We start from the raw sequence: 72089 nt of genomic DNA on the forward strand, positions 1-72089 counted from the left end.
AGCTGAGAAATAAGAAGGGTGCAGTTATATTGGTGGGGCTGTATTACAGGGCTAGAGGCAACAGGGTGGTTGTGATGGGAGATTTTAATTTTTCCAATACTTACTAGGATACACTTAGCATCAACGTTCTGGATGGGCCATAATTTGTAAGAAGCGTCCAGGAAAGTTTTCTAGAGCAGCACGTCAATAGTCCGACGATGGAAAGAGCTATTTTGGACCTGATGTTTGGGAACCAGCTAGGCCAGGTGGTAGTAGTAGCAGTGGGGGATTTATTTGGGAACAGTGACCACAATTCTGTAAGTCTTAGAATAATTGTAGACAAAGGTGAGAGTGGTCCTAAGGGAACATTACTAACCTGGGTCAAGGCCAATTACATCAAAATTAGGCAGGAGTGGGGAAATATGGATTGTACACAGCTATTTGAAGGGAAGTCCGCATTTGATGTATGGGAGGTTTTCAACGAAAGGCAAAAATATCGTGGAGGATAGGCATATCACGTTGAAAGCAAAGGATAGGAAATGCAAGATTCGTGACCCGTGGATGACGAGCCAACAGCACGTTAGCCAAGCCAAGAGGCAAGGGAAGCTTACATAATGCCCACGCAGTTAAGAATAGAACGGGCTCTGGAGGAGTATCGGGAGAGTTGGATCAGTTTTAAAAATAGGAATCAAGCGTGCAAAAAGGGTTCATGAAATAGCTTTAGAGAGCAGAATTAAGACGAATCCCAAAACATTTTATTCTTATATAAGAAGCAAGTGGGTAACTCGTAAAATGATTGATCCACTAAAGAATAAGGGAAGAAGGCTATGTGTCGAACCTGAGAAAATGGGTGGTATTCTGAACGATTACTTTTCATTAGTTTTCACTGAGGAGAGGTACATGATGAATGTTGAGATTAGAGATAGAATTTTGATTACTCTGGATCTTGATGACATAAGTAGGGAAGAGTCTAGATTAGAATAGTGCTGGAAAAGCACAGCAGGTCAGGCAGCATCCAAGGAGCAGAAAAATCTATATTTCGGGCAAAGGCCCTTCATCAGCATGATTTTCCTGTTCCTCGAATGCTGTCTGACCTTTTGTGTTTTTCTAGCACTATTCTAATCTAGACTCTGATCTCCAGCTTGTGCAGTTCTCACTTTTGCTTATAAATAGGGAAAATGTACTGCGTTGCCTGGAGGTTATTAAGGTAGACAAATCCCCTGGACCGGATGGGATCTATCCCAGGTTGCTAAGCGAAGTGAGGGAGGGAATAGATGGGACACTGATGGATATCTTTGTAGCATCCTTAAACACAGGTGAGGTCCATCGGACTGCAGGGTTGCTCATGTTGTCCACCTGTACAAGAAGGATAGTAGGGATATTCTGGGTAACTACAGACCAGTGAGCCTGATATCAGTGGTAGGAAAGTTGCTGGAGAAGGTGCTGAGGGATAAAATCTATTTATATTTGTAAATGAATGGGCTTATCAGTGACAGGCAATATGGTTTTGTGCAGGGGAGATAGTGCCTTACCAGCTTAATAGAGTTCTTTGAGGAAGTGACCAAGTTGATAGATGAAGGAAGGGCTGTAGATATCATATAGATGGACTTTCGTAAGATGATTGATAAGGTACTCCATGCTAATGGAGGAAGTGAAGACACATGATGTGCAGGGTGTTCAAGAGAGGTGGATAAAGAACTGGTTGAGCAATCTGAGACAGACAGTAACAATTGGAGGGAATGCATTCAAATGGAGAAGGATGACTAGTAGTGTTTCATAGGGATCAGTGCTGGAGCCACTGTTGATTGTGATATACATAATTGATCTGGAAGAGTCCACTGTTTGTATGACCAGCAAGTTTGCAGATGACACAAAGATTGGTGGAGTAGCAGAAAACATACTGGACTGTCAAACATTATAAGGGAATATTGACCGACTGGATATTTCGGCAGGAAAAGGGCAAATGGAGTTCAATCCAGGCAAATGTGAGGTAATGCATTTTAGGAAATCTAATTATAGAGCGAAGCATAAAGTGAACAGAAAAGCCTTTGGAAACATTGATAAGCAGAGAGATCTGGGACGTCAGATCCATTGTACCCTGAAGGTTTCTGCACGTGTGGATATTGTGGTCAGGAAAGCACAGAGTATCTTTGCATTCATCAGACGGGGAATTGAGTATAAGAGCTGGCAGGTCATGTTAAAATTGTTCAAGACATTGGTTTGGTCGCATTTAGAATACTGTGTACAGTTCTGGTCGGCGGAATACCAAAAGGATGTGGACGCTTTAGAAAGAGTGAAAATAACATTTTTGAGGATGTTGCTTTATCGGGAAGGTGCTAGCTATGAACAGAGGTTGAGTATGTTAGGATTGCTTTCATTAGAAAAAGGATTTCTGGGGGAGCCTGACTGAGGTCTACAGAATCACGAATCGTATAGACTGGGTAGATAGAGATAAGCTTTTTACCCAGTGTGAGGAAGTCAATAACGAGAGGCAACGCGTTCAAGGTGAGAGGATAAACGTTTAAGGGGGATACGTGCAGCAAGAACTGTAACGTGTTGTCAGCAGATGTAGTAGAGGCAGGCACGGTAGATTCATTTAAGATGCATCTGGACAGATGAATGAATAAGTGGGAACAGAGAGAGACAGATGCTTCGGAAATGGGTGACAGGTTTGGACAGTGAATTTGGATCGGCTCAGGCTTGAAGGGTTGAAGGGCCTGTTCCTGGGCTGTATATTTCCGTTGTTCTTTGCTCTTCTTAGAGAAGGCACATGGCTGATGCACCGATTATAACAGCTGGGAGGTCCTGTTGGAGCTGTACCATTAGAATACTGTATGTGGTTTGGTCACTGTACCGTAGGGAGGATGAGATTACGTTGCAGGGAGTGCACAGGAGATTCAATAGAACGTTGTTTTGGATGCAGCAGTTTAGCTGCAAAGAGGGAGGATGGATAAGCGAGGGTTGCATTGTTTAGACCAGCAATTTGCGTATATAAGACGATGAGGGGCGTGGACAGCGTGAACAGAAAACAATTGTTTTATCTTAGTCAAGGGGCCAATAGAAGGGTGGCATGATTTTGAGCTGAAAAGGCAGTAAGTTTGGGGGGACATGAGGATAAATCTTCTCACCTAGACGATATCAGGGACCTGCAATGCACTGACCAGGAGGGTAGGTCAGATGAGAAGCCTCACAATCCTTTAAAAGAACTTGCATAAGTACTTGAAATGTCATAACATTGATGACTACGGGCCCAGTGCTGGGAAGAGGGATTGATGTAGATTTAGTGTAGTTTTAGCATTATGGGCCAAGGGGCCTCTTCTGTACTATGGGATTCTATCATTCTGCAAATCTGAAAAAAAAAACATTCTGAATCACTTCCCCGTTTGTTCCATTTTGTTTTGAGGAAATATTTCCCAGTGTAAGTTCCAACTGTTGTTGTGGTCAGCATTAGCTTCATGTGCTCTATTGGAATGCTCATTCACAGGTAGAATTTTCCAAAAGCACTGGGATAACAGTGTGCAGGAGAACAGCTCTCAAGGAAGTCTACAATATGAGAGATTGATGGAATAATCTCCACAATATGAAGGTCATTAACTAAAGGTATATCAAAAGATATTTGGTGACTGATGGGAATGGTTGTGTGTGAAATAATATTTCAAGTATTTCTGTTTGAAGACAAGTTGCAAGTAACATTTGACACCGAACAGTATTAGCTGAGTACAGTCTATGGAGGATTCATAAGCATACTTAAATCTCAATGATATCATGCCATTAAAATAAACCTATTATCGAAATCTGTTTGTTCAAAACTATTTTTTAAAAAAACTAAAGATGTAATCACAGATTCCCAGTGGAGATACTACACAACATAAAATAAATTCTCTGGAACTGTGTCAGCTCCAACTCCGACAAAATTCTCCAATTCCAACAGATTGCCAACAGCAGGAACGGAGAGTTTGATTCACAAACAACAAAATGCTTCTGACAAGAGAAATAGTCGCTAAAATATATTGCACCATCCTTGCTATTGTTGGTGTTCCTGCTAAGTCATGTTACAATTTAGCTTGTATAATTCTCTGCACTACACCACGTTCATTTCCGCTTTATGACTGATCTTACTGCGATTTAGTAAGCCAAATCCCCATGCCAGATAATAGTGTTCTCACTGAGATTAAAGCAAATAGTTTTTCAATTATACTGCACTTCAGCAATGTACAGCATTGTCTGTTTCTCTGTACTGTGCAGAATGGGTTTGCCGTGAGGCCACATTGATGAAGTTTGGCTGAGCACCCGCCCTGGCTGGTCTAGAAGATGTTTACCGAAACCACACTCTCTCTGTGGGAGGTCAAAGCCTGCCATTGTCCAGATGGGTTTTGTACCAACCCACTTCTTGTTGATACCTGGTGTTTCCCATTCCTTGATATGAAGGGTTTTTTTGTGGGTCTTGGTCAGGCAGCTCACTCCAAATGGGAGCCAAGATATGACAGGTGGGTAATGGGTGGGTTGAGCAGATCATTGTGGAGTGATAAGTGAAGGAGAGATTACCTTGATGAACTTGTGTGGTTTCCTTAGTCAGTGGATGAGTTGGGGGAATGATATTTGTGAGGGCAGATAATCAGGTTGATATGAGTTCCAAATGTGTGATAGAAATGCATGTAGTTAACGTTTCCAAATTAACCCTGTGTGTAATGCTTCAATTGAGAAAATAAAATCACTATCTACAGTTCATACACACTCTATATTATCGACTGATGGATTAGAATGTCGTGCACTGTTTAACCAGATCTCCAGGAATCACTCTGAATGAAGGTATTCTGATCATGGACTTGTACCGAATGGGGAAAACATCTTATTCCTGTTTCCTGATGGTGCTGGTAGAAAGTGTCACTATAGAATTGTACTGGGTGTGGATAACTGTTCAGTTATGAACTTACGTCTGACGCAGTGTTGTTGCTTTTCTCAGGTATCTGCAAATTCTGCGTTGCTGTAAGTGTGTAGCACTAATGGGGGGGGGGGTTATGAATGACCTCAATTGCAAATATTATTGAGATTATCTTTCACTAGAGAGCTGTACTGAATGTGAGACAATAACCTGAATGCAACATACGATTCCCGTAGCAATGTGATGCAGTGAGCAGCTTTCTGTAAAAATCTAACTGTGCCTGGGTCCTTAGCTAAATGAGAATAACGAGCCAGTGTCCACGTGTTACGGGGGAGCATCTGTCAAAATACAATTACACTGAATCAGAGTTACCAACAAGAGGGAAACAACTCACCCCAGTGGTCTTGCACAAGTAGAAGTATCTCTGTGGATAGAATTCAACTCGTAGGGAACTGAATTAAAGGGAAGATTTGAGTATAGTTGTAACCAGGACCATAGTTTGACTGAAACCATGCGATGCTTTATCATACATTTCTCAGTTCTGATCTGTTCACTGATTGAGGTGTCAATGTAGTTTGGAATTACGATGGTTTCCATGTGGGACAATCTTTGGTTGAATATATGTGGTACTAAGTTTCCAAAGTGAGATGTTCTATTGGGGATAGACAGATGTGACGTCTTTGCAAAAAGAAATGAAAATAACAGAACAACAGTATTAATTTAAACAATTGTCCCATAGACGTATCATGTTTCCTTAAATAATATTTTTGGGAATTATTAATCTTTCAGCAATGTTAGGACAAACTGTAGAACGTGACTACTCTCATTCATTACCTTGATGTTAATAAGGGTGAATATCGAACTAGATTGGTTGCCACTATTTGACCTCTGAATTTGATTAGATCAATAATTTTTGAATCTATGATCTATCAACTATCCACAGTTACTTTTAGAATGATCGCTGCTTTATGATACATGTTTTCCTGGTGATGGAGAAGTTTTGAGGAGGGCTGTGGTACAATCAGTTTTAAGGCAATATAGATAAATAAACGAAATATATATTAATACATTGTTTCATCAAATAACTGACAGTAGTACCTACAATATTATAACTATGGTTAATAACTGTGTTGGAGAGTATTACAGAGAATTAACAGTACAGAATACAGAATGTGGTATATTAAATACAGAAAGAGTGAATGAGATATTGACCTAATTCAGTTTCACCCGTTATCTGTACACATTATGTCACTAACAGAGCTCACAAAATCATTTCCAGAACTGTGACCTCTTCTGTTCTTTTTGTGTGGTAAATGACAAACAGTCTGACTCTGCCAGGTGTCCAATCTCAATCACACATTGCACAGTTTTGCTCCATCGTCTCTGACATTGCAACACAACCACATAGTTACTCGAAAGTGTGACAAACTCAGGATTGTCTTGCGTTTGCACAAACATTGATTCCCTGTTCCTTGATTATATTTGTTTATTTTTATCGTTAAATTTTAATCACTGAAAAGAAAATTCAGTTCTTAAGCATATAAATTATGAACACATATCCACAATTGCGAGCCCTCAAAGAATTGAACTCAATGAGATTGAAGCTTATTTTGGTACCAATTCTGAATGCAGGACAGGATGGTTATAACTCATGGAAGTCAATAACCTGAACCATAACACATCTCCGCAGGAATTTTTCAGGATTCTGTCCTAGACCCCAGAATAAAAAATGCCTCATCTCTGGCTTTCCTTCCATCAACATTTCTGAAGGAAAGAGGTTTTTGCATGGTCATAAATTATTCAGCACCATTTACAATTCCTCAGATGATGAAAAAAATCTGTGCCCATAAACAGTGAGATAACATCAAATTTGGGCTGACAATTGGAAAGTAACATTCACTTCCCACTAGCAGGAGGTAATGACCATTTCGAAAAGTGAGAATCTACCAATCTCCCATTGGCTTATTATGACGTTAACATCACAGACTACTTGATCTGGGCCAACCATTGGCAACAGAATGAACTGATCTGGCCATAAAAGGTCTGATTGTCAGACACCCTGATAGCAATACACATCCTGCCTCCATCTTCAATCAATGTCCTCTATCCAGAAAGCCCAGCTCAGGGATGAGATGGAATATTCTCGATGGATCAGGCTGAGTGACATATTCACGGAGCTCCTCATTGGTTGTTTGGAATGCACAATCACCACGTTCAGTCCTCACACTCTTCACCAATGCATGATCCAAAACGGGTACCACGTACAAGATACAAACTAGGAACAACCTAACTCTCTTTCAAGAGCACCTCACAACACATAACCCAAAACCAAGGGCCGCAGGTGAACAGAAACACTGTCACATGCAAGTTCCTTCACAAAACCAAATTCGTTCTGACTTGGAAGTATACAGTTGCTTCGTCGTTGTTGGAGGGTAACATTTCTGCAACTCCCCTCCGAAAACACTTTGCAATTTCCTGCAGCCCAGGCAATAAAACTATTCGAAAAGGCAGATCTCCAACAGCATCAAAATGGCGATTACAGCTGGGCAATCAACACTGGCTTGGCTAAAGCTTATATTCCATGAGCAAATTTGTGGGCGGCACGGTGGCACAGTGGTTAGCACTGCTGTCTCACAGCGCCTGAGACCCGGGTTCAATTCCCGACTCAGGTGACTGACTGTGTGGAGTTTGCACGTTCTCCCCGTGTCTGCGTGGGTTTCCTTCGGGTGCTCCGGTTTCCTCCCACAGTCCAAAGATGTGCGGGTCAGGTGAATTGGCCATGCTAAATTGCCCGTAGTGTTAGGTAATGGGGTAAATGTAGGGGTATGGGTGGGTTTCGCTTCGGCGGGTCGGTGTGGACTTGTTGGGCCGAAGGGCCTGTTTCCACACTGTAAGTAATCTAATCTAATCAAATTTAAAAATGATTGCGATTACCATCTTTGAACCCAAAGGATATTCGTGTCCGCTGGAATTTCCTGGACAGCACAGAACAGGAGAAACGTTCAAAGTGAAAGATTGAATGCTTTGGGCTGATGTCTTGCTGAATTCAGGGCATCCGTTATCCTAGATGACAGTTCATGTTATATCTTATTTCGCTGATTCCAATGAATTTCTGAAATCTCGTGAGTATCAAAGCCAAGAGACAGACACTTTTGCCTCAGTTGTCTTTGCTGGGACCTGGCCGATGTGTTCGTGTTTCCCACTGTGGAAAACTGTGATGAATCAAGTGAAGGATCTCTTATCTTCAAAAGTTGATCAGTTTTTGGAGTTGCATATTTGTGACACTCAACTTCGAGTTAGAATATTCATTTCAATGGGATGCTATAAATATATGTCTCTACTGGGGAGTGAGGTTTGTGGGGATCGCTCCATTTCCTATTATTCATTCAATGGATGTGGGCATGACTGCCTCATCCAGTAAATACCACCCAACCTTAATTTCCCAGAGAGCACCTAAGAGTCACCAGGTTGTCATGCGTTTAGAGTCGCATGTAGGTCAGGCCATGTGAGAATGAAATATTATCTTCTCTAAGGGACATATGTAAAGGAGTTTTCTTTTCATGACAATTGACAACAGTTTAATGGTAACCATTAGAGTATTAAGTCCAGATTTTGATTGAACTCAAATTACATTAGCTGCCATAGCAGATATTGAGTTGAGAGTGTGGTGCTGGAAAGGCACAGCAGGTCGGGCAGCATCTGAGGAGCAGGAGAATAGACGTGTCGGACATAAGCCTTTCATCAGGAATGCTGTATTTGTTTACCACCACACTCTCGACTCTGATCTCCTGCATTTGCAGTCTTTACTTTCTCCCATCATCTTCACTAATGCTAGGCAGTGGACTGAATCCACAAAAGTCGTCTCTGATATCAAACAATGGTACAATATATGAGTCTCCCAGAACGAGCTGGAGTACAATTCTGATAAACTGCATGAAGAGTACTGTTTACACAATGGGGATTCCTAGCCCCAGATTCTGCGCCCAATCTGGGAGGAGGATATCTGTTCACAAGGTGAACTACAGGAGCCTGGACAGCAGGCAGGAATGTTTACTTCATCTTATGATTTCTAAACCGGGAATTTGCAATGAACAAAGAGGTATCAATTCTAAGTTTACTTCAGTGAGACTGTGGTGTACAACCTTTAACATTGTGGGGGAAGTTCATACCAAATATTAACATTATTCTGATTGCAGTGGGTATCCAATTTCGAACATGGTGTTACGATCCCTGTTGGAAACTTTCATGTTTCAGATTGTCGTTATGTTTAATCCTGTACAAGTGGGGGTGTGGAATTGGCTGGAGCTAGGAGGGGTGGCGGTTCAATGTCCGATCATTTCTTCATTCACGTTGTAAATGTTGGACATCCAAATCTTGGACACTGGAAGGATTCATTGCACTTTACCCTAGTTATTTAGTGTGGATGTGCAATTCGGAAGTCAATCTGAGCTGTGGAGATCACATAACCGAGTGCAGGAAGTTTGCAATCAATGTACGCGTTTAGTGTCTCCCATTCTTCATTGATCCCAGGTGGCTTTGTGTGGATGTTGTGGTCTTATCTGCAACTCCAGCCAGGCAGAGTAACCTGCAAAGCCAAATAAATTAATTGCTGACTACTCCAAAAATATCGAGTACATAACCATGTTTCTGCGAGTCATTTGATCCTCAAATGATTCCTTACATTCTTTAAAGTGAAAATAATTCATTTTACAGTGATAACTGTCATGGTTCAGGCAATATGACATACGAACAGCTTTGTGCTAAAAAAAACATCAGGCACAGAGAATACTTGATCAGTAACTTCAAGTCTTTTTCTTTCTCTTACAGTTAGTCTAGCGGCAATTGTATTCTTATGTGGGGACAAGTGTGGCCTTTCACCATGCACCACTCGCTATCTGATCGCAATGGCTGTATCTGATCTTCTGTTCATTATTCATGACGTTATACTTATTCAGTTTAAATACTATTATTATCCACGGTGTTTCCTGGACATCACTCCTGTTTGTAGTGTAATCTGGGCTATGACTGACTTTGCAATTGATTGCTCTGTCTGGTTCACTGTCGCTTTGACTTTTGACCGATTTGTTGCCATTTGTTTTCATCAGATGAAATCTCAGTATTGCACAGAGAAAACTGCGAACAGAGTTCTGGCAACAATCTGCATTTTCTTTTCTGTAAAGAACATTCCCAACTATTTTCGATTTGAACCCGGAAGGATCATCAACAATGTTCCATGGTACTGTTACACCAGTTACAGTTACTTTAATGAAACTTTGTGGGTGAGTTTTAAATATATTGAATCATTCATAACACCACTTCTTCCATTCATTTTGATTCTTCTTCTCAACGTTCTGACTGTCAGGCACATCTTTGAGGCCAATAAGGTGCGGAAGGGACTGAGGGGTCAGAAAAAAACAGAGAATGATCCAGAGACAGAGAGCAGAAACAATTCTGTGACTTTACTGTTTGCTATATCTGCCAACTTCATACTACTCTGGCTGGTGTATATTATATGTTTATATGGGGCTGGTAATGACGTGTATAATTTTGATCTCTTTGAACAAGTTGCACATATGCTGCGGAACTTAAGTTGCTGCACCAATGCAGCTATTTATGTGGTGACACAGAAAAGTTTCAGAGAATATTTAAAGTACGCCGTGAATTATCAAGTTATAAAAGTAATTCAGTTAATGAATAAATTCAAGTAACTGAGAGCCAAATTATCTGGAGCAGATAATGGAACGAAGAGTCCAAATGACGATTGGACGAAAATGAGAAGGAGGAGCAGCAACACGATAACACTCCTTTTCTCATGGCTCAATCTGAAGACCAACATGAAAGAGACTTCAGGTATAAAGCGAGTGCAGAGTGCTGTTAGCAAGGAGCAACAGATAAGCTGAACAAATACAGCATAACCGGAAGAGGAATTCGGCGTGCTCAAAAAAGAAATTCATCCCTCGCAATCAATTCACAGCAAGTAACCCGGATAGAATAAATATACCTGGAGGAAAGGATCATTGTTCACTGCAGAGTGAACAGCAATGTCAGGCTCCTGTCCAGATTTCCTCATGGAATTTTCTAAACCACACAACTGGAAAAAAGATAAAAAAGAGAAGTTTCAGCTCCATCTTGTGATTACAAATGTATTTTTAGCAAAACTTTGTCTAGCTCTCTTCAGCTCCTCCAGCCTGATGCTGATATCCCACCCTTTTTTGTTCGTTTTTTCCCACTTATCAGTTGCTATGTTGATGGAGAATCCAAGGCCCAATCAGATGGCTCGACATTAGTTCAGACCTAAAGCTCGGGAATGGGGTCAGATGTGGGAGATAAGCTGACATCCTGAAGGCTTCGATGAAAACGTTTTGTGGCTCTCACTGACTCCACCGAGCTCGGCTGGGAGCTGATTCTGGATGAAGCCTTATCTCCCACATCTGACACCATTCCCGATCTTCAGATCTGAACTAAGCCGAGACATCTGATTGGGCCTTGGACCAGTTCAATCCACATCATCACCAAGATGATTCTTCCATCAGTATAACATCTCCTAAACCCATCCCCCTGCCTCACAGTTCATCGTTGATGAAACAGTCATTCACTCCACTGTGTCCATCTGAAAAACAGCTCCTCAACTCATTCACCTGCCTCACAATTCGCTATCGGGAAAACAGCTATTAATTCCATTGTTTCCATTTGCAAACCAGCTTCTAACACCATCCCCCTGCCTCACAACTCATAATCGAGGAAACAGTCATTCATTCCATTGTTACCTCTGTCCATTGTATTCCAGCGCCATATCAGTGTTTGCTAGATTGTAAACTTCATACATTTACTTTGTCCAAACTCCTGGTTGGCTTTTTCAAGAAATTCTACTGACTGATCATCCACTGACCAACGTGACCCACACAGGCATGTTGTCCTCCAAATTGTAAGTGTTACATTCCCACTCATAGAATATAGAATTGTACAGCACAGAACAGGCCCTTCAGCCCACGATATTGTGCCGACCATTGATCCTTATATAAGGTAACCCTAATGAACGAATTCTCAAATTTCTGTGACCATATGTACGTCCAGCAGTCTCTTAAATATCCCCAATGACCTCGCTTCCACAACTGCTGCAGGCAACGCATTCCATGATCTCACAGCTCTCTGCGGAAAGAACCCACCTCTGACATCCCCTCTATACTTTCCTCCAGACAGCCTAAAACTATGACCCCTCGTGTTAACAATTTCTACCCTCGGAAAAAGTCTCTGGCTATCAACTCTTTCTATGCCTCTCATTATCTTGTATACCTAAATTAGGTCCCCTCTCTTCCTTCTTTATTCCAATGAAAAAAGTTCGAGTTCAGTCAATCTCTCTTCGTAACCTTCAACATATTGTCTATCTACCACCATTGCTAATAGCTAACCCAAGAATGCAACTTAAAAAAAAATTTTGTGATTTACACACGAAAGAAGTGAAACTATTACTTTATTCTAACAGATGAAAGGCTGAACAATCAATTTTTCAAAGTATAATCAGTTACATCACACTGTAAATATGTGAGAAACATTCTGTGTTAAGATTGAGCCCTCCACTTTCACCTGAAGAAGGAGCATCGCTCCGAAAGCTAGTTTACTTCCAATTAAACCTGCTGGACTATGACCTGTGTGGATCAGAAAATTCCCTGAGGAAGTCTGGACAGGAGCGAACCCATTCTTCCATACAGTGCCTGAGCTTCCAGATTGTTTGCACATTCTCCCTCTGTCTGTGTGGGTTTCCTCTAGATGCTCTGGTTTTCTTCCACAGTCCAAAGATGCGCAAGTTGGAATGGTTGGCCATTGCACTATCGTACCTAGCGATGTGCAGATTATGTGTGCTGACCAAAGGAAATATAGGAGAGGGGCATTGGTCCAGGTGGGATCCTCTTCCAAGGTTGGTGTGGACTTGTTGGGCTGAAAGATCTGCACTGTAGGGATTCTATGAGGTTCAAGTTTTGCTCCTTCTCTAGCTGGAACATGAATGTATTGATTGAGAAATTTTTTCTTGAACACATTTATAAATTCTTCATGATCCAAAACTTTAACATTGTGGCAGTCTCATTCAGTGTTTGGAAAATTAAAACCCCTATTTTGACAACCTTTTTATTTTCACATAATAATGAGAGCTCAAAATATTTTCTTTTGCATTTCCTTCTTACTGTTGGTAAGCCTATTGTCCAATCTCATGAACGTGAACATCCCTTTCTTATTTCTAGTTTGAAATCATACATTTTCACGATGTGGTCCCTCAGTAATAGCTACATTAAGTACAATAAAAATGATTTTCTGAATTAAAAATACCACTCCCCCATCTTGTCTTGCCTCTCTTACCATCCTTCCTGTAAGATCTAAAACCCAGAATTTTCAGCAGCTGATCTTGTCCTGCCCTCAGGCTGCTTTCTATAATAACTGCAACAGCCCATTCCCATGTTCCCATACATGCCCTGAATTCAGCAGTCAGAAATGTCAGACCTCTTGCATTGAAATAAACTCAGTTTAAATTCTTAGAATTATTTGATTCACTGACTTGGTCCAGTCTCTTTCTTTCTATTTAACTTGCTCTTTTCTGATTCAGAACCGCCCTCACATTTCTTTTTCTTCTCTGTGTTATTTAGGAAGCCCCACTCCCATCTCTAAAAGTTTTCAGGCTCTTGAACGTAAACTATTAGATCTCCCTACCAGGATACAGGTCCCTTTCCAGTTCAAGTGAACCCACCTATTTTGAACAGGTCTTTTCTGTCCCGGACGATATCCCAATTATCCCGGAAATGGAATAATTCACATTGCACAAGCTCTTTAGGCATTACTTATCTGCCCTCGCCTTTTATTCCTTTTTTAAATGAAAGTGGCATTGCAAGGAAATCAGAGATTATGACTTGTGATGTTCTGTATTGTAACATTCTAACTAACCTCTTAGACTTACTCTGTAAAGCTTTAACCCGTTCCACTGAATATGCCATTCCTCCCAATGTGTGTAATAACTTTCAGCATTTCACTCTCCCTTTTGACAATATGCTTCACACGTTTTGAGAATTCCTTTACCTCGGCACCAGAAAAGGAACATACTCTCCTGGATTCACACTCACTACTGCAAAATCACCTGTCTGTGCCCCCGACAGCAGAGTCCACGATAACAATTATTCATTCAATCTTGACAAACCCATTGAACATAAGATCAATTCTTAGTGTCCAGGATCTGGCTACTATTTCTATTTACCTCTGTGGGACTAACTCTTTCAACATCACCTCAAACAGAACAGAGAGAGGAATAACCGCAGGAGACGTATGAACTATCCTCTTCCCTTTCTAGACAGTCAATCATCTGTTTGACTGATCGCGCTGTGTTATCACTTCTCAAAATCAACTGGTCGTCGCACTTCGGGTCTCCTGCCTGTCTTCAATGAAATGAAGTCGAAAATGAAGAAGTACTGAATAGCACCAAGTATCTAAAAATAAACTGCCTTTCCTAAACCACAGATTTAATATGGAGCATGCAAAACATAGTAAAGACAAGTATATTAATATTAAGAATATCAAATAATTAAATGTGCAAATGTAAAAAAAAAACACGAATCCTCAAATAATCCAGCATTTAGCTTTTGGTGTCTGGATTTCAAGAAATCTCTCCACAGCTCTTCCTGTGTAGCCTCTCCACAAGCTCTGTATATAAACAATATCTCCAGAGCCGTCCATGTGTAGGTCTCTCCACAAGCTCCGTATATAAACAATCTCTGAAAGGCAAGTCCCTGGGGCTGACTGTGCAGTTCTTCAGGGCTTCCTGGGACGTCCTGGGGAGCGATTATGCACAGTTCCTGAGGGAGTGTTTAACTGCCAGAGAGCTGCCACTTTCTTGGTGCAGGGCGGTCCTGGTCCTGCTGCTGAAGAAGAGGTCCTTCTTTCAGTGAAGTACTGTTTTCCAGTCTACCTCATCGTCACGGACTACAAAATCTTCGCCAGGGTGTTGTCTTCCGGCTTGGCTTCCTAGCTGGCCCATATGATTCACCCGAACATTTCCTACACAGTCCCCAGCTGAAGGATCCACATCAAAGTCCGCCTGGTCCGGGACCCGATCCATTTCTGTCGACGAGCTTGTCTGTTGAGACCCTTCCAGGCTCTCCACCGGGTGAAGGGGTTCGACAGGGTCAATCACGCGTATCTGCTCGGGACTCTGTGGGCATTCCGGTTCCGGATGCAGTTCCGAACTTTTCGACACCGCTGCAGATGTCTGGTTAAAGTCAACGGATCCCTGACGTGCCCCTTTGCTTTGGGAGAGGAGTACGTTAAGGCTGCCCCCAGTCCTGCCAGCTGTATTCCCTGTGTGTAGAGCCTTTCCTGTGTCTCTTGTGAAGGAGGTTGTCGAGGCTGGTTCTGCGTGGCGTGGATATGGGGGTGATCCTCTCGGCTTGCGCTGACGCCATGCTCCTCACTTTCACCAGCACGGCTGACCTGGGGACGATGCGCTAATGCCAGGTGATGTACTCAGCAGCATCTCCCACCAGGATCAACTGGGCCAGATGGACTAATTGTCGGTCCGTGGCGGGTGAACTCTGCCAGAGGCGTAACAGGGGTTCGGCTGGAGTACCACTCATCTCCCCCACCTGGAATTACCTCAGACCAGCAGAGGAACCCTGGGCAGTGGTCTGGCAGGAGCTGGAGGCCAAAGTCTCGGCTTTACCTAGGCCGCTGGACGGGACTGCTCTGAGAGCTGTCTGACAGGAGTCGAGTACTGGTCATAAATCAGCTGGTAGCTGCCTTGCTGTGATATCAACTAGTCCCTCCTCCTCGGTTTTGTTGCTGATATCCAGAGAATATTGGTTCACTTTCTATGGTACAAAAAGATGCACTGGGTCGCTGCAAAGATCCTGAGTATCCCCATTGAGTTGCTGGTATGCGTTCACACCAAGATAATGAAGATCTGCCTTTAGACCTTGCAGCGATACCTTTACATCGAGCCTTCTCCTAGGTAGTGCGCCATCAGGTACGTAACCTGAATTAAGAAACGCAGCTCCTGTTCATCGACCGTGATGATTTGGATGTCGCCCGCAGGACACTGCTTATCTTATACCAGGAACTGATCACTGTCTGGAACATGGTCCAATCACGTCACGCCTACGTTCCGGCAGGAGTAGCAGCTGTCGTCAGGGAGCTTTTGCTCAGGAATCCGCATCTCCGTACTTGCGGGTTCAAGTGACTGATGGAAGGAAAGGCCGTGGCGGTGAGTGTGACCAGGGTCGGATTGTGCTAGGTGGCGGGTGCCTGGGCTGGACACTGCCACACCTTACTAGTTTACATCCTCCTGAGCAGCTCTCGCAAACCTCTCTGCCTTATATTAGGTCCCTTGCATTTCAGATGCAATGCATCCTCCTTGTAGAGGTCACTACTACGCCAGAAGAGATTCCAATCATCTAAAAATGTAAATCCTTCTCCCATGCACCAGCTCCTCAGCCAAACATTCATCTGCTCTGTCCTCCTAATCCTCCCCTCTCTAGCTTTCAGCAACGGGAGTAATCCAGATATTACTACCCTCAAGGACCTTCTTTCTAATATTCTCCCTTCAGAATCTCATCATTTTCCCATCCTATGTCCTTGGGTCCAATGTGTACCATGACTTCTTGCTGGGCCCTCTTCCCCACGAGAACATTCTGCACCCTCTCTGAGACATTCTTGACCCTGGCACCATCGAGGCAACACACTATTCAGATTTATCCTTGCTGACCACAGAAACGTCTGTCTGTGCCTCTTCCTCGAGTATCTGCAAACACATCTGATCACTTGTATTCGGAAATCGACATACCCCTAATTACATTACAGTCAGTCTCAATACCAGAAACTGGGTCGTGCTACATTCCCTGAGAATCCATCTCTTCCAAAACAGCATTCTTGTTTGAGATGGGAACAGTCACAGAAGACTCCAGCACTAACTGCCTAACTATCTTACCTTTCCTGGAGTTAACCCATCTATCTGTCTGTATCTGCGGCTTTTCTTCCTTCCTACAACTGCCATAGATTACATCCCCTTGCTCTTCTAAATTCCTCATTGTGTTTACCTGTCACTCTAGCCGATCTATTCGATCTAATAGGATTCAGAACCAAAGACATTTATTGCAGATTTTATCCTCAGTAACACAAGGAATCTCTGGAAACTCCCATATTCACAGATCCAGAAAATATCACCGTCTTACTGCTCCATGCTAACTTCATACTAGTTGCTTATATTTTTAAAGCTTAATCAAGAGACAGATCTCAATAAAACACCACTCTTCTCTTATTTTAGATTTCCATCAAGGCTATACTTTAAACGATTCACTTATCTGTTTCTGTGCTGTGATATCTCTCATACACGTTCCTCCAAGATCAGTTGTGAATTTCGCCTGTTTGTTAAGTTTCTTTGGACGCACGGGGATGTCCAGTGATACATGAAATCAAACAGCAAAAAGCAGTCTGTGACTACAAAATTACTACTCAGAGAAATTTGAAATGAACAGTATGGCAATGATTATATGTGACTGTCTGAACCTACCTTGGAATTAAAGAGATTAAGGTTTGACCCATAAGAAAGCGAACATTATTAAAAGTAAACTTTTATGCATAAATCATAAATACTTTATTCGTAGAATATCGTTAAATCAGCAATGTAACTACATATTCTTTGCGCAAACCGAAATCAACAGACGTTTAAACCCAGGCAGAAAGTTGCATGTGTATGGAATGAGCTGCCAGAGGAAGTGGTGGAGGCTAGTACAATTGCAACATTTGAAAGGCATCTGGATGTGTATATGAATAGGAAGGGTTTGGAGGGATATGGGCAGGTGCTGGCAGGTGGGACTAGATTGGGTTGGGATATCTTGTTGTCATGGACGAGTTGGACCGAAGAGTCTGTTTCCATGCTGTACATCTCTATGACTGTGACTCTGCACATTTTGGCAAGATTGCATGTATAAGAAAGTGAAAATAGGTCATCTTGTGGCTATTTGCTAGTATTGTGTCAGTTGAGGTACTGTATAAACCCTTATAGCTGATTGCATTTCGGAGCAGTTCATTGAATACTTCCTATGATATACATACATCGTGAATAAAGATGGTCAATGCTGGATGTCTGTTTCCGAGCTTTTCTTCAACAATAAAAGCTTTTCTTTCTCCATGTTAATTTATCGATGTACTTGTCTGATAACTATCTTTCGATTGTATAGGTCACCTAGACTACCCTGTATTTTACCATTCTCCAGTCTATTTCAGTTAATGAATATTTTGCTTGCTCATGCTGAATATGAGATGGATAATGCACAATATTATACTCCATCTGCTATTTTTTGTTTACTCACCTTAACTATATGTTCCTAATGGAGACTCCTACTGGTAGACTAATTAATTTCCTTCTTCACTCTATATTAGTTTCAGTACAGTTTGTGACTATGAATGTACTAGCACTGATCTCTCATTACAGTTTAACGACCTGCAAATGACCCATTTTTTCTCAATCTGTTTATCATCATGATTCAATTCCCGCTCTAAACTTGCATACTCACCCCATCACCACGTGCTTTGAGAACATTATAAATGTACTTTAGAAATTCAAATATGCTGCATTTGCAGGCCACCCTTTATCCGTCCTGGTTGATCCATCCTCGTAGGTTATGGACTAATTGGTATTCTTGTTTTATTTATCATAATACACTACTGGCTTTGTTTGATTTCTAAATATCTTACAACAACCTGCTTAGAAAATGCAGTGTAGTGATGATTTCCACAGCAATAACTGTTCGACTGAGACAGACATTATTTCCTGGTTCTGTATTCCATTTTTGGGTTGCGGAGGAGAGTCCTTCGTGGTAATCTCAGTCAGTGAGAGGGATTGAACCTAAGTCAGTGACAGGGATTGAACTCAAGTTGTTGGCATCACTGTGTATCATAAACCAGCTGACCAGCTAGCCAACCTTCTCTCAGAACCTTCTATTCAGAAGATCAGAATAGAAGCAGAAGCTGGCAGTCCCAACCATCTGGGAAATGGAGGTGAGACTGTGCAATTCAGAGAATGAACTGCTGTTCAGGATTAAAACAGCGATGCTGCTGAATGAAAAGAATTTCTTGTGACGTTAGCCCTTGGCAGGTCAAACAGTGACAATGATTTTACTGGACGTAGGGTAAACACTATGGCGAATATTTCCCCCTGAGAAACGAGCAGGTGTACAGTTTGAAAATATGTATTTCGAGAACTTTTAATTTTCACAATTGCAATCCTCAGCCATATCTGAATAGGATGTTCTGAGTGAGAACACATGTTGATATTTACTTATTTTGTGAAGAATCGTTTGGTTGAACTTTTTTTAAACCAAAGTCAATTTCAAAAGGAAAGGAGATTTCGTCATCTTCTTCATCTCTTCCCTCAAATTGGTTTGTATAGCTACATAAATACATGAGTTGGTACAGGAACTCATTTACATGAGAACGTACCCCGATTCAGTGGCAATATATGTTGGAGCTGTGTGATCCCCTCAGTAATACGCTGTTGTGGTGAGTTTACTGTTGAAGAAGTTAACGACTGCTGTTAGCCACAATAGGTCAAAACTGCCTGACGCACTGAACAGTAACACTATGGATTTCTTTCAGGTTTTCATCTCTGTGTCGGTGTTATTCTCATTGCTGAGGCCCCGCAGTGACCTATGGATTTTGCTGGTCACTAAAATACGCTGGACTGTCAACAGTAATATCAAACAAAAAAACAGCCATTCAATTAAAATAGTTCTCAACCAAGAGCAAGCCTCACCTGCAGGCGCTGTATTAAGGTCCATATTGGAGCGCAGCCCCAGACAAGGCTGGGATCATATGCAGAGTCCACATTAGAGTGTTGCTGGAAAAGGTCAGCAGGTCAGGCAGCAGCGAGGAGCAGGAATATCGACGTTACAGGCAAAAGCCCTTCATCAGAAATAGAGGCTGGATGTCTGCAAATGGAGAGATAAATGAGATGGGGTGGGGTTGGGGAGAAAGTAGCATAGAATACAATAGGTGAATGGGGGTGGGGCTGGAAGTGATAGGTCAGAGATGAGGGTGGGGCAAGGTAGCAAAGAGTACAATGGGTGAATGAGGGTGGGGATGAAGGTGATAGGTTAGATAGGAGAGTGAAGGGGACATTTGCAAAGGAAGATAGGCAAGGAGGACACGTCACGAAGGCAGTGCTGAGCTGGAAGCCTGGAGCAGGGATGAGGTGGGGGTAGGGGAAACGATGACACTGGTGAAATCCACATTGGTCATATGCAAATCAGAAGGATATGTTCTCCAAAGAAATTAGGGAAGATAGTGTGGTTAAAATCACAGTGACATTTCTCACTGAGCAGTAATTTAATTTAAACTGCTGACAACTGATCTTTACAAAATGGTCAGTTAAAGCGAAGACAATGAACCACACAGACATATCCAATGTGGCAGGATTAACACAGAGAATGAACTTGCAAACGGCAGTGTAGCATAGAGATGAATGAGTAAAGTGATAACTCAAAATATGATAGAAAATGATATTGACAAAAATCACCAGTTACCATGGCAATCATGCATGCCCAGATACATTTAAAAAGTCCACAATTTCCACTGGAGAGAATGATGGTGGTCAGTAGGTTTGTTGTAAGAGGGAGGGAAAAGAGATTAGAAGTGGGACTTCCATTAAAACAAAACCCACAGTAAATGTTTGTGTCATAGACGGAGGTCATTTTACACTGAGTTTGCCAAAGATTTGCTTTTATAATGTAGATGATTGGACTGAAAATTTGTTGAGGACAAAGCAACATTGAAGATTTAATGTCTGTACTCTTCTACGAAACTTTATATTTCATTAATTGCAATGTCTAAATAATTTCTGGGTAATTGCTAAACATTTCTTGACTCCAACAAAACATTCCGTTTGGACACAAGCATTGCATTAACGTCAAAGAGTTGATTTTCTTCGCTGATACTCATCCTGGAGGTGCTAATCGTAAACGTGCATCGCCTAGTCTGTCTTCCCTAGTTCCTTCTGCTGGATAAGTGACACTGCAATGAGGACTAGTCCTGAAATCTGCTCCATTAACAACATGACATTCACGATCCACGAAGAAAAATAACATTGACTTACCAAGAACGCCAAAGGCTACAATAGCGTTTCCTGTTTCCTTGTGAAATCCATCTGAGATCCTTAATTTCACCTCCTTTATGGTTCAAACCATTTCCCTGAGAGTAAATGAAATCATACAATAGATTATTTTTCGAAAAAATTAGTGGCAGTCCTTTAACAAACAAGGGATGGTTTTCTACCTCAGTGTGTCTGGATCATTGGGGGATAATTATAAAGCTCAGGCCATGAATTCCCAAAAATTAAACCTGGAGAAGGGAAGATGAACCTAAAGTGTTGGGTATATTTTGTAAAGGCAATTCCTTTAGACATTGTTGTCGTGGAATCATGCTAATGAAAGCAAATCCTCAATAAACTGTTATTTAATAACATTGTTTAGTCCAAGAACGACAAGGTAATATATTGGCACTGACTGCTACTTTGTTCTTCACAGGACAATGCATTGAGTAATGTTATCAGCAATAATGGGAACTGTTATCTAAGATTATTCCTGGTTGGCACCTGCTAATATTCCTGGCGATGCACCAAATCTAGAATTAATGTTGACTTGACTAACAGAGCGCAAGAAGTACTCTAACATGGTGTAAAGCCTTGCAATCTTATGATGCAGAAGCGTGGTTGTGCACACGCATTCATACAGTTGCACACACACACCTCTACATACAGGCATGCACACATACACACACATGCACACGCATTATTTGGATTTCTGCAATCCCTGTGTGTCCGATTAACACAGGAAATTCACCGAGCTGGGTCAGGCTGAAGATTCACCTACCAGATAATGAACACTCTTCATGTGGACGTTTCTAACCAGGAAACCAGGAAAACAGAATGGAAAGAATCTACAAGGATATTTGCAATGAATTGAGAGAATGCTTCCATCCTGTTGGGAATGTTGGGAAGGTGATATCACAAAATCATTGAGTAACACCATGCAGAAGAGACCATTCTACCCATCAAGTCTCTGCTACCAAAACCACACTCATTCCGATACTAATCCCACTTTCCAGACTAGGCTGAGAGCCTTACCTATACCATGTGATCATCCAGGTGCTTTTTAAAGATTGGGAAGTCTCCCGTTCCAATTACCCTCTCACACAGTGAATTCCTTGTTCCTAGAACTCTCTGGTAGGAAACGTACCTTCAAATGCACTTTTTAAAAACTCCTAATTTTCTCTTTAAACGTGTTCCCCTTGTTATTGACTCTTCAGTCAAGGTGTTTGACCATATGATTGAACAGATGAAATTGTGTGCATGTGTGACAGTGTCTCTCTGCACAAGGGTGTGTGATAATGTGGAAGACCATGTGACTACATCTGTTTGAGTGACAGAGTGCAAAATGATATGAATGTGCATGGTGTGTGTGTGTGCATGTGTCTGGGACTGCAGTGCACAGTGTGATATAATGGTAGCGAGTGAAAAAGAGTGAGGAGGTGTGACTGTGAAGCAGTTTCTGCAACGTGTGAGAGACTGAATGTGGGAAATTGAGTTTGAGAGACTATGTGGGTGTGCCATAGTCGGTGACCGTCTGTGACACAGTGAGAGAAGCGGGGGTTTGGTATCGAGTGTGAGAGACTGTGGGAGTGTGTGGGAGTGTACAGGGGTCTGTGTGTTTTGTGAATTATTACTAGGACAGGAGCGGTTGGGGTTTATAGATCGTGACACTCAGACTTTGCGCTCAGATGAACATATGCAGACAGACAGGCACAGTCTCACATCAACAAACACAGGAACTCAATTACAAAAACACACACTCTGTCTCTCACACACACAAACACAAAACAATAAGGTTAATATTAAAGCCGTTGATCATAATCATTAAGTTTCAAATATGGAATTCTTACACAGAAACACATGAAACTGGATCTAAAGTAAATCACTTGCTCAGTGGAACGAACTCCACTATTTCAGAATATTATCGCTGGTATGTTGATGTTTATAGCTCCACATTCCCATCTGCCCAGAATAACCTTAACTTATAAATATTCATTGTCCCCATTCTTATCACTTTCTGGGACAGAAAGTTCCAAAGTTACACAGCCCGAAAAACAAAATTGTCATCTCTGACCAAAAAGGGTGACCCTCCCCACCCCAACCCAACTCATTTTAAAACCATGTCCCAAGTTTGAACTCACCCACAAGGAGAAACATCCATCGCCCATCCGCAATGTCAAGATCATTCGAGACCTTGTACACTTTGATCAGGTTATCCTTAACTCATCTAAACTCTAACAGAAACAAGGCCAGTATGTCCACCTATCCCCAAAGTACAAGTCACTCATTCAAAGTGTTAATCGAGTAAAATCATGATAGGCATGGATTAAGTTGATAGCCCACAGCTTTTACTCAGGATAGGAAAATCGAAGACGAGAGGGAATTGAGAAGATGGGCCGAAGGGCCTGTTCCCACGCTAACAATCTCAATGACTCTCTGTCTCTGTGAGGAGCATGTGACTCAAGACAATTGGATTGCCAATCAGTGATCTCAGTGTCACTAAACTCCCTGTGGAAACAAACCTATGGCTCAACCGGCCATGAGACAGGGCTGAGAATGATCATTTGTCACAGCATGTGTAAACCTCCCTGCAAATTTAAATCCGACACACAGAGAAGCTCAGCTCGTGTCATATACTGTTAAATTTCGAGAGGCAAAGAACTATCCCAGCTTTGACTACTTAAAGTATAAATTAACAATTTTATTCTTTACGTCCAATGGAGAACATTAAAACACTAGCTATTTCCAACTCCTTTCTCTTAAAACTAACCTTTACATAACACTCTCCAATAATGGTCCGGTAAAAATAAATCCAAATAAGATTTACAAAAGAAATCATGTTTCAAAACCAGCCAGCGTTGCAGATTTTCCTCCATGTTTTCCTTTCTTTTTCTGGATCATCGTTTCTTCAGTCTTCTTCTGCACAACGTTTCTTATGGACAGGTAGCTTTCAGAGAGTTATTCAGCTAGCAATATATACTTGTGCATGTTCTTTACAGTTCTCCCCCAGCTATGGAAATGTCCGGTTTTATACCCTAAAACATCGGATCAATTCATTGAATTGATGTCATCGCAAACAGTAAACTTCAAATTCGTTTGGATTTTGATATCTGGGGCATAATTTAAACTGATTGAACAAATTTCAATTTGTTTTTATTCCCTGGAAACACAGGTCCTACTATTTGATTCAAGCAAATATTCCATTTTTAAATTGTTCAGCACACTCTGTGCCTTCAGTCAGTCTTTCCCAGCTTCCTCCCTCGCTTAAGGGTACAGTACACACCTACATATTCATAAAACCTCCCCCTTAAGCAAACATGAGCTATCATAATGAAATATGGCTTCATTCATCGCCCCCTGCCCCCCATTTGTTAACAACATTACCATAATATACGTATGACTTTAATCTAAGTTCTATATAACATTGAATTGATGCCAACCACATCTATGCTTTATCCATTAAAACCAATAACGCATCTGCGATGACATTCTTATGAAGTGCAACATTTCCAATTTGTAAAAGTAAAGTCTGTAGCATAAAACTCCAATGAAATAATCTCATACTTTTGTCTTTAAAGCGTTACTAGAATCTAATAGGCTGATGATCCGTGTACACAACCGTCTCTGACACATTATTTGTGACATACATATTAAAATGTTGTAAGGCCAGTGCCAAACTCCATAGTTCTTTTTCGATCGTGGTGTATTTCATCTGGTGGATGCTGACTTTCTTCAAAAAGTAACCAACTGGCAGTTCAATCCTATCCTCATCTTCCTATAGGAGTACAACTCCAAATCCTATGTCACTAGCATCGACGGCAACTTTGAAGGAGTTTAAAATGTTGGTGTAGGTAAAGCTGGTTTGGAGGTCAATATTGCTTTCCAATGGTTGAATGCTCCTTGGCATGTTTCTGTCCAGCGATACTTTGAGTTCTTCTTCAGCAAATCGGTTAGCGGTGCCACTAAACTGTTGAAGTTTGGATCAAACTTTCGATAGGCTTTGATTAGTCCCAGAAATTGAAGCAACTCTTTCTGCGAGGTTGGAAAAGCAAATCTAGATGGCCTTCGTTTTTACATTCCGTGTGGTCAACCTTCAATGACCGATGTTATGTCCCAAGAATGTCACCTCTGCTATCGCGAATTCAGTTTTGTTTACTTTTATTACCGGTTTTGCTTCCAGTAGTCGTTCAAAGAGCTCTGTCAACTGTACCGTGTGATCTTTTCAGGACTTAATAAAGATTGCTACATTTTCCAAATAGACTGTGCAGTTTGTTAACACAGGAACAACTCAGTTCATGAGTCTTTGGAATGTGGCAGAAGTGTTCTTCATTCCAAAGGGTATCACTGTGAATTGATATAGCCCATTTGGAGTTTCAAATGCAGAAATATATTTCGCCATCTCTGATGATGTACCTGCCAGTAACCACTCAGAAAGTCTAATTGGTGATGTAACTGGCTTGTCCGATTTTCTCGACACAGTCCTCCGATCTTGGTATAAGGTCTGAGTCCGATTTTGTAATGGTGTTGACTTTCCAATAGTCCATGGAAAATCATTGAGTCCCATCCAGATTGGTAACTAAGACGATCGGCAAACTGAACTCGTCCTGGCTTGGTTCGATGATATCCTGATTGAGTATGGCCTCAAACTCCTTCTGGAGCTGCCTAGCATTGAAAGGATGAAGCCAATAAGATTGTTGTTTTATTGGAATAGTGTTCCCCATATCTACTTCATTTACAATGGCATTAGTCCTCCCGAACTTATTCCTACACATGTCCTCATACTGCAGTAACAAACCTTTCAACTGTGCACTTTGCTCCTGAGACAAATATTTCACTAACCTAATCTACTCCCCAAGGACGTCGGCATATTTCACGTATTGTGAGACACATAAAAATCCACGACACCTGGATTTGATTCCTCGCTCTGTGAGGCAATAACTAACACCTCTTTCTCCAGTTCTTTCTCTCCAGTCCAACACTTTTTCAACATGTTCACATGACATGTCCAGTACAGTTTTTTTTTTTCGATCTGGCATCTTTGCTAAACAGTTCACCTGACTCAATGTTTTCTCAATTTGTTAGAGAACACTAATCCTGGCTTTGAAGAGATCTCCTATTATTGGTAACAGTACTAACCCGCCATCACCTCGGAAAAACGTCCGAGTCTCAGAGATGTTATCTGACACCTGCTTCATTCTATGATGTGCCCTCTTCAGGTGCTGTTTATCCAACTCACCTACTCTATTTAACTTCTCCCTCACTTCCAATCAAAAAATCAACTTGTGAGATCTTGACTTTGGTCCGTAAGCATATCTAGAATTAACTTCAAAGGACCTCTCACTTCATGTCTGAATTTTAACTCAAAGAGAGTGAACTGAGTAGATTCATTTGGTCATGTTAAATGGCAAGCAATGCGAATGGGACACCTTTATCCCAATCAATTGGATAATCCCGATTGTACACTCGCAACATGGCCGTCAAGGTCTGATGCCACCTTTCCAAAGTTCCCTGTGATGCAGGATGATACGCACCTGAGTTAAAGTGTTGTATACCTGCTTTAACAGCCCAGTAGTAAAATTTGACCCTTGGTCCAACTGAATCTCTCTGTGTAGCCCACACCATGTGAAAAAAACTACTAACTTCTCTACTGCCCTTTTTGTGTTGATACTCTGAATGGAATTGCCGGTGGAAATCTGGTAGACACATCCATTGTGATTAACAAGTACTGGTTCCCAATTTTACTTCTCGGGAGGGGACCGATTATAACCCATATGTATGGTTCGTCAAATGCAGGATTTGGCATTTGGCATGTATGACACCAACAGCAAACGTTAACCACATCCTTGTGCATTCTAGACCAATAGTAAATTTTTTTTTACCTTAGTCTGAGCCTTGCTCACACCTCAGTGACCTTGTACAGTAGTTCATGTGCTACCTGAACTGTCTATACCTCACACCTATTGTCTATATGCTACCGGCAGCACAATGTGGTGCACTTCAGCCCATTTTTCTTCTGCACTAACCTGCTGTGGACTGCATTTCCGTCTTAGGAGTCTATCTCTCAGATGATAAACCTCAGGAATATCCTCTTCGTCCTTTTCAGAGGACGCATCTTCGTATGTATCTTTCATCGTCTGGTCTTTCTATTCCAAGTCATTTAGCCTTTCAGTACTAAACACTTCTGTCTGACCCTCTTCCTGTTCAGGTTTTCTTTTGCACCATTATATCAAGCGGGGTGTCTGCTAACTGAACCTGAACTCCTTCATCTTTCTGTTTAGTTTTTGCTTTGTTCTGTGACTTATGATAGTGGGATCTGGTTAGCACACAGTCTGGGAAAATGCTGTCATATTTCTATTTTAACTCCTCAGTTTCTCCACAACAAGAGACCACCTTGGACCTTGTCAAATCTTTCCCAAGGACAAACCGGATTCCGGGAATTGACACTCTTTCATTCACTTGCACTCTTAATTCCATAGTCTTGAGTTGGCACTCCAAACTGATCTGACATAGGGGAAGGCTTAGGTTCTGTCCATCTATCCCGACCACACTCTCGGGCAACAGATCAGAAACAGTGCATATTCACTCATTCTTTACTATTAGAGACTGGTTAGATCCTGTGTCTCTCAAACTTATAACTTCTTGTCCTTCTTGCCTGTTCTTTCTGAGTAAACTTCACCCACACAGTCGAATTCCTTGTCGAGATCAGGTACTAGCTCTATACCACGCCCCTGCCTAAGCTGTGCACTCCCCTTCACTTCTTTGCTCTCCTTGAGGTTTCCATAACTATTTTCACTAATGCCACTGGCAGAGCTTCTTTTACCACAGCTTTTTCCCACAGCACCTTTCTTTAACAAGCGATACTGTGACTAAATACTTCTCATTTTACGACAGTGGAAACACCTGAGGCCTTTCGCCTCCAGTCCACCCTCTTGGGTTTCATTTCTTATCCTGTGATAAATTCTTGCCAGTGCTCTCTACTCTTGGTTTTATAGTGTAGAATTATCCCTTCCCCCAACTTCTATCCCACGCATGATGGAATTCTGACCAGAAGCTTGTCTTATGCACCACCATGTATTCATCTGCAAAATCTGCTGCCCTTCACACTTCCTGAAATTTCTGTCCCTCCATGTGAATTGTTACCATCTCTGGAAGTGAGTTTTTGAATTCCTCCAGCAGAATAATCTCTCTTCAAGCCTCAAAAGTCCGATCTATTTTTAAAGCACGCTCTGATCTATCAAAATGATTATGCTTAATTCTTTCGAACTTAACAGAAGTCTGAACTGTTTCCTTCTTTTTTTGTTTCTGAACAGCTGTCTATGCGCTTATGGTACCAATTCACAAACACTTAAAATAGCTTGTTTGACCTCTTCATAATCTCTTGACCCCCCTCATCTAACGACACTAGCTATGCCTATCTCTTTAGTCTGAACGAGCATTACCGATGAATGCTCAGGCTACTCCATTTGCGAAGCCAATGTTTCAAATCAAATACAGAAGGCGTCAACAGCTTTCTCATCAAAATGTGGCAGAGTTTTGACATATCTGTATACATCACTACCTTTTCTTTTAATCTCCATCTAGTTAACTTGACTTTGCTGACTAAATCCAAACTTGTCAAGTTCAAATTCTCTCTCTTTTTGCTCAGTGAAGAACCTTCTCTCTCGTTCCTTTTCCTCTCTCTCTTTTTCTTTCTTCTCTCTCTTTATTCCTCTTGCATCTCTCTCTCTCCCTCTCTCTCTCTCTCTTCCTCTTTCTTCGCTCTCTCTTTGTTTATATTCTAACAGCATTTTCCTCATTGGTAAGTTTTTATACTTCTATTGCAATTGTCTTAAGTATTTGAGTAACTCCCTTATAAAGTCCACTTTGCTTTTGTCCTTGGTCAAATCCAAATCTAACGTCTTTGCTAATTCCAGAAATATGTCCTTTTTCTTTACGTCTAAACTTTCTTGGCAAATTTGAGAATAATCTTCAAATCCCAGAATCTCTTTGGCTATTTGATGTGCCAGTTCTCTCACTTCTAATTTAACCAACCACAAGTCACCTAAATGAAACAAATTGTCTCATCTACGCTTTATTTAAAGATGTAGTTTACTAACCTGCAATTATTTAAATATACTGGACTTTCTCGTACTCCAAATCTATTAAACCCTGTATACGTCTCAAAGTGGATGTGTCTAAACTTGTTCAAATTGCCGATTAAAGCTCCCAAACTGTTATGACATGGGGTAAACCTCTCGTCTAATTTAAACCAGCAGCACAGAAAATAGTCACTCCTTGCTGTAATCTGGGAAAATTTGAGAGGCAAAGAACTATGGCAGAAGTCACTATTTACATTAAAATTAAACAACTTTATTCTTTACGTCAAACAGAAAATATTAACACCAATATGTATTTCCAACAGTTTTTTTCGTAAACCTATCTTTTACCTTCCACTCTCCAATACTAGTCTGACAGAAAAAAAAATCCCAATTAAGAGTTACAAAGAAATCATGTTTTAATCCCTATTGTCTATTGAAGAGGTTCTTTCAAGTTCATTCGTTGCTATTTTAGCTGTGGTAGCCCACAAGCCCACCAACACACTAAAACAGCAGCTAATGAACTTGAGAGACCCTATACAGACAACAAGCAAAACTAATGTCATTTACAAAATAGCGTGCAAGAACTGGAACAAACACTAATTGGACGAACAGACCGAAAACTAGCCATCACGCTACTTGAACGTCAACTAGCCACAAAGTGACACGACCCTCTCTCACTGGTATCCTTACATACAGATAAGAAAGGATACCACTTTGACTGGGTTACCGCATCCATCCTCGGACAAGCCAAACACAGACATGCATGAGATTTCCAAGAAGAAGAGCATTCCAACCAGAACTCTATCAATAAATACATCGATATAGACCCCATATACCACCCCTGAGAAAAAGAATACGAAATGACCTCACTACAGGAAATGACATCACCACAGGAAATGAATTCACCGACCCAAAGAAACCCAAATATATAAATGGAAAGCAGGAATCATCAACAGTGATTCACCCGAAGACTCACTGACAATGTTAAAAATAAGGTGACAAAACGACTGAAACTCAACCTTCCTCCACAGATATTTTGCAATCAATGTCTACGTTGGTGTCTCCCATTCTTTGTTTTACCGAGTCATGGTGTCACTATGTGGATGACGTGGTGTCAGGTTAAATCCCGCCAGTCAGGTTAATCGGCAAAACAGAGGAAATCAATTACTACCAATCGAAAGAAAAATTGAGCACATGACTGTGTTTTTGTGAACAATTTGCTGTGCAGTTTCTAGTCTCTGTCGTTTAAAGCTACAAGTGATTCATTTAGAGAGAGATTACTGCTGTGGTTCAGATTCTTTAAACTTCATATGACATGGATCAAAAAATATTTTTTTGTCATTATTTGCGCCTGGGCTCAGGGATCAGGGAATGTTTGATCAGTAACTTTAAATCTGTTTATTCTTTTTTCTCTCTCCTATAGTCAGTCCCATGGTAAATATAATCTTGGTTCGGCAGAAGTGTGGTCTTTCTTCATGCACCACTCACTATCTTATCGCCATGGCAACACTGATGCACACTTCTTTATTTTTGAAGTTGTACTTCACTGATTTTCAAAATATTAATATCCACAGTGTTTCCTGCACATCAATCCTGTTTGTATTGTTATCTGTGCCCTGAGTGACTTGACCATTGCTTGCTCTGTCTGGTTCACTGTCGTTTCTTTTTCTTTTGATCGATTTGTTGACATTTGTTTTCATCAGATGAAAGCTCAGTATTGCACAGAGAAAACTGCAAAGAGGGTTATAGCAGCAATCTGCATTTTGTTTTCTTACAGAACATTCCCAACTAATTTCGATATATACCTGGAAAGATGATCAACAATGTTCCATGGGAATGTAAGACGTGGTCCAGTTATAATCGTGCCCGGTGGGAAAGTTTGAAGTACTTTGAACATTTTTTAACACTAATGTTCCCATTCACTTTTATTCTCTTTCTCAACATTCTTACTGCCAGACACATCTTCGTGGCTTTGAAGATGCATAAGGGACTAAGGGCACAGGAAAAATAGAAAATAACCCAGAGATAGAGAGCAGAAAAAATTATGGTTTTACTGATTGCCATTTCCAACAGCTTCATCCTGTTGTGGTTGATGCAAGTTTTAAGGTTTTTTCAAACTGGTTGTTCCTTGGATTACAATGATATTCGTACGTTTGAAATAAGTTGCTGCATAAATGCACTTATTTCTGTGGCGACACGGAAAAAATTAACAGACCAATTAAATTGTGCCATGAAATATCCAGTTATGAAAGTATTTAAACTGATGAATAAATTCAAGTCAGTGAGAGAGCCAGCAGATAATGGAACGAGGAGTCCATGTGATGAATGGTCAGAAGGAGAAGGAGGAAAACCAATGTGATTACACTCATTTTCAAATGGGCAAGGACTGACTCCATCTGAGGAGCTAAATAAACGGGACTGCAGCGGTAAGGCCAATGTAAAGTGCTGTCAGCAAGGAACACCGGTTAGTAGAAAGCTGAACAACAAAAGCATAAACGAAAGATGAGTTATATATGCACGAAAGATGCATTCAACGTATGCAATCAGTTCTGAGTTGGTGACACCGATATATATCTAAGTGGGCTGGAGGAAAGTATCATTGTTCACTACAGGCCCATAGTGGGAAACGCATCGACCAAGTCCTCTCCACTCTTCATCACTGAATTCACTGATCTACACATCCGACCAAAGGAAGAGTGTTATAATGAGTAAATAATGTCCTGTAAAAAGTTCTGTGCTTTCCGATAGGAAGTTTATTTTCCACAGTAATTTACTTTATTTCCATTCAATCCCTGATATCATTCCTTTTGTTCATTTCTTCCTTTCCATGAATCAGCTGATAGTTTGGCGGGGAATTCAAGCCCATCCAGGGGGATTCCTGGACACACTCTCTGCACTTTTCAATGACCTATCTCACCCTCTCATTTCAGATGCTCCTTCAAATCTGCCTCTTTTGATCAGTTACTGTCACCTGACCTAATATCACATTCGGTGGGACAAATCAGCTCCGTTTAATTTGTCATGAAAATTATTTTTCAATGTGTTTGGGGATTATTTGAGTTAAAGTGGACAGTGATAATGCTGCTGTGCAGAGCACATCTGCTTTCCAAACAGTTAGCCTGGGTTTGATTCCAGGCAAGTTGTGATTTTGACATTGATCAATCAGAAAACACAAAGGCAAAAGGAATTTGATCAGATTGACAATATGTACAGCTTTCATTCCACGACAGTAAAATGATTAGCAGGAGCAGTCAGAAGCGGTCTGTGCTACTATTTATCTGCTGCTTTCTCTCACAACTCCCTCAGTCCCTACCACCAAAATGACTCTGGCTGTGCTCCATCTCTGGGGGAGGTTTGCTGCAGGAAGAGGGAGCTCGGAGCTGACTGGGTGAGCTGGGACTTGAATGGAGGGGGCGCCTTTGAGTGACAGACCTGGGGGTATTTCAAACAGGTTCTGGCAACCACTGTCCCTTTCATCACGTGCACTGCGCAGGGAGTGAGTATCTGTGCAGTAATATCTGTCTCTGTGTGTGAGAGTGTGGTGAGTGCTTGAATCTCAATCCCAGTTTGATTCTTTAATATCCCACATTCCCAACATGAACCAGCCTCTCCCAAAGCAAGGCCCAGGAGCAGGGTATCTCCCCAGAGGGAAAGAGGAAGTGCGAGAGAACATCGAGAGAGGTGGGACCAACCTGAATGGAGAATATCACCACTGTAATCACGTCAAGTCTTTCCTTAACTCCTGTTTATCTCTGTCTGAGCTTTCCTCTTTTCTCTCTATCTCTCACATTCCACATCTCTCCCTCAACCTTTTTCTCCCTCAACCTTTTTCTCCCTCACACTATCTCTCTCTGTTTCTTCCTGATAGCCTTTCTTTTTTGTCTTCTTCTATCTTATTTCTTCTTTACTCTTTGTAGGTATGTTTTCACACTGCTCCTTTCTTTCTTCTGGTTTCACTTCCTCTCTCTCTTTCTCTCTCATTCTTTCTTCCCTTTTCTGCCATTCAATCCTGAAACTGCAGCCCTCCCACCCCACTTTTACACACTCTACCCTGGTAAACATTGTCGTCTCATAAACTTAGCACCTACTCCTTCCATGGTCCCTGCCTAACTGCCCTCCCTTCTGTGTCTTCATCTCCCCTGAACCACCCATTCTGACGTTCCTCCAATACGCACCCACTGTATATCAACGACCCTCAATACTCCCCATTCCGTATCCCAGCCCATGGGGTGGATGACAAAGGGAGCATGTGCAGAGACTAACCTGTCTTTTGACTGCCTACTCTAATGTCGTGGACTCACAGAGCCATAGAACACAGAAACAGATCCTTCAGTCCAACCTGTCCACACTAACCATAAACCAAAACTAAAGAGTCCCACCTGCCTGTGCTTGGTCCAGATCCAAACAAAACTCTCCATTTCATGAGCGTATCCCTGCACTTTTTCAGCCATTGATTTATCTGCCTTGTTCTTCCCTCATTTGAAATTGTGACCGGAGGTAAACCAGCGTTTACTAATTGTGCTGTTATTTTTTTCTTGTATCTTATATCTTATACTCACTCTGCAAATACCTAATCCTTGCCTTGACGATGTCATTCCTCAAAATGTATACAACTTCCGGCTTTGTACTCCCCCCTTTGACAATCTGCTTCAAATATTTTGAGATTTCCTTCACCCTGGCACCAGAAAAGCAACAAACCAACCTAGGTTCATGCTTACTGCTGCTAAAGCCCTTCTTTGTGCCCCTGACAGGACAGTCTCCTGTAACAATTATTATTTTAAATCTTGACATACCCGTTTGACATGATTTATTCTTCCCAAAATCTGCCTCCTACTTCTGACTTCCTTTGAGTGACTTGAATGCCCTTGCCAACTTTTATCGGTGCACCCTTGACAGCATTCTGCCTGGTTGTATCACTACCTGGTATGGCAACTTTCAAGATCAGAGATGTTTAGAGAGAGTGATGAATTTGGCTCAGAAAATCACAAAGGCCAACCTCCCATGTGTGGAATCCATCTACCAGGTTCGCATTCAAGGAAAGGCCGCCACCATTCTCAAAGATCCATCCCACCGTGGTAACGTTTTTCTACAACCCCAACCATTATGGAGAAGGTACAGAAGCCTGAACACACGCATCAGCCGGTTTCAAAACACATTGTACCCTACCGAATGGACTCACTAAGTCTCCGCATTTGCCTGTCCCTGTGTTTTTTTTTTGCTGCTGTTTACCTATTATTTACTTATGTATGCGACTTAACTCTGTGATCTGCCTGCATTGCTGACAAGATAAAGCTTTTCACGGTGCATCGGGAATTGAATAAATAAATTCAATTCATATTCAATTCAATTGAAAACGGAATATCTGTTCTAGAGAGGAACTCTGAACTACTCTGTTGCTTTCCATACAGTCAATTATCGACCTGACTGACCCTGCTGTGTAATCCCTTTTCTGAAACTACTAAGATTTTGGGGAGCCGGCGTTGGACTGGGGTGGACAAGGTTCAAAATTAAACAACCCAGGTTTTATTCCAATAGATGCATTTGGGAGCATTAGCTTTCAGAACGCTGCTTCTTCATCAAATGGCAGTGGAGCATGATCATAAGATACAGAATGTGTTGCAAAAGATTACACTGTCATGCAACCGAAATAATATATTGAACATACCTTGTTGGCTGTTAAGATTTTCATCTTTTGAAGATATTTCGAGAATGTGACGGAAGAGAAGCTCAGGGATTTACATATTAATGAACAGAACGATTTTAATTCCAGTCAGTATCTCACTCCTGGTCATCTGTTATTCTATATATAACCTACTCTGTAACCAGATTCCAGCCTGGATGTCTCTTCTGAGTGTTCATTATGTTATAAAAAATGCTCGGAGAAAGTGAGGACTGCAGATGCTCGAGACCAGAGTTGAAAAATGTGGTGCTGGAAAAACACAGCAGGCCAGGCAGCATCCGAGGAGCAGAATTCTCCTCGGATGCTGCCTGGCCTGATGTGTTTTTTCCAGAACAACATTTTTCAACTATAAATAAATGCTCCAAATCCCCGATAAAATTCCGTTCTCTCATTTTCATTCTATACATAACACCAGTCTCCGAAACACTCTACTAGATTCCAGCCCATATCTCACACCTGACTACCTGTGATTCCATGTCTAAACAACCTTAACTCCTCAGTTAGATTCCAGTCTGTACCTCACTTCCCAGTATTAGTTAATCAATTGTGAACCACCATATATTTTTCGTCTGTTCTCCTATCTGTGACTTATGCCCTGTTACCTGCTACTGTATATATTAATACCCCCATCCCCCAATTAGATTTCAGACTGAAACAGACTTTGTTACGTACTATGCAAGACATAAACTCGATGAGACCACCAATAAGATTCCAGTCGCTAGCTCAGTATAATCCAAACGGTTGAGTATTAAATTGGGAGCAGAAACATAGCAAACTAGAATTTAATTTCTGCTACATTATATTTCTCCAAAAATATTAGTTCGATGGAGTTCAGTGGTTCAATAAGACAGCTCACTGCCACCTTCTCAAGGGCTGATGGGAATGGGAATAAATGCTGGGCCCAGCCAGTGATACTCACACCCTGTGAACCAATGAACATGAACAATCCCTTCGACTTGCTCGTCACTTCCTGATCCTGCAGACTAAGTGCACAGATGAAGCGAGGCTTCCTCACTTCCCTAATCTCATGCCCTTGGTCAGCCAGCCGAACACTTGGTGACACAAGCACATTGGATTATTGTGATTTGTGAACAAGGATGCAGGAAATAATGGTCAATGCTAAATCCTGGAGTGAAGGAGGACTTGACTCAATATTGCAGGGCCATGGTAACAGGCAAGCAGACTGACAGACACACTCGCACAAACACACACACACACTCACACACACACACACACACACACACACACACACACACACACACACACTCAATCACTCGCTGAAACACACACACACAGTCACACACACTTGCTCACACACATAAATGCACACTCACACATACGCAGGCACAAAGAGACACACGCACACACGCAAACAGATTGACACACACTCGCTCCCACATTTGAACAGGGACATAGAATGATAAAATAATGTTGGGATTGTCAAATATTAACGCTTCACGAAATAGTCCATGAGTGTCGGATGAACAAAACACATTCACACACCTGGATCAGGCTCAAGACTCATCTCCCTCTGACTCTGAGAGACTCCTGAGTCGCACTCCAGATTGGAATCAGATGCTGTGCTTGGGAGCACGACGTGGCACTGTGGGAATAGGACGACTGTCCTTGTGGATGGTCAGAACCAGCAATCTATCGGTACCACAACAGAACAGAGAAAACCAAGCAAAGGCCGTGGTGATGAATTTGTAGAGTAGTTCTGTTCTTATGTGTGTGTGCGTCTGTGTGCAAGATGGGGAGAGTAGCATGTTCGTTTGAATCAGCATTTCCCATAAGATTACACCTTCCTTTTAAATTATTGATATTTGAATATCATCGAGCGAGCTTCATTCTATATTTAACACAGGGCTGTCCCAGCTCAGGAAGTGGTCGATGGGGATACAGTAAAGGCAGCTTTATTGCGTATCTAACTCCATCGTGTCCCTTTCCAGAGAGCGTTTGATGGTGACAGTGTAGGGGAATCTTCAATTTGGAACATTGGAGCAGAAGTAGATCATTCAGCCCCTCCATCATGTTACATCATTCAATAGGATCATGGCTGATCTCTGGCCGAACCACATATTCCTTCATTTGGCCCATATCCCTCAATACCTTCATTTAAAAATACATTATCCATTGCAGATGCTGCAGCATCCACTGCTGTTTGTGGAAGAGAGTTCCAAAACTCTCCCATACTTTGTATAACAAAGTGCTTTCTAAAATCTTTTCTGAACGCTCTCAGAATATTATTCTGTAAGTAACCCACCTCAAAATCCCTCAATTCGATTCCAGTTTGTAACACTTTTTGTATCTTAATATAAATAAACCGCCCACTCATCAATTAGACACCAGTCTGTACTTCATTCATGTAGATCTGTTATTCCATGCATAAACCAATCCGACCCGAGATTAGATTCCAGCCTGTAGATCACTCCTGAGTATCTAATATTCCATATATAAAAAAACACCCTGAATCCCTCCATTAGATTATAGTCTGTAACTGACTCCTGAGTATCTGTTATTCTACAACTAAACCACTCCAAATCTTCTCTATTAAATTCCAGTCTGTTACATACTCTTGGGTCTGTGCTATTCCATATATAAAGCACCCCGAACTGCTCACTTAGATTCCAGTTTGTAATTCACTCCCAAATCTCTGTGAGTCTGTACATGAACCATCCCAAACTGCTGGATTAGATTCCAGTCTGCAACACACTCCAGGGTATCTGTTATTCTATCTATAAACCTCTCGATGAGATTTGAATCTGAAACTCACTTCTATGCATCTGTCACTCTAAATATAAACTACTCTGCAATACTTAATAAGATTCCTATATCTAACTCGGTCCCATGTTTCTGTGACTCTGCCCATCAACCGCGTTGAACTCCTCGATGAGATTCCGTCTGTATCACACTCCCGGGAATCTGTTCTTCTCAATATAAACCGTCCTGAATTGTTCGATCATATTCTAGTCTCTAACGCATCCACGGGAATCTTTTCTTCTTAATATAAACCATCCTTAACTTTTCGATGATATCCCAATCAGTAACTCACTCCTGGGTATCTGTCATTCGATATAAGAACACTACAAACTATCACGATTAGATTGCAAGCTTGAACAATGTTTTACCCACACTTACCATATCCACATCCAAATATCCTTCTGTCAAACCCTGTCCTTTGATCAGTGTGTCTGTCTCCCGGAATATCAATAAATTGCCAAAGTCATCAGTCAGCCATTTTGGGTTGGTTTATGTTGTGGGCGGAGGGGATCAATTCACTAGGGAACACAGGCACAAAGTGCGAGGGGGATGTTTATAGAGATGTGCAAGGCAATTTCTTCACAGAACGGGTGGTGTGTCCCTGGAACATGTTGCCAGAGGAGATGGTGGAAGCAGACACAATAGAAGCATTCTGGAAGCACCTGGATGAATACAGGAAGACGAAGGGAATATAGGGATTTGGATGCTCTAAGTGAAGGCAACTTTAGCATGTGGCAATACACACTTGAAGGGATAAAGGGCCTGTTCCCGTGCTGTATAGTTCTTTGTTCTTATGTTTACAGTTATTTGAGAGTGGGGTTGCAGGTTGATAGGACAGCGAAGAAAGTCTTCGGTATGCTTGCTATTAATGGTCAGTGCATTGAGTTTTGGAGTTGGGGGTCATGCTGAGGCTGTACAGGACATTGGTTAGGTCACGTGAGGAAAAGTGTGTGCAATTCAGGTCTCCGTGTTTCAGGAAGGATGTTGTGAAGCTTGAAAGGGTTCAGAAAAGATTCACAAAGATGTTGACAGGGTTGGAGAGTTTCAGCTACAAGGAGAGATTGAATAGACTGGGGCTGTTTTCCGTAGAGCATTGGAGGCTATGGAATGACTTCATAAAGGTTGAAAAAATCATGAGGTGCATGCATAGGGTAAATAGATAAAGTATTTTCCCAAGGTGATGGAGTCCAGAACGAGATGGTATAGGTTTAGGGTTAGAGGGGAAAGATATAAAGGTACGTAAGGGGCAATGTATTCATTCAGAGAGTGGTGAATATATGGAATGAGCACCCAGAGGAGGTGTGGGGGTTGATAAAATTGCAGCATTTAAAACGCATTTGGATGGGTACATGAATTTGAACGGGTTAGAGGGATATGGGCCAAGTGCTGGCAAATGAGACTGAATTGGGTTGAGATATCAGGTTGTCGAGTTGGACCGAAGGGTCTTCTTCCATGCGATCCAATTCTGTCTCTGACTCGATGAGATGACATGTCAGTTAAACAGGACGCTGACATTTATTTGACATTTACACAGAATATCTTCCCCTGTTAGGGGCTGATGCTTATAACAAGGAGAAAGTGAGGACTGCAGATGCTGGAGATCAGAGCTGAGAAATGTGTTGTTGGAAAAGTGCAGCAGGTCAGGCAGCATCCAAGGAGCAGGAGAATCGACGTTTTGGGCATTAGACCTTCTTCAGGAGTGAGGAAGATGTTCCAAGCCGTCTACGATAAACGGTATGGAGGAGGGACTTGCGGGAGGGACGTTGGGAATGCGATAGGTGGAAAGAGGTTAAGGTGAGGGTGGTATACCAGAGAGGGGGTGGGGGCGGAGAGGTCGGAAAGAAGATTGCAGGTAAAGAAGGCAGTGCTGAGTTCAAGGGTTGGGACTGAGATAATGTGGGAGGAGGGAAAATGAGGAAGCTGGAGAAATCGCATTAATCCCTTGTGGTTAGAGTGTTCCTTCGTGGAAGATGAGGCGCTCTTCCTCCAGGCGTTGTGTGGTCAGAATCTGCCAATCTAGGAGGCCAAGGGCCTGCATGTCCTTGGCTGGATAGGAGGGGGAGTTAAAGTGTAGCTTAGAACAAATCAATCACTGTGGTTTCTTGTGAACTGAAGACTCTCTTTGCAAATGGCATGATGAAACAAATCCTTTCCCATCGTCTCGACTAGAGAACAGTCTGTACCCCGTGTGAGCTCACTGGTGTACACTGAGGTGTGAATAACGCTTGAACCCAGCCGCCCTGTGAGAGCACTTGAATGGTCTCTCATGTACGAACATATGGATGAGAAATCAGATCCCCGCTACTTTCAGAGCTTGCCAGAGTGTGAATAGTTCAACGGTCAGTGTGAACACAATGGTGTGTAAGAGAACTGGATAAATGAGTGAATCCTTTTCTAAATACTGAGCAGGTAAATGGACCCCACCTCCACCCCTTCTTCAGGCCCCGCCCCCTTCCCGCCAATGGCCCCGCCCACGGCCCTGTACCTCCACCCGACTCTGCCACACCCCAAGCTGCCCCACCCATTTCCCTGCCCCTGCCAAACCCCTGCTACGCCCTGGTGTGAATATGGTGCGTTCAGCTGGTTGCCTCATGCTAACTGCTCTGTCGTGAGAACTTCGGAGTGGCCTCTCTTCAGTGTGTACATATTGAAGCTTTGTCAGGTCCCAAGCACTTTTACTCCATTTCCCACAATTTGGACATTTAAAAGCCAACTCCCCAGTATGAGCGTGATCCTGTCTCAACAGTTGGAATGATTGAGTGAATACCTTCCCACAGTAAGGGACAGCACTGTGGCACACTGCTGGCAATGTTCGCTCACAGCTCGAGGGACTTCAGTGCAATTCCAGGCTTGGATAAAAATATAGAATGTGGCGACGTGGATGGTAACATTTTGAAAATGTCCATATTACAGAGGAGGAGGAGCTGGAATCCTGAAATGCATACAAGTGGATGCATCCCCTGGACCTGATCAGGTGATACCCTAGAACTCTGTGTGAAGCAGTCGAGGTGATTGCTGGGCGTCTTGCTGAGATATTTGCATCATTGATAGTCACAGGGAAGGTGCTGGAAGACTCGAGGTTCGCTAACGTGGTGCCACTGTTTAGGAATGGTGATAAGGACAAGCGAGGGAATTATTAATCAGTGAACCTGACGTCAAAAGTGGGCAGGTTGTAGGAGTGAAACCTGAGGGACAGGATGTACAAGTATTTGGACAGCAAGGACTGATTAGGGATAGTCAACATGGCTTTGTGCGTGGGAAATCATGTCTTACAAACTTGATTGTGGCTTTTGAAGAAGTAACAAAGAGTATTGATGAAGGCAGAGCGGTGGACGAGATCTACATGGACGTCAGTAAGCTGATCGACAACGTTCCCCATGGGAGACTGGTTAGCAAGGTTAGGTCTCATGGAATACCGGAGAACTAACCATTTGGATACAGAACTGGCTAAAACGTAGAGGACAGAGGGTGGTAGTGGAGGGTTGTTTTTCAGACTGGAGGCCTCCGACAAGTGGAGTGCCACAAGCATCGGTGTTGGGTCCACTTCGTTTCATCATTTGTATAAATTATTTGGATGTGTATGCAGAAAGTATAGTTAGTAAATTTTTCATGACACCAAAATTGGAGGTGTCATGGTCAGTGAAGAGGGTACCTCAGATTACAGCAGGATCTTGATCAGATCCCCCAATGGGCTGAGGAGTTGTAGATGGAATTTAATTTAGATAAATGAGAGGCGCTGCATTGTGGGAAAGCAAATTAGAGCAGGAATTATACACTTAATGGTCAGGTCGAAGGGAATGTTAGGATCTTAGCGACAGTATAGGAGTTGGGAGGTCATGTTGCATCTTTCCAGATTTTGGTTCAGCAATTTTAGGAATATTGCATGCAATTCTGGTCTCCTTCCTATCAGAAGGATATTGTTAAATGTGAAAGGGTTTAGAAAAGATTTACAATGATGTTGCCAGGGTTGGAGGATTTGAGCTATAGGGAGTGGCTGAATCGGCTGGGTCTGTTTTCCCTGGAATGTTGAAGACTGAGGGGTGACCTCATCGAGATCATGAGGAGCGTGGAGAGCGTAAATAGACAAAGCATTTTCCCTGGTGTTGGAGAGTGTAGAACTAGAGGGCATAGGTTCACGGAAAAGATATGAAAGGGACCTAAGTGGCAGGTTTTTTTGCAGAGGGCGGTGCATGTATGGAAGGATCTGCCAGAGGAAGTAGTGGAGGCTGGTATAATTGCAGCATTTAAAATACATCTGATTGGGTATATGAATAGGAAGGGTTTAGCGGATATGGGCCAAGTGCCGGCAAATTGGTCTTCCTCCACATTTCACTGATGTGTAGGTTATGTTGATTGGCCATGTTAAAGTACAAATTGAAGGGGTTTAGTGTTAGGGGCTTAGACTGGTGTGATGATCATTGGAAAGTTGGTGTAGACTCGATGAGTTGAGTGGCCTCTTTCTGCACTGTATGGTCTCTGTAATTCGACTTGTAACAGTTGAATGGTCTCTCCCTGGTGTGTCTGCATTGATGGGTTTCCACTTCAGATGGTGGTCTGTATCCCATTACGTTAATCTCACATTCCCCATAGTTTGTCCCCATTGTGAATTCACTTGTCGCTTGACAGTGCACATGATCAGCTAAAATCTGGCCCATGTCGAGAGCATGTGTATGGTTTCTCAACACTGAACCGTGCTCTTCCAAAAACCAATGGTATTCAGGTTCCACTGATAAACTGGGTGACGCTCTCTAATCCTGATGTCTACTTTGGTTTCAATTTCAGAATCACTCGTCCTCCCCTCTGATAGACGGATTTGAAACTACGGTAAAGCAGGGGAGGCGATGGCACCATGGTATTGTCATAAGGCTATTAATCCAGAGATCCAGGTGATGCTCTGGGGACCTGGACTCAAATCATGCTATGACAGAGTTGGAGTCTATTTTTGTTAAAAACGTGGGATGAAGTGTCTAATGGTCATGAGACGATTGCTGATGGCTAGAAAACCCCATTTGGTTCACTGATGACATTTTGGGAAGGAAATCTGCCATCTTCACCTGATCTGTGCACGGAATGAATCCAGAACTACCCTCTGGGGAAATTAGGAATGAACATCAAATCCTGGTCTGGTCAGTATGGTCAACATGCCATAAATGTCTTAAAAAGAAGTGTGAGAGAGAATCTATAAAAACACAAATGCATGTCGTTAAACTGTGCTTAATGAAACTGATTAATTGTGGGATCAGAACTGCGGTAAGCAACCACGGGAGGTGCTGATTGCAATTTTAAAAGACCCCAATGATTGACTGATGTTTTTCAGTGAAGGGACCCTTCCCCGTCGTCTGGGCCTACACACGATGCACTATTTTTTGAATGTAGACTGAGGGAAGAAGGGGTTTGTTGATCTGGACGGATGGTGTTCTTTCATCAACACTGTGTGAATAATCTGTAGCTCCTGACCTAACCCCATCCTGGACGCACTTTCACCACACGCACTGCAGTAATTCAATTGTTAAAAATTAGGTTCCCCCCAGACTACTGTGGAATGGGAACATCTGCTGGCCTTGCCAGTGAAAACAAAATTTGAAGAAATCAGATTTACAAATAGGATTGCATGTAACAGCTTCAGAGCATCTGATTTGTTGTTGAAACAATGTCGCTTTGCATTTTATGGACAACGTGTATTCAGCCAATTAAACTTCCCTGGAATCTACCTGCTCAATATGTCTTTCCCGAGAATCTATCTACTTAACATGATCTTCCTTATATTTCACCCTCTCAACCGCATCTTGCCTGGAATCTACCTGTTTCACCTGATCTTCCTAACAATCTACCGCTCAATTTTATCTTACCTAGAATAAACCTTCTCAACTGACCTTTCCTAGAATCTATCTGCTTCACCTGATCTTGCCTAGAACATACCCATTCAATCTGATCATTTCTAGAATCTACCTGCTCAAAATGATTTTCCCTCAAACCTGACTTCTCAATCTTATCATCCTGATATTCTCGCTGCTCAAACTGATACAAGGAGATGACACTGGAACTGAACAAGTTGATTTCCTCTTACAGAACGCTCCCACGGACACAATGAGCTCAGTAGACTCTCTGTACATGGTAATCATTCAACGATTTTGTGACTTGATGTAAATGGAGCAGCAGGGAGTCCAGTGATCGATTACCTTCTGCCACCAGTGCGCACCCTGATGCATCTGGCTCTGAATTGCTCTGGTTGTGTTAGACTCAGTTCTGGGAGCAATGGCTATAATCAAGTAATGGAGAAATTCCGCAGCTGCTGGAAATCTGTCATCCAAAAGGGAGTACAGGATATTCTGTGAAAGTCAACCAGTCTGTTTGGAGAGAACAATATACAGTTTATGTTTCAGATGGGACTAAGAACAGTGCACAATCTTATCATCACTATAAGCTCAGAAACATAAGAGAAAGGCACTGCAGTGCAAGGAACGAATGTTGTGATTGGAGAGAAACTGAGGAAGATAAAAATTGTAAATTAGCAGCACATGTCCAGTGGGGGAAAACTCATTTAAACACACTTGGCATAAGCAGAGGTTAGATTCATAACTGAGCTAAAATACACTCATTATTAAAGACATTGGACGAGAGGCAATGACAATGTGGTGATCAAGAACTGTTGAGGTGGAACAAAACAATGGATGGACATAGGTTCAGATCAAAAGTATGGGGCCATCGCAGGCGCAGAGACATGGAACATTGCACATGGAACAGAGCACAACACAACAAGAATGACATTGTAGATGAAAGTTTCAAAAAGTTCTGAAATAATTTCACTTTTCAAAAAAACACCCGAGAAATTTCAGGTGGAGCAATTGGAAAGCTACCAGAATTCTGCTGTCTGAGAAAATCCATAAATCTGAGGGAATGCCAACGATGAAATGATGTCACCGTATCATTGTCATGTGTGATGACATCACCCAGAGGGCCACAGTGCATCTGGGTCTGAGCAAACTAGAGATCCCCAACACACTGGGAAGGATGGCAGTGTTCCTGACAGGGGACCCAGGAGATTTTACCAGGATGGTTTGGAGAATTAGAGATTTCAGTGATGCGGTTAGGTTGCAGAAATCGGGGAAATTTGACAGAGAGGTAGCAGTAGATTATCATTGGCTAACACAAGGTAAATAAAGTGAAGCTGTTTCCATTAGCTGACCATAAACCGATTAAAGGAGAGTGATATCAGATTTGGCATGTTCCACAGGGAGAACGTGAGGAAGAAAAGGTATGCAAAGAATGCTAAAGACCCTGTACGCAATGCTGACACACAAACGCCAATAATGCTGAGATCCTGATCATTGATGGAGGTCATGTGCCATTAAAAAACTCTGTCTGATCATTGATGGAATCTGAATTGAATCAATGCCAAGCTGGCGGAATTAATTCGACATGTATCCCAATGGTCTTATACAGATTTCAGACAGAGAGGACATCACTTTTCCTCCGATTACGGGTTGGTTCTGGAGAAATCTTCAGCTGATTCAAGAAATCTTTCCATCGACTGACGTTGTGAGACGTTGCTGATGGATAATATCCAACTCTCGGAAGGACATTGCTGGAAATACTCAACAGATCAGGCGGATGGGAATATACACAGTGAACATTTTAGCTCAAAGAAATTCCATCAACATCTTTTTGAAGTGGGATAAGTAGGTGGAAAACATAAGAAAAGTAATTGATCGGGAGCAATTGTGTAAGAGTGCAAACTGGAGGGCAAATCACGAAGTAAAATATTGTGGATGCTGCAGCAGGTACTGTGGCATCTGTAGAGGCATATATAGGATTAAAGATTTTACGTCACAGTCACTGAGATTCAGTTGATCTTGAAATGATAAATCTGCTTCTCTTTTCAGAGAGGGTCTATTCGGTTCAACTGGATAGGCTATAACAATGTGCCAACTGTAAGAATGGGAGATACAGGGCAATCCTTTGTTGGGCACACAGACTTGTAGCCATTTAGTCCGGAATGCTCTTCAATGCACTAGTACGGTGGCTCAGTGGTTAACACTGCTACCTCACAACACCAGCATCCCAGTTTTGCTTCTGGCTTCGGGCGACTGTCTGTGTGGAGTTTGCATATTCTCTCTGTATCGGTGTGGGTGTCCTCCATGTGTATGGGCTCCAAATAGATATTTGTTTCTTGGAAAGTGTATAATCGTTCAATTTGTGGATAACAATCAAAGCAAATTTTGAACCCAAACAAAATTTTGTGACGAGTCCTGCGCTGTAAATGTTTGCATTTTCCTGGTCTGCTCTCGAACCTGGTGAGCACTGTGATGCTGTCAAGGGCGAAATATAGCCTCTTCAGACTGGTCTCCAAAGCAGTGACAGATCTCCTGATCAATACAACAATCATGAAATTTGATGATTTCTAGCCTATGTTTTCGATGAGGTTGCTGCCCACCATTCCTGCAAATACATTCACCTCTGTCTTCATTTATTTGGCAACTGGTAGTTCCAGCTGGTTCATGATCACTTGCTCCATATCCTAAAAGCCCTTGAGACACCCCAATCATGTCTGCCTCCATTGCTACCCCGACATTACGTTCCTACCACTCCCTGTGGAAAAAATCCCTGCCCCAAATCTCGTTTGCACTTTCCCACTTTCATCTTCAATGTATGCTCCATAGTTTTAGACATTTCAAGTCTGGGAAGGAGATTCTGACTGTCCACTCCTTTTATGCATCACGTAATTTTATAGACTTCTATGGAGTCTTCTGTAAGCCGCCGCTGCTCCAAGAAAAACTGCCTGAGTTTTTTTTTTGCCCAGTGTCACCTTATACGTCAAACCATCTAATAGAAGCAACAGCTTGATAAACCTCTTCTGCACCTTTCCTATCCTTCCTGGAACATGGCGACACTCAACGGGAAACTTAACTAAAGTATTGTACAGCTGCAACATGATATCCTCACTCTCCTTTCTTTCTTGTACTTTATGTCGAGTCCACGAGCTTCTGCACTTTCCCACACAGCTCTTTCATTTACAAACTTTACCTCACGACATTATCCATTCCCAAGCCCCAGGCTTACAGTGTTGCCATGGGAAGCATCACGCTGCACTGTCCCATATCAAAACCGGGACAGTGAAGGCACCCCTCACTTCCACAGTAACCCACGTCCTTGTCTCCCTCTGCCTCTAATATGGTGACTTTCCACAATAACTGTCCACACTGCCGACAATCAGGCTGTCTAAAGTGCCCAGAACTGACTTCTGCATCTTCACTGCTACTGCAGGAGCCCCGAACCCATCCTTGAGAATTTCATGCAATTGATCCCCAAAACCGAAACGCACAGAGTCAGCATGGATTGTTGAACAGGATTTCAGGATCGAGAGACCTACCGGAGTATTTTGGAAATGCAATGAGGAGTTTGTGTGGCCACCTCTCTGGACTGTTGTGATGCAGATTCCCTGATCCTGATTATCCCAAACATTGTCAAAGTCCCTGTGCCAGGATCTCCTGACTGAATCCCGTCTCCGTTGCCCTGACTGTAAAAGTTCACTGAGGCTTTCAGACGTGACCGTTTGGTTGCAGCACATGCAATGTGTTTGCTGCTTTAGCTGCTGCTCCAAGTGCCTGACACTCCAGCCCCTTGACTGATCAGCGTTAACAACAATGCTCGGCTGAATTAGAGTGATGCTGGAAAAGCACAGCAGGTCAGGCAGCATCCAAGGACCAGACAAATCGACGTTTCAGGAAATAACCCTTCAACAGGAATAGAGGTAGGAAGCCTCTCCCTGTTCCTGATTAAATGTTTTGGCCCGAAACGTCGATTTTTCTGCTCCTTGGATGCTATCTGACCTGTTGTGCTCTTCCAAAACCCCTCTAATTCAGACTTGGGTTTCCAGCATCTGCAGTCCTCGTTTTTACCCAAAAATGATCAGCTGCCTGGCTTATGTCTGCGATAAACAACTAGGCAAGACAGAAGGGCTTTGAAACATAAGGTTCTGGTTCAGTCTTCAAAGTGCAAAAAGACCAAATAAAAGCAGAGATGTTGTGTTATTCCATCAGCAGGACATGTCTCAGGTGCTGGAAAATTTGTAGTGTTCTTCGAGCAATAATGTACTTTGTGGACAGGTAATTCTTCATCTTCCTGCAGTGCTTGTATTTAACTCTGGCTCATTTTGCACGCTATGCAAGTATCTAAGCAGGTATCTAATGTGGGAATTGGCTCTCGGAGTAATATGCCTCTGATTTGGTCATTCATGACACCACAGCCAATTGTGTCCAACATCAGCGAGTATGTCATCTGATTCAACTCATCGACCTTTCAACTGAGAAAATAGAGCCATCACAAACACACCTATTGATTGCAGTTGCTCTTGCACTCTGATGAAAAACATTCTTAAAGATTTACAAGGATGTTGCCAGGGTTCGTGGGTTTCAACAACAGGGAGAGGCTGTATTGGCTGAGGCTGTTTTCCCTGGAGTGCTGGAGGATCTTGGATGTTTCCCGGTATAGTCGGATTTTATTGAAGTTTACAAAATCATGAGGGGCATGGATAGGATAAATAGACAAATTAGTTTCCCTGGGGTTGGTAGTCCAGAACTAGAGAGCAAAGGTTTAGGGTGAGAGGGGAAAAGTTTAAAAGGAACTGAAGGGGCAACGTTTTCACACAGAAGATGATGCACATATGGAATGAACTGCCAGATGAAGAGGTGGAGACAGGTACACTTACAACATTTAAAAGGCATCTGAATATATGAATAGGAAGGGTTTACAGGGATATGGGCAGGGTGCTGGCAAATGGACACGATTAGGTTAGAATATCTGGTTGACGTAGACGAGTTGGATTGAAGAGTTTGTTTCTGTGTTGTACATCTCTATGACACTGTGTGCCGTTATGAAATCAGATTTTTGTGCTTCACAGTGTTCTCAAAATCTTTTCTTCGATACACCCGAGTCATCATCATCTTCAAAATCCAAATTGTTTAACACTGCAATAGCTTCAACTTCTCCATTTTGTTTTCTGAAATTCCGTTTAGCATTACGTCGAGCTGGTGGACAACTTTGTTTAACTTCGCCTGTTCGAAGTTGGGAATTGGTGGGAAGGGGCGGCACGCATCAGGGATAAAGTGATATCATTGAGAGTGAAGGCTGAACATGCAGAAAGAGACAGGTGAATAACAATATAGAACGAATTGATTTGCAAGAAAGCGAATCCGTCTTGACCAAAAAGCTATCTGTACACTTTCTTACACACAGACATGGTATACAAGAAATAAAGCAATCACAAGCGACAGTGAACAAATAAAACTGCTTTTCGGATTCTATAATGAGGGTACATTATTCCCAGAAACACTGCAATGCCAGGACGATGCGCAAAGTTGTTGGAGCAAGCTGTGAGCCCAACTGTTCCGGCAAAAATCAGATTAATATTCAGTCCCTAACTCGGGTATACAGTATGTCAGATATTAAACCTGACAAGAACAGAATTACACATCACCTTAGCCAAAAGTCTGAGAAGCGATACTGGAGTTATCATCAAGATTAGTGTGGTGACGGAAAAGCACAGCAGGTCAGACAGTTCAAGGAGCAGGAAAATCGATGTTTCAGACAAAATCCCTTAATCAGGAGAAGACGGGTGGGGCTGGGGAGAAGGTAGCTAAGAGTGCAATAGGCGAATGGGGGTTGGGATGAAGGTGATAGATCTGAGAGGAGGGTGGGGCAAATAGGTGGGAAGGAACATTGGCAGGTAGGAGAGGTCATGAGGATGATGCAGAGCTCGAAGGTTGGAACTGGGGTAAGGTGGGCAGGGGAAATGAGGAAGCTGGTGAAATCTACATTGATGCCATGGGGTTGTATGATTCTGAGGCGCAAGATGAGCGGTTCTTTCTCCAGGCAGCGGATTGTGAGTGAGTGGCAATGCGGGGACGTCCAGGACCTGCATGCCCTCGGCAGAGTGGGAGGGGGTGTTGAAATGTTCAGCCACAGGGCGGTGGGGTTGATTGGTGTGGATGTCCCGTAGATGTTCCCTAAAATGCTCTGCGAGAAGGCATCCAGTCTCCTCAATGTAGAGGAGACCACATATGGAGGAATAGATACAATAAATTAAACGAGTGGAAGTGCAGATGAAACTTTGTTTGATGTGGAAGGCTGGATGAAGATTCGGGGAGAGGTGTGGGCACACGTTATACAATTCCTCAGCCAAATCTTCCTCAGGACATCAGTTCCAACTCCTCCACGCGATGGTGCAAACTGAGCATTCTCATCCCAGGGAGCTTTCTTATAAACCTGTTTGACCTTGTCTCGATTGTCTCCACAATCCTTCCGATCGTGTGTTTTCCAGAATAGGAAACAATGCTCCAGCTGAATTTTAATTGGTGCATTATAAAAACACAGCAACAGCTCATTGCTCTCACAGTCTCAGTCACTGTGAACTAGGACAAGGAGATAATGTTCTTTATGAGATGCTCTCTCAGCCTGTCCTGCCTACAGAGATTCCATAAGTCCATGTACAATCTACTCCTGCAAAACCCTTTTTGATTTGGATGCTAAATTGTCTATTGACAATTTTTCTGCCCGACGTCTATCACCTGACACATCTCCTTATTGGACTTTACCTGCGATGGATTCATCTACCCTTCCAAAATACCAATATATTTATGACATTCAACACTATCCTGCTAACAGCTCTCAGCTTCCCTGAACAGCACAAACATTGGACTCAAATGGGGTGCTCCATCGATACTCAAAGCAAGCCGTGGGTATCCCTTGCGGGACATGCTTGGGTTCCTTCTTCTCTCGTACCCTCATTGATTCTGTGCATAATTGGATATGCTTGGGCAAGGAGGGAATGGTTAATACTTTATTACAAACCTGGTGGCAACCGAATTTCCAGAAAGCAGCTAAGAAAAGAATTGAAGTATGGTCGAATTGTTTTTTAAAAAGTCAAATGTATAAAAGGGATGTCCCTGCCGTCTGGAACCACTCCCTTGCCTGGTGGGACCTTCTACTCGTCTACAACTTGGTTTATAGAATTACCTCGAGTACATTGTTATAAAAAATGTTCTCATGCAAGGAGATGTATTTAGGAGCTTGATCAAAATCATCCGAATGGCAGGTAATCCTGCCCCAACAGTGGTTTCAAAGGTTTGAAAATATCTGCATACATTTACCAAAACTTTTCACAGTATGCATTCTCATGTACGCCATGATAAGTTCACCTGGGAGGCCTCAGATTAATCCCACAGGGTGAAGGTACACACATGGGGACCATCTGCTTTAAATGCAGCCCCAAGTCAGGGTGGAATGCTGGAACAAGGAAATGTAGTCATTCCCTGCCCCTCACTCCATCTAGGAATCGATACATTTCCTTTGGGAATATTCTGAGCCGAGTACAAGTCCTAAACACTTTGGACTGGAATACAGTCGAATTCCTGACGAAAGGGTAATTGCACCTATTTCACTTGCAGCCACAAGGTCTAGCCCTGGCTCCCACGCTCCTGCACGGGGAGCTGCTATCTTGGTGACGTGGTTCCCCTTTTACCCATGGTACTCCTCCCCATTCCAACGACCTTCACCTCATACCAACTGAACTCTAAGAGATACTGATTGGCTCTTGGCCATTGTCTTTTCACTTGATGGAACCGCTTGGCTAATAACAGATATTAGACTAATACAAAAAAGAACATTTCAGTGCAGTACCAGCCCTTTTTGGAACCGCATGGATAATAAAGTAAGCCAGTCTCACAGACCATCACAGTGCAGCACAGGTCTTTTATGGAACCACTCGGCTAATAAGAGAAGTTAGACTAATACAACAGTGAATATTACAGAGCAGTACAGTCCCTTTATGGAACCGCTCATCTAATAAAGGAAGTTTGACTAATACAAAATAGAACATTACAGCGCAGTACAGGATCTTTATGGAACGCTTGGCCAATAACGGAAGCAAGACACATAGAACATTGCACAGTACAGCGCAGCAAAGTCCCTTTATGGATCTGCTCAGCTAATACAGGGTATTAGACTCATAGAACATGGAACATTATCGAGCAGTACAGTCTGTTTATGGAACTGCTCGGCTAATACCAGACGTTAGACTAGTACAACATAGAACATTATAGCACAGTGCAGGCCCTGTATGAAACCATTTGGCTAATAATGGACATAAGACTCATAGAACACAGTGCATCACAGCACAGTACAAGTCATTTATGAAACCGCTCGGCTAATAAAGGAAGCAAGACATATAAACCATTACAGTACACTACAGGCCCGAAAGGAAATTGCTCGGTTGATAAAGTAGATTCGACTAATACAACATCGAACATTACAGGGCAGTACAATCCATTTATGGAACCTCTTGGCTTATAAAGGAAGTAAGGTCATAGAATATAGAACATTACAGCACAGTGCAGGATCTTTATAGAAACGCTTGCCTAATAAAGAAAGATACACTCATAGAATTCAGCACATTACTGCACAGCACAGGCAGTTTATGGAACTGCTCCGCTATTAACAGACAATACACTAATACAACATAGCACATTACAGCGCAGTAGAGGTTTGTTATGGAACCGTGCTGCTAATAAAGGAAGTTAGACGAATACAACATAGAACATTACATCTCAGTCCAGGCCCTTTATTTAACTGCTTAGATGATAAAGGAAGTTAGACTCATATAACATGGAACATTACGGCACAGTACCCATGTATGAAGTTAGACTCATATGACATCGAAATTACAGTGCAATACAGACCGTATATAACCGCACAGCTAATACTGAAGGTTAGATTCATAGAACATGGAATATTACAGGGCAGTACAAGCCCTGTGCGGAAGCACTCGGCAAACACAGCGTGCTAGACACAGAAGTTAGAACATTACAGTGCAGTAAAGACACTGTTTGGAACAGGTCGCTTGATAATGAAAGTTAGACTCAGAGATCATGGAGCATAACAGCGCAGTTACAGGCCATATATGGAACTGCTTACTTGTTAATGGAAGTTCGACACATAGAACATGGAGCATTACAGGTCCTTTAAGGAAATGATTGGCAAATAAAGGTAGTAAGACTCATCAAACATAGATTATTACAGCGCAGTACAGGCCCTTGATGGAACCGTTCGGCTAAGAAAGGAAGTTTGACTAAGACAACATCGAACATTACAGCGCAATACAGGCCATATATGGAACCACAAGGCTAATACCAGAGGTTAGACTCATATAACATGGAACATTACGGGGCAGTACAGGCTGTTTGAGCAACCGCTCAGCTAAAACAGGGTCTTACACTCATAGGTCATAGAACATTACAGCGCATTTCAGGACCTTTATGGAACTGCTTGCCTGATAAAGGAATCAGACAAAAACAACATAGAACATTACAGTGCAGTACAGTCCCGATATGGAACAGCTTGCTTGATAATGGAAGTTAGACTCAGAATTTGGAACTTTTGGCGCCGTACACTACATTTATGGAACCATTTGCCTGATAAATGAAGTCAGACAAATACAACAGTGAACATTACAGCGCTTTCCAGGCCCTTTGTGGAACAGCTCGGCTAATAATGGACACAAGACTAACACAACATCGAACATTACAACGCGAGATAGGCCCGATATGGAACTGCTTGCTTGATAATGGATGTTAGACTCATAGAACAAGGAGCATTACAGCTCAGTACAGTCCCCTTGTTGGACCCGCTCAGCTAATACAGGAAGTTAGACTCATAGAACATTGAGCATTACATGACAGTACGGGCCCTTTTTGTAACCACTTGGCTAATACCGGACGTTAGATTAATATAACATAGAATGTTACAGCGCAGTAGAGGGCCTTTATGAAAATACTTGAATAATAAAGGAAGTTAGACTTGTAAAACATTATTGTGCAGTACATACCCTTTATGGAACCGCTTGCCAGAAAAAGGAAGTCAAACAAATACAACAGCGAACGTTACAGCGCAGTACAGACCATTTATGTAATTGCCTGCTTGATAGTGGAAGTTAGTCTCAGAGAACAGGGAGGCATTAGACTTGTACCAGCCTTTTTAGAAACCGCTCGGCTAATAAAGGATGTTTAACTAATATGACATGGAACATTACACCACAGTAAAAGCACTTTATGGAACCGGTCGCTTGCTTATGGAAGTTAGACTCATCGAACTTGGGGCATTGCAGAGCAGTACAGGACCTTTATGGAAACACTTGGCTACTGAAGGAAGTTTATCGAATATGACATTGAAAATTAGAGCATTACAGGTCCATTAAGGAAACGCTCGCCTAACACACTGTCAGACTCAGAACAGAGAACATTACAGCGCAGTACAGGCACTTTATGGAACCGCTATGTTAAAACGGGATGTTAAACTAACACAACATAGAATCTGACATTGCAGTACAGTACCTTTACGGAACTGCACGGCTAAAGAAGGAAATTAGACTCTTACAAGATAGTGCATTAGAGCGCAGTACAGACCCATTCTGGAACCACTGAGATAATACAGGAAGTTAGATTAATACAGGAATTTAGAGTAATACAACAGAAAACATTACAGCGCAGTACAGGCCAATTATGGAACCACTCAGACAATAAAGAAAGTTAGACTGATACAACACAGAACATTACAGCGCTGTACAGGCCCTTTATGGAACTGCCAAGCAAATAAAGGAAGTTGGATAGCGCAACAAAAAAAAACATGACAGCTCATTACAGGGTCTTTATGGAGCCGCTCGGCTAATAAAGGAATTTAGGCTAATACAACATAGAATATCACAGCGCAGTACAGGTTATTTATCAAACCGCTCAGCTAATAAATAAAGATACACTCATAGAACACAGAACATTACAGCACAGTTAACAGCCCTTTATGGAACCTCTCAGATGAAAAGAGAATTTAGACTATTACAACATAGAACAAGATGGCGCAGGACAGGCCCTTTATGGAACCGCTCAGCAAATAAAATAAGTTAGACGAATACAACATAGAACATGACGGCCCACCTCAAGCCCTTTAGGGAACTATGGGCAAATAAAGTATTTTAGACTCAGAGAACATAGTACATTCCCGCAAAATGCTGGCCCTTTTAGAACTGCTCATCTAATATAGGTGGTTAGACTCAGAACATAGAACGTTACAGCACGGTACTCACTCTTGTTTGAAACGTTTTAATGATAAAGGAACGTTGAACTAGTACAACACAGAACATCACAGCGCAGAACAGGCCCTTTAAGGAAATGCTCAGCTAATAAAGGAAGTTAGACTCTTGGAACATTAAACACTACAGCACAGTGCAGGCCGTTTATGGAACCGCTCGGTTAATAAAGAAAGTTAGACTAATGCAACATAGACCATGACAGCACAGTACTGGCCCCTTATGGAACTGACCGGCCAGTAAAGTAAGTTAGACTCAAATAACACAACACATTACAGCGCAGTACAGGCTCTTTATGGAATCGCTCGGATTATAAAGGAAGTTAGACTCAATGAACACAGCACATTACAGCGTAGTACAAGCCGTTTATGGAACAGCTCAGCTAATAAAGGAAGTTAGACGAATACAACATGGAAAATGACAGCGCAATACAGGCCCATTATGGAACCGCTCGGCCAATAAAGGAAGTTAAACTCAAACAACAAAGTACATTACAGTGCAGTGCAGGTCCTTTATGGAACCGCTCGGCTAATAAAGGAAGTTAGGCTCAGAGAATATCACAGCTCAGCACAGGTCATTCATGGAACCACTCAGTTAACAAAAGACGTTAGACTCAGTCAACATAGAACATTACAGCAGTACAAGCCCTTTAAGGAACTGCTTGGCTAATAAAAGAAGTTTGTCTCATAGAACGTGGGACATTACAGTGCACTACAGACCCGTTATGGAACCACATGGCTAAATAAGAAAGTTACACTCAAATAACGTAGCACATTACGGTGCAGTACTGGAACTGTTTGGCTAATAGAGGAAGTTAGAAAAATACAACATAGAACATAACTGCGCAGGACAGGCCCTTTATGTAACTGCTTGGCAGATACAGGAGGTTTAACGCATAGATCATGGAACATTACAGCATAGTACAGGCCATTTGTCAAACTGTTCAGCTAATAAAGGAAGTTAGACTCATAGAACATCTCAGCGAAGCAGATTGGCGATTCAAAGAACTTAGACTAATACAACAAGAATTTGACCACGGAGGACAGGCCCTTTATGGAAACACTCGGCAGATAAAGGAAGTTAGACAGATACAACATAGAACATTACATCACAGTACAGACCCTGCTTGGAAAAGCACAGCTCATAAAGTAAGTTTGACTCAGAGAATATAGGACATGACAGCACATAGCAGGCCCTTTATGGAAGCGCTCGGCTGATGAAGGAAGTTAGACAAATCAATAAAGAGCCTGTACTGCGCTGTAATGTTCTAGGCTGTATCAGTCTAACTTCTTTTATTAGCCGAGCAGTTCCATAAAGGGCCCGTCTTGTCCTTTATTACCCAAGCATTCCATAAATGACTTCTATTGCGCTATTATGTTCTATGTTGTATTAGTCTGACTTTATTAGCAGAGCGGTTCTATAATGGGCCAGTACTGTGCAGTAATGTTCTATGGTGCATTAGTCTAACGTCCTTTATTATCCAAGCAGGTCCATAAAGGGCCTGTATGCGCTTTAATGATCTATGTTGCATTTGTCCAACTTCCTTCATCAGCCGAGCTGTTCCAATACGGGCCTGTACAACACTGCAATTTTTTATGTTGTATTACTCTAACTTCATTTATTGCCCAAGCGGTCCCAAAAAGGGTCTGCACTACGCTGTCATGGTCTATGTTTTATCGGCCGAGTGGTTCCATAAAGGGACTGTACAGCGCTGTAATTTTCTATGAGCTATGAGTGTAACTTCTATTGTTTTAGACCGAGCGGTTCTATAAACGACCTGTACTGCACTGTGTTAATTTATGTTGTATTAGTCTAAATTCCTTTATGAGCCGAGCGGTTCCAGAAAGGGCCTGTACTGCGCGGTGATGTTCTATGAATCAAACTTCCTTTATGAGCTGAGTGGTTCCATAATGGGCCAGAACTGCGCTGTACGGTTCCTTGTTGTAATTGTCTGACTTCCTTTATTGGCGCAGCAGTCCCATAAACAGCCTGCACTGCGATGTAATGTTCTTTGTTGTATGGTAACTTCCTTTACAAGTTGAGAGGTTCAATAAATGGCATGTACTGCACTGTAGTGTTCTATGCTGTCACACTCTATCTTCCTTTATTAGCTGAGCAGTTCCATGAAGCGCCTGTACTGCGCTGTAACATTTTCTGTTGTATTAGTCTAACCTCCTTTATTAGGTGTGAGGTTGCATAAACGGTCTGTGCTGAGCTGTAAGATTCTATGTCTTATGTTATAACTTCCTTTATTTGTTGAGCGATTGCAAAAGAGGCCTGTATTGCGTTCAAATGTTCTGTGTTATTTTAGACCAACGTCCTTTATTAGCTGAGTGTTTCCATAATGGACCTGCACTGCGCTGTACTTGTTCTATGTTGTATTCGTTTAATCTACTTTACTATCAGCGCGGTTCAATCAAGGGACTGTACTGTGCAATAATGTGCTTTGTTGTATTAGTTTAAATTTCTTTTTCAGCCGAGCAGTTCCATAAAGGGGCCCATACTGCGCTAAAATGTTCTATGGTGCATTAGTCTAACGTCCTTTATTAGCCAAACGGTTCGATAAAGGGCCTGTATGCGCTTTAATGATCTATGTTGCATTTGTCAAACTTTCTTTATCAGCCGAGCTGTTTCAAAACGGGTCTGTACAACACTGCAATATTTTAAGTTGTATTTGTCTAACTTCATTTATTGTCCAAGCGGTTCCAAAAAGGGCCTGCACTACACTGTCATGGTCTATGTTTTATCGGCCAAGTGGTTCCATAAAGGGCCTGCACAGCGCTGTAATTTTCGATGTTCTATCAATGTAACCTTTACTTATTAGCTGAGCGGTTCAATAAACGACTTGTACTGCACTGTGATAATTTATGTTGTATTAGTCTAAATTCCTTTATGAGCCGAGCGGTTCCAGAAAGAGCCTCTACTGCGCTGTAATGTTCTATGTTCTATGAATCAAATTTCCTTCTTTAGACGAGTGGTTCCATAATGGTCCAGTACTGTGCTGTATTGTTCTTTATTGTAATTGTCTGACTTCTTTTATAGGCGGAGTAGTTCCATAAACAGCCTGCACTGCGCTGCAATGTTCTTTGTTGTATTAGGCTAACTTCTTTTATGAGTTTAGCGGTTCAATAAAGGGCATGTACTGCACTGTAGTGTTCTATGTTGTCATACTCTATCTTCCTTTAACAGTTGAGCAGTTCCATGAAGCGCCTGTACTGCGCTGTAACGTTCTCTGTTGTATTTGTTTAACCTCCCTAATTAGCCGAGTGGTTGCATAAATGATCTGTGCTGAGCTGTAAGGTTCTATTTTGTATGTTTTAAGTTCCTTTATTAGCCGAACGGTTGCAAAAGGGACCTGTGTTGCATTCTAATATTCTGTGTTGTATTAGACTAACGTCCTTTATTAGCTTATTCGTTCCATAAAGGACCTGCATTGCACTGTATTTGTTCTATGTTGTATTCGCTTAATCTCCTTTACTAGCTGTGCTGTTCAATCAATGGCCTGTACTGCACTGTAGTGAGCTTTGTTGTATTCGTCTAACTTTCTTTATCAGCCATACAGTTCTATAAAGGGCCCGTACTGCGCTCTAACATTCCATGTTGTATGCCTTTTACATCCTTTTTTAGCCGAGTGGTTCCATAAACTGCCCTGTAATGTTCTATAGTTGTATTAGTCTCATTTCCTTTATTAGCCAAGCAGTTCCATAAAGGGCCTGTACTGCGCTGTAATGTTCTATGTTCTCTGAGTCTAACATCCTCTATTGGCTGAGCAGTTCCATATAGGGTGTGTTCTGAGCTGTAATGTTCTATGTTGCATCTGTCGAAATTCCTTTATTAGCCAAGCAGTTCCAAAACGGACCTGTAATGCGCTGTAATGTTCTTGTTGCATTCGTCTAACTTCCTTTATCGCCGAGCGATTCCATGTAGGTCCTGTACTGTGCTCTAAAGTTCTATGTTGTATTAGTCCAACATCCTCTATTAGATGAGCGGTTCCATAAATGCCCTGCGCTGAGCTGTAAAGTTCTATGTTGTATAGTCAAACTTCCTTTATTAGCCGAGCATTTCCATAAAGGGCCTGCACTGTGCTGTAATGTTCTGTGTTGTATTAGTCTAACTTACTGTATGAGCTGAGCAGTTCCATAATGGACCTGTCCTACGCTGTAATATTCTATGTTGTATTAGTCTAACTTCCCGTATTAGCCGAGCGATTCTATAAAGGCCCTGTACTGCACTGTATTGTTTTATGTTCTATGAGTCTTCCTTCCTTTATTAGCTGAGCGGTCCCATAAATGGCCTGCGCTTTACTGTAATGTTCTATGTTGTATTAGCTAAACTTCCTTTATCAGCTGAGTGGTTCCACAAACGGCCTGTACTGTGCTATAATGTTCCATTTTGCATTAGTCTAACTTCCTCTATTAGCCAAAAGTTTCCATAAAGGGCCTGTACAGCGCTATAATGTCTTATGTTGTATTAGTCTAACTTGCTGTATTAACTGAGCGATTCAATAAAGGCCCTGTCCTGCACGTAGTGCTCTATCTTGTTTGAATCTAACTTCCTTTATTAGCCAAGCGATTCCATAAAGGATTTGTACTGTGCTGTATTGTTCTATATTGCATTAGTCTAATCTCCTTTATTAGCTGAGCAGTTCCATAAAAGGCCTGTACTACGCTGAGATGTTCTATGTTGTATTAGTCTAACGTCTTTTATGAGCCGAGCGGTTCCATCAATGGCCTGTGCTGCGCTGTAATATTCTATGTTGTATTAGTCTAATGTCCGTTAATAGTCGAATGGTTCCATAAAGCGCCTATACTGTATTGTAATGCTTTATTTTGTATGAGTCTAACTTCCTTTATTAGCCGAGCAGTTCCATCAGTGGCTTATACTGTGCTGTAATGTTTTATTTATCTAACTTTCTTTATTTGCTGAACGGTTCTATAAAGGGCCTGTACTGCACTGTAATTTTCTCTGTTGTAGCAGTATAACTTCTTTTATTAGAGAAAGTGATGACTGCAGATGTTGGAGACCAGAGTTGACAAATAGAACATAGAACATAGAAAGATACAGCGCAGTACAGGCCCTTCGGCCCTCGATGTTGCGCCGACCGAATCCTACCTAACCTACACTAGCCCAATAACTTCCAAATGCCTATCCAATGCCCGCTTAAATGACCATAAAGAAGGAGAGTTCACCACTGCTACTGGCAGGGCATTCCATGAACTCACAACCCGCTGTGTAAAGAATCTACCCCTAACATCTGTCCTATACCTACCACCCCTTAATTTAATGCTGTAATTTAAATGTGGTGCTGGAAAAACACAGTAGGCCAGGCTGCATCTGATGAGGAGGAGAATCGACATTTCGGGCATAGCCCTTCTTCAAGAATGAGGCACACCAGCCTCATTCCTGAAGAAGGGCTCATGCACGATACATCGACTCTCCTGCTCATCAGATGCTGCCTGGCCTGCTGTGTTTTTCCAGCACCACATTTGTCAACTCTGGTCTCCGGCATCTGCAGTCCTCACTTTCTCCTAACTTCTTTTATTAGCCGAGTGGTTGTTTGAATGGCCGGTGCTGCCTTGTGATGTCCTCTGAGTCTAACGTCATCTATTAACCGAGCAGTTCAATGAATGGTCTCTACTGAGCTGTAATATTCTGTATTGTATCAGTTTAACTTATTTTATTAGCCAAGCAGTTCCATTATGGGACCGGACTGCACTGTAATGTTCCATGTTCTATGAGTCTAACTTCCTTAATTCGCTGAACAGTTCCATAAATGGTCTGTACTGCGCATTCATGTTCTATGTTCTCTGAGTTGAACGTCTTCTATTCGCCGAGTGGTTCTATCATGGGCTCGAGCTGTGCTGATAGGTTCTATGTTCAATGAGTGTAACTTTATTGATTAACTGAGCGATTACATAAACGACCTTTACACGTTCTGGTATTCTGTTTTGTATAAGTCTAAATTCCTTTATTAGCCAAGCATTTCCAAAAAGGAATTGTACTGCACTGTAATGCTTTATGTTGTATTAGTCTAACTTACTGTATTAGCCGAGTGGTTCCATAAAGGGCCTGTACTGCGTTGTAATGTGTGCTCCAACTTCTTTTATTAGCTGAGCAGTTCCATGAAGCGATTGTACTGCGCTGTAATGTTCTATGTTCTATGAGTCTAACTTCTGTTATTCGCCAAGCAGTTCCATAAATGGCCTGTACTGTGCTGTCATGTTCTATGTTCTCTGAGTCTAACGTCTTCTATTAGGCGAGCGGTTCCATAAAGGGCTTGTACTGCGTAGTAATGTTCTATGTTCTCTGAGTCTCACAATTTCTATTAGCTGAGTGGTTCCACGAAGGGCCTGCACTGCGTTGAAATGTTCTACGTTGTATGAGCCTAACATCCTTTATTAGCTAAGCGGTTGCGCAAACCACCTGTGCTGACCTGTGATGTTCTTTGAGACTAACTTCCCTTATTAGCCCAATGGTTCCATAAAGGGCCTGTGCTGCACTGTAATGTTCGATGTTGTATGAGTTTAACTTCCTTTATTTGCCGAGCAGTTCCATAAGAGTCCTGTACTGCACTGTCATGTTCTGTGTTGTATGAGTCTAACTTCTTTTATTAGATAAGCGGTTCCATAAAGTGTCTGTACTGTGCTGTAATGTTCTATGTTCTCTGAGTCTAACATCTTCTATTTGCCGAGCGGCTCCATAAAGGGCCTGTGCTGCGCTGTAATGTTCTATGTTGTATTAGTCTAACGTCCTTTATTAGCCGAGCAGTTGCATACATAACTTGTGCTGTATTGTGATTTTCTCTGAGCCCAACTTCCTTTAATACCTCAATGATTCCATAATGGGCCTGTACTGCACTGTAATGGTCTATGTTGTATGAGATTAACTTCCTTTATTGGCCAAGCATTTCCATAAGGGGCCTGTACTGCACTGCCATGTTCTATGTTTTATTAGACTAACTTCCTTTATTAGCCGAGCAGTTCGCTACAGGACTTGTACTGCGCTGTAATGTTCTATGTTGCATCAGTCCAACTTCTTTTAGTTACCGAGCAGTTCCATAAAGGACCTGTACTGTGCCATCATGTCCTATGTTGTATTAGTCTAACTTCGTTTTTTTATATCTGGGTTGTTCTGTCAAGGGCCTGTACTATGCTGTGAGGTTCTATGCTCTATGAGTGTAACTCCATAAACGACCTTTACTGCGCTGTGATATTCTATTGTGTATTGGTCTAAATTCCTTTATTAGCCGAGCGATTCCAGATATGGTCTGTACTGCGTTGTAATTCTCTATATTGTATGAATCTAACTTCCTTCATTAGCCAAGTGGTTACATTTTGGGCCTGTACTGTGCTACATTGTTCTTTGTTGTATTGGTCTAACGTCCTTTATTAGATGGGCAGTTCAATAAAGGGCCTGTACTGTGCTGTCGTGTTCTCCATTGTATCAGTCTAACTTCTTTCATTAGCCGACTGGTTCCATAAAACGCCTTTGCTGCAATGCAATGTTCTATGTTGTGTTCGTCTAGCTTCGTTTATTTGCCGATCCGTTCTGTTAACAGCCAGTACTGGGCTGTTATGTTCTAAGATCTATGCATCTAACTTCAGTTATTAGACGAGTGGTTCCTGAAAAGGTCTGTACTGGGCTGTAATGTTCTATCTTGTATGAGTGTAACTTTATTTATTAGCTGAGTGTTTCCATAAACGACCTGAACTGCCCTGTGATAGTCTATGTTGTATGTATCTAAAATCCATAAATGGCCTGTACTGTGCTGCAATGCTCTAACTTGTATGAGTCCAACTTCCTTTATTAGCCAAACGGTTCCATAAAGGGCATGCCCTGTGCTGTAATGTTCGATGTTGTATGAGTCTAACTGCCTTTATTAGCTGAGCCCTTTCATAATGGGAAAAAGATAATGACACATATCTGTTCAGTTTCTCTTCGAGTTCTTTTGGGACGAGGTGAAGGCCGTTCAAATCTGGATGAGTATGTATGGTAAAAGGGGGACTACATCCCCGAGATAGGAACGCCCTGTGCAGGAAAGTGGGAACTAGGGCGAGGCCTTGTGGCCGCAAGTGAAAGAGGTGCCATTATCCATTCGTCAATAATTTGACTGAATTCCAGTCCAAATGGGTTTCAATGCAGCACTTGTAGTCGGCTCAGAACAGAAACAAAGGAAATTGATCGGTGTCCAGACGGGGTAAGGAACAGGAAAGGGGTACTTTTACTGGTTCCAGCATTCCACCCTGACGTGGGCTGCATTTAAAGCAGATGGCCCCCATGTGTGTAACTTCACCTGTGGGATTAGTGTGAAAGGTCAGTATGAGATTATTATAACCTGCGGCCTCCCAGGTGAACTTATCATAGCGTACATGCGAATGAAAACATTGAAAAGTTTTGGTTAACGTATGCAGATATTTTCACACCTTTTAAACCACTGTTGCAGCAAGACTATCAGCCATTGGGATTATTTCAATCAATCTCCGAAGTACGTCTTCTCTCAGGAGATAATTTTTCCAACAATGTACTCGAGATAATTTTATAAGGAGAAAGTGAGGTCTGCAGATGCTGGCTATCAGAGCTGAAAATGTGTTGGTGGAAAAGCGCAGCAGGTCATGCAGCATCCAAGGAACAGGAGATTCGACGTTTCGGGCATAAGCCCTTCTTCAGGAATTTATAATTCTATAAACCAAGTTGTAGACAAGTAGGAGGGCCCCCAGGCAATGGGGTGGTTCTAGACCGCAGGGACATCCCTTTTACACATTCGTCACTTTTTTGATCAAATCGAACATGCTTCAGCTTTTTCCTCAACTGATTTCTGGAAATACGGGTGCAACACGGTTCGTAATAAAATATTAACCATTTACTCCTTGTCCAAGCGTGTGCAATTATGCACAGAATCAATTAGGGTAGAAGCAAAGAAGGAACCCAAACTAATCCTACAGGGGTCACGCACAGCTTGGTTTGAGTATCGAGCGACGTTCCGGGCCTGAGCCCTTCATCAGGAATGAGGAGAGTGTGCCAGGCAGGCTAAGATAAAAGGTAGGGAGGAGGGACGATGGAGATGTGATAGGTGGAAGGAGGTCAAGGTGAGGGTGATAGGCCGGGGTGGGGTGGGGTGGGGGCGGAGAGGTCAGGAAGAAGTTTGCAGGTTAGGAGGGCGCTGCTGAGTTCGAGGGAATCGACTGAGACAAGGTGGGGGGAGGGGAAATGAGGAAACTGGAGAAATCTGAGTTCATCCCTTGTGGTTGTAGGGTTCCCAGGCGGAAGATGAGGCGCTCTTCCTCCAACCGTCGTGTTGTTATGTCCTGGCGATGGAGGAGTCCAAGGACCTGCATGTCCTCGGTGGAGTGGGAGGGAGAGTTAAAGTGTTGATCCACGGGGTGGTTGGGCTGGTTGGTCCGGGTGTCCCAGAGATGTTCCCTGAAGCGTTCTACAAGTAGGCTGCCTGTGTCCCCAATATAGAGGAGGCCACATTGGGTGCAGCGGATGCAATAGATGATGTGTGTGGAGGTGCAGGTGAATTTGTGGCGGATATGGAAGGATCCCTTGGGGCCTTGGAGAGAAGTAAGGGAGGAGGAGTGGGCACAAGTTTTGCATTTCCTGCGGTTGCAGGGGAAGGTGTCAGGAGTGGAGCTTGGTTTGGTGGGGGGTGTGGACCTGACGAGGGAGTCACGAAGGGAGTGGCCTGCCACAAATTCACCTGCACCTCCACACACACATCATCTATTGCATCCGCTGCACCCAATGTGGCCTCCTCTATATTGGAGAGACGGGCCCCCTACTTGTGGAACGCGTCAGGGAACACCGCTGGGATGCCCGGACCAACCAACCCAACCACCCCGTGGCTCAACACTTTAACTCTCCCTCCCACTCCACCGAGGACATGCAGGTCCTTGGACTCGTCCATCGCCAGAGCATAGCAACACGACGGTTGGAGGAAGAGCGCCTCATCTTCTGCTTGGGAACCCTCCAACCACAAGGGATGAACTCAGATTTCTCCAGTTTCCTCATTTCCCCTCCCCCCACCTTGTCTCAGTCGATTCCCTCGAACTCAGTACCGCCATCTTAACCTGTAATCTTCTTCCTGACCTCTCCGCCGCCACGCCACCCCGGCCTATCACCCTCACCTTGACCTCCTCCCACCTATCACATCTCCATCGCCCCTTCCCCAAGTCCCTCCTCCCTACCTTTTATCTTAGCCTGCCTGGCACACTCTCTTCATTCCTGATGAAGGGCTCTGGCCCGAAGCATCGAATTTCCTGTTCCTTGGATGCTGCCTAACCTGCTGTGCTTTAACCAGCAACACATTTTCAGCTCTGATCTCCAGCATCTGCAGACCTCACTTTTTAATTGAGTATCGAGCGAGTACACCATTTGAGTCCATTGTTTGTGCTGTTGTGCAGGGTCTCCCCCTCCCTGTGATTTCTGTATCTTACAGAATGGCTGGCGTACCCAGCCTTATATTGTGTCTAACCGGGTTTTACTGGGAACCCAATAGGGCCAGAAGTTTGCAGATACAAGCTAATTCCCTTTGGAGTCTGTATCATTTATCTTAGCGTGAGCTGAACATTTGATAACTGCCAGACTGGTTAGACAAACCCAGCATTCCTAATAAGATGTCCCGTGGAAATTATCTGTGGAAGTTCAATCCTCTGTGTTCCTACAAGGCTGCGAAACGGTGGGCCATGCCAAAGGCACAACAAGAGTTGGTATATACTTACGGATTCCCCTTTTGTTAGGACGCAAGCCTGTCGATCCCTGAGTTAGCTCCAAGCTCCAACGGTAAGGGCATTTCGTTCCCCACTGCCCATGTCGCCCATTGTTAAAGCAAGGGGCTGCCAATCCTCCCTGGAGGAGTTAGCTGACTTGTTCCAAGTCCCAAAGGCGAAGTACTGAGGCCTGCCTGTCCCCGTTTCCAGGGTGCCCTCAGGAAAGGGTTGCTCAGCATTAGTCGCTGGGCGGGCATCTAAAGAAAATGCCGCCCCCAGTAGATATGCTGATCTCAGTCAACCCAGTCGGGGCTGGCATATGGGGTATAGGGTTTGCAATGTCATGGACATATTCGGTTGTTTTTATTCCTGTAACTTGAATCGTGGTTCTGTCTTGTTCTGGCCATCCCAGTAGACGACCACCACTCAGCTCATTAGCGACTGGCAATTTTTGGACCAGTTCATATTGTATGTCTGGGTCATGTTAGTGACACCAGAAGGAAAACATTGCAAAAGCATAACGTTAAACAAAGGTGAATCAGCTTTAAGATTAAAGGCTTGATCAACTGCAAATTTTCTGTAACAGACCACAAACCATTCCCAGTAATCACCATCTGACTCCCAGGGTTAGGGATTTCATTCCAGTCCATCATCAATATTTACGTGTTGCTGTCAGACTCATTCTAACGGCTGGATTGAGGGGTCTTCCTGAGCATCAATGTTGGGGAATTTTCCTTCGATTCCCCGTAACTGCAGACAGGTCCAGCGCCACCCTGGCTCATCTTTCCTTGCCACATCATAACTTCTGCAGGGGACAGGATCAAGGACATTGAACAAACAAGTCCTGAGGAGTGGCATTGTCGATCTCTATTGTCCTCTGGACATATTGAGCAAGCGGGTCTGGTTTCGCCTTGCAGTCAGGAGCTTGGTTAGTTCACATTATTCTGTTTCCCGGGACAGCACCTTGTTGAAGATGGCGCAGGCCGTTCATTCCCATAATGTTGATGACTGATATCAGACCATTTAACTTCAGAGTAAGGGACAGGGATAGAATTGGGAGTTGGGTTGGTGACTAACAGGAGACGTTAGGGTCTCAGTGGGTATCCTGCAAGAAAACTCCTATTCCTCATCCCTATCAGTGCGAGCCCTGTCTTTAAATAGTGTCAGTATGTCAGACATTGGTTCACGGTCCCCAGTAGAACTTAGCTCTTTTACCTCAATTCCTTTTTTTAACACTCTGCTTCCTTCGCTTTCCATCGGATTGCCTCCTTCAATTGCCAATTGGATGAACAATGCTCAATTTGTTTTAAAGGATGGTCCACGTGAACATTAATCATGCAGCAATGCTTCAAATGAACCATGCCGCACTGACACAGATCATCAACAATGTATAAAGTTATAAAAAAAACCATTGATTCTAATTCTATAATTCAGGGCCAAAAGACATGGTTTAAAAATATTGACTATGATAAGTATATTCTCTAATTGAGAGATGAAAACTGAAAAAAATGGCTGAGTCATTTCACTTTTAATTAATAAGAACAAACAGATATTCATATCACAAAAATGGTTCAAATCTGCTTAGGGTTGAATGCGTTAAATTTGATCAGGAGTGTTATAGACAATTGGTGCAGGAATAGACCTTTCTGCCCTTGGAGCCAGCACCACTATTCATTATGATCATGGCAGATCACCATCAATCAGTATCCTGTTCCTGCCTTATCCCCATAACCCTTGATTCCACTATCCTTAAAAACTCTATTCAACTGTTTCTTGAAAATATCGAGAGACTTGTCTTCCAAAGCCTTCTGGGATGAGCATTTCATACACCCACCACTCTCTGGGTGAAGACGTTTCTCTTCATCTCTGTTCTAAGTGGCCTACTCCTTATTTTTAAACTGTGCCCTCTGGTTCGGGACTCACTCGTCAGCGGAAACATGCTTCCTGCCTCCAGTGTGTCCAATTCTTTAATACTGTTATACATCTCAAACAAATCCCTTCTCAGCCTTCTAAACTCAAACATATACAAGCCCAGTCGCTCCAATATTTCAGCGTAAGATAGTCCCGCCATTCACGGAATTGACATCGTGAACCAATGCTGCACTCCCTCAATAGCCAGAATGTCTTTCCTCAGATTTGGAGACCAAAACTGCGCACAATCTTTCATGTGCGGTCTCACCAGGGCCCTGTGCAGCTGTAGAAGGACATCTTACTTCTATACTCAAGTTCTCTTGTTATGAAGGCCAGCATGCTTTTCGCATTCCTCACTGCCTCCTCTATCTGCATGCTTACTTTCATTGACTGATGTCCAAGAACATAGATTTCGTTGCACTGCCCCTTTACCTAACTTGGCTCCATTTAGGTAGTAACCTGTCTTCCTGATCTTGACACTAAAGTGGATAACCACACATTTATCCACATTAAACTGGGTCTTCCATGCATCCATCCACTCACCTGACTGTCCAGTTCACCCTGTATTCTCCTACCATCCTTCACACATTTCACTCTACCACCCAGCTTTGAGTCAACAGCAAATTTGCTAATATTACTTTTAATACCTTCATCGATATCATTAATGTACATTGTAAACAGCTGCAGTCCCAGCACTGATCACTGCAGCACACCAATCGTCACCGCCTGCCACTCTGAAAGGGAACCGTTTATCACTACTCTTTGTTTCCTGTCAGCCAACCAATTTTCAATCCATGTCAGTATTTTGCCCCTAATATCATGTGCCCTAACTTTGCTCATTAACATCCTATATGGGACTTTATCAAAGGCTTTCTGAAAGTCCAGGTATGACACATCCACTGGATCTCCCTTGTCCATCTTCAGAGTTACGTCCTCAATAAATTCCAGAAGATTAGTCAAGCATGATTTCCCCTTCATAAATCCATGCTGACTCTGGCTTATGCTTTTGCTGCTGTCCAGGTGTGTCGCAATTTCGACCTTTATAACTGACTCCGATATTTTTCCCATCACTGAGGTCAGACTAACTGGTCTTTCATTCCGTGTTTTCTGTCTCCCTCCTTTCTTAAAAAGTGGGATAAAATTATCCACCATTCAATCCGCAGGAACTGATTGTGAATCTATAGAACATTGGAAAACGATCAACAATGCATCCACGATTTCTAGACCCACCTCCTTCAGTACTCTGGGATGCAGACCGTCATGTTCCAGGGACTTTTCAGCCTTCAGACTTAACAGTCTCTCCAACACAATTTCCTGCCTAATTTAAATTCGCTTCAGTTCAGTTCCTTCAACCACTATTACATATGTGTGATTGCTCGTGTCTTCCCCAGTGAAGACAGATCTGAAGTTCTAATTCAACTCTTCTGCCATTTCTTTGTTCCCGTAATAAATTTACCCATCTCTGTCTTCAAGGGCCCAATTTTATTTTCAAAACTTTTTTTTTTCCTTTCACATACCTAGAAAAAGCCTTTACTATACTCCTTGATATTTTTGGCCAGTTCACCTTCGTACCTTGTTTTTTCTTCGTGTATTTCCTTTTTAGTTACACCCTACTGTTCTTTAAAAGCTTACAAGCCCTCCGATTTCCCACGCATCTTTGCTGTTGCACCTTTTCCCTTTTGTCTTAATATGGTCCTATTATGTTTTATCATGTGCATTTTCACTTCTGTTATTAAATTACAATGTTCTTCCTATGTCTGAATTTTGATAAGAATCTTCAAGATAAACTGGAAATTCATTTCTTCAAAATCTAATTTTATAATATAACACGTGCACAGTTTCCAATTCTGAAATCCGTAACAATTACCTCGTTCGATTCTCTCAATTTAAATCCTAAATTTGGTTTTTTAGACGGTTCGGATCAATCATTGATCGTTCCTATTGTTATTGGCTGCGAAATGACAGCAACTGCTTGTCTACAGAAAATATTCTTTGAGAATGTGTTAAAGTTTATGGCAACAAAATACTTCTTATGCACAAATAATGATTAATCTAAAGACACAGGTATAAACAATAGCAAACTTGTTACAAACTAATGTTGAGCTGAAACATCAGTTCGCAATGAGGAAGGGATATTGAGCTAAAATAAAGCTACAACCGCACTTTGTACACACAGACAGGTTTTCTGAGGGAAAGTGGTTTCAGCCAGTGGATGGTGTGGGTTTGGATTGTTTTTTTTCTGGGAGGATAGTGATTGTAGGGCTCAGATACACTCTTCCTTGAAAGTGGTGTCACAGGTAGAGAGGGTGGTGAAGGCAATGTTTGGGATGCTTGTCTTCATTGATCATAGCACCAAGCATAGGAGTTGGGATGTCTTGTTGGTAAGGCCACTTTTAAATCATTGCATACAGTTCTGGCCGCCCTCCTTTAGGAAGGATATTATTGAAGTAGAAGTGATTCTGAAAGAATTTACGAGGAGGTTATCAGGAATGGATACAAGGAGAGGCTGGGCATGCTGGGAGTTTTTTCCCTGGTTGAGGCAGTGCCATTCAAGCGGGTTGTTTTGTCCTGGATTGTGTAAAGCTTCCTGAGTGTTGTTGAAGCTGCACTCATCCAAGCAAGGGGGGTGCATTCCATTATACTCCTGACTCGTACCTTGGAGATGGTGGATATACTTTGTGGTGTCAGGAGCTGATTTACTTGCCACAGTATCCCTGGTCTCTGACCTGCTCCTGTCGCCACTCTTTTATGTCGTGCTTCCAGTTGAGTTCTGGCAATGGTAACCCCAAGGATGTTGACAGTGGAGGATCCCGTGATGGCAATAAAGTTGAATGTCAAGGGCAGTGATGAGAGTGTTACTTATTGGTGATGGTAATTGCCTGGCATTTGTGTAGTGTGAAGATTACTTGCCACTTGTCAACACCAGCCAGGATATTGTCCAGGTCTCTTTGCATTTGAGCACAGAGTGCTTCATTGTCTGAGGAGTCCTGGAACCCTGTTCAATCATCGGTGAGCATTCCCACTTCAGACTTTATGACAGAGGGAATGTCATAGATGAGGCAGCTGAAGATTGTTGGGCCTCGTAAGAGACTCCTCGGGATGTCCTGAGGAACTCCTGCAGAGATGTCCTGGAACTGAGATGACTGATCCTCCACATCCTCGCAGATCTTTGCTGAGTTCTTTGTTGAGGTGGCACACGGGCAGTGAGTGAGGGTTTTGCTGTAGATGTTGTATTTTCCTCAGTAATGACTGATGTAAAATAACTGTTTGCCTGCCATTTTCCATCACTGCCTCTGCCGATTCAGAAAGAGGTTTGATGAGGTAGAGAGGAGATTTTAATGAGTGGGTCAATCTGGAACAAGAGGACATCGTTTCGGATAAGGGGGTGGCAGATTTACAGCACAGATGAGGATGAATTACTTTCCAAAAGATCATGAATTTGTGGAATTCACTCCCCCAGAGTGCAGTGGATGTCAGGACACTAAGTACATTTAAGGAGGAGATGTACAGATTTTTAATGGGTAATGGTTTGCAGGGTGACAGAGAACAGGCAGGACAGTGGAGTCGAGACCGAAATTGGATCAGCCAGGACCGCATTGAATAGCAGAGCAGGCTCGGGTGTCTGAATGGACTTCTCCTGCTCATAATGTTTATGTTCTCTTGGTGACTTCACAGAAACATCAGGTAATTCTGCTTTCCTTCTCCAGAGATGCTGCCAGACGTGCTGAGTTTCTCCAGCATTATCTGTTTTGGTTTGGGCATTGACTTGAGCTGCTATAATTTTGTGACGTTGAAGTGAGATATGAGTTTAATTTCTTTTGGGAATGGGGTCCTATAAACCAGCACTTAACCCATACCATTCCAAACACCTCCATATTCATCTACACATTCAGATGCATTTTCAATGTTGTAATTGTACCATCTTCCAGCACTTCCTCTTGCACCTCATTCTATAGATACGCCACACTCTGCATGAAACTTTGATCATATCTAAATCGTCCCCCTCTCACCTGAAGCCGATGCCTTCTAGTTTTAGACTCCAGTACCTTAAGGAAAAAATATTTTCTATTTATCCCATCAATGTCCCTCATGATCTGAAAAAAACTTTCAGTAGGTCACCCCACAAACTCTGACAGTCCAGGGAAAGTAGATCCAACCTATTCAGCGTCTTCCTCTAGCTCAAACCATCTAGCCTGTCAACATCTTTGTAAATCTTTTCTGATACACAAGTGTCACAACATCTTTCTTATAGGGAGGGAGTCCAGAACTGAATGCTTTATTTTAAAGTGTCCTAATCAGTGTGCTTTCCAGCCACAACATGACATCTCAACACCTACACACAATGCACTGCCTAATAAATCAAGTGTATGAAACGCTTTCTTCATGGCCCTGTCTACCTGAGATTCCACTTCCAAGGAACTATGAACCTGCACTCCAAAGTGCCTTCCTTCAGCAAGCACAGCTTACCATTAAATGTGTAAGTCCTGCCATGATTTGCCTCACCAAAGTTCAGCACCTCATATTTATCTAAAATAAACTCCATCTGCTACCACTTGGCCCATTGGACCATCTGATCAAGATCCCATTGTATTGTGAGGTAATAATCTTCACTGTCCACACCATCACCAGTTGTGGTGTTAGCTGCAAACATACTCAGCATACCTCCTATAATCTCATCTCAGTGCATAATATAAATGTGGATCCAGCGCCAATCCTTGCAGTTCACCTCTGGTCACAGGTCGCCAGTCCGAAAGGCAATAATTAACCTCCACCTTCTGTCTCCTAACTTCAAGCCAATTTTGTGTCCAAATTACTAGCTTTCCCGGGATTCCACATAAC

The 72089-nt window shown here is 42.4% G+C and overlaps 1 non-coding gene across 1 annotated transcript; it reads right to left on the reverse strand.

Annotated features, from left to right (window-relative positions):
• Positions 1-48802: 48802 nt before the first annotated feature.
• Positions 48803-48997, reverse strand: LOC132834589 (U2 spliceosomal RNA). The gene has a single exon (XR_009647225.1). It is a non-coding gene; the product is annotated as a U2 spliceosomal RNA (small nuclear RNA).
• Positions 48998-72089: the final 23092 nt, after the last annotated feature.

Source organism: Hemiscyllium ocellatum, chromosome 40 (assembly GCF_020745735.1).
Source record: "Hemiscyllium ocellatum isolate sHemOce1 chromosome 40, sHemOce1.pat.X.cur, whole genome shotgun sequence".
Classification (NCBI taxonomy): Eukaryota; Metazoa; Chordata; class Chondrichthyes; order Orectolobiformes; family Hemiscylliidae; genus Hemiscyllium; species Hemiscyllium ocellatum.